The sequence below is a fragment of the Crocuta crocuta genome, unplaced genomic scaffold (assembly GCF_008692635.1).
Source record: "Crocuta crocuta isolate KB4526 unplaced genomic scaffold, BGI_CrCroc_1.0 scaffold80, whole genome shotgun sequence".
Classification (NCBI taxonomy): domain Eukaryota; kingdom Metazoa; phylum Chordata; class Mammalia; order Carnivora; family Hyaenidae; genus Crocuta; species Crocuta crocuta.
This window is the reverse complement of record NW_027527559.1, coordinates 491,422-563,510: the sequence shown is the minus strand read 5'-3', so window position 1 is coordinate 563,510 and position 72,089 is coordinate 491,422.

Here is a 72,089-nt window from a genome sequence, read left to right as displayed (position 1 = left end):
AGAATCCCTTTATTCCATCAGAGCTCTCACTTGTGGTTCTCTCTTCTTCCTTCCATACTGGCACCTCTATTGGGCCTTTGCGGATATGATGGAGGTCAGGTTTTGAAGCGGGAGCATCCACAACATTGCTTCATACAATGGGATAATGAACAGGGTTTTTTCATTAATTATGAGGAAGGACCGTCTGTAGCAAAGCAGCCATGGTCTGATTTTGCTTTACAAGTCTAATCAAGCTCTCAGAGCCTACACTGGAGCTCCTTCCATCACCAGGAGCTTAGACATTAAGATGATTCGCTAATCCACACCCAGCCAGTAGTCAGACGTGATGACAATTACCAGTCATCCTCTGACCGGATATTATGTTTGTTTCATCCAGCTAGCCAGACGTGCTGACCATGTTACCCTGGGGATTTTCCAGAGAGCAACCTCCCAATGCTTAGACATCTTCCGTCTCGGCTACCCTCAGTAGTTGTCTCCAAACTCTACATGTGCAAATTCTCAACACCCCCGCACCTACACGCACACACACACGCACTACCACCACCACCACAGACTGCTACCACTCCCACCATGGTGAGACAAGAAAGGCAGAGATCAGTGCAGCTTAGGATGAAGGTTCTCATTAGGATGAAGGTTCCCATTTGCCCTTCCATAAATGGGATTAAAATCTACATCATTTTAGATTAGATATAGATCCCATTCAAGCCATTCAGAAAGACCAGCCACCACAGGTTAATACAAAACTTGGCAGTTTCTCAGGAGGGTTTCCTGTCACGTCCCATGAACGTAGGGCCATTCCCGTCGTCACAATTGGTGCTGACTTACAAAGAAATCAGGAAAACTGAGAAGCCATTTACTGTGTGCCCCGAGAGGGAGGAACCCAGTTGGTACCCCATTCTAATGTATGTAAGACGAATAGGTGTTTATCATATGACATAGATCTAAGATTTCTTTCTTCCCTAAGTATTTGTTGGTCATTTCTTACCTAAAACTATGAAGAGATCTAAATGAGATTTTAAAAACTCTATATTTAAATGAAGGTAAAAGAGTTACCAAGTCCGAGTGTTGCTGAATGGAAGACTTGTCTGCGAATTACCGTGCTGCTGCTTTCTGTTCACCGAGTTTTCCCAAGACAAGACTCTGCTTAACTTCAAGAATTTAAGACTGTTTATGTTCTCTGTGAAACTCAATGTCACAGAGGACTAGAAGAAAAAAGATTGAGTGGAAAAGACACATATTGGATTTAGATCCTAAAATCACTTCATGTGTTGGCCACGCTCACAGGATTGATATATGGAAACAATAATAGATATATCCTATGAGCGATGGCTTCACACCTGTCACAATGGCTGTAAAAAAGACAAGAAATAACACCTGTTGGTGAGGATGTGGAGAAAAGGGAATCTTCATACATGGTCGGTGGGAATGCCAGTTGGTGCAGCCACTGGGGAAGACAGTATGAAGTTTTCTGAAAAAGTTAACAATAGAAGCAGCATAGGATCCTGTAATCCCACTACTGGGTATTCACCCCAAGAAAACAAAAGTACTGATTTGGAAAGTTTCATGAGCCCCTGTGTTTATTGCAGCATTATTTACAATAGCCAAGGTATGGAAGCAATCCGGTGTCCATCCAGTGATGAATGGATGAGGAAGATAAGGTGTATATATACATAACAGAATATTACTCAGTCAAAATAAGGAAGAGATTTTGCATTTGCAACAATATGGATGGATCTAGAGTGTATTATGCTGAAAGAAATAAATCAGGCAAAGAAAGACAAATACCAAATGATTTCATTTATATGTGGAATCTTAAAAAACAAAACAAATGAAGAGGAGGGAAAAGAACTTTCAAAACATTAATGTTCGGTATAATTATTATTTTTCTAAGTACCAAAGGACGCTGTTCTTGAACAAGCTTGTAAACCATTTAAAAAATCATTTTTTAAGTTAGTCATGACGAACCTCAGATGTCTCAGGCTTTTTACAACATTACTACAACTGTCACCAGAAAACATTATGAATAATGCATGCCAGTCAGTCCTTCAGAGAATGCTCTGGAATACTGTGGATATTCCAACATGGTTCTGTGTTTATAATATGTGCTAATTGGCCTTTGGGGATCTGATTGTTACCCTTCAGGAAGTTTTGATGATTTATATTCTTTCTTAATGTTGTAATGCAAAGTCTTACTACACATGATATCATAGAAGCAATAAACCCGTCTGGGGGGAACATAAGACTTTTCCTCAAAGAAATTTCTCCCTTTTGAGCAATCAAAATTACAGACCTTTGGGGCACCTGGGTGGCTTAGTCAGTTAAGCGTCCGACTTTCGCTTGGGTCATGATCTCGCGGTTTGTGGGTTCGAGCCCTGCATCGGGCTCTGTGCTGACTGCCAGCTCAGAGCCTGGAGCCTGTTTCAGTCTGTGACTCCCTCTCTCTCTGACCCTCCCCTGCTCACACTGTCTCTCTCTCTCTCTCTCCTAGAAATAAATAAAACATTAAAAAAAAAAAAAACCCAAAATTGCAGACCTTCTAGAGTTCACCCTCTTGCTTACCTACTGCAAATCCGTGTTTTCCCTCAGCTTGCTAACATATCCAGGTGTTTTTCAATGACCCACCCTCTTCTCTATGTGAATTAGGATTCTGTTTAAAACAGCAGACAGTGGGATGCCTGGGTGGCTCAGTAGATTGAGCATCCGACTTCGGCTCAGGTCATGATCTCATGGTTTGTAAGATCGAGACCCCTGTAGGGCTCTGTGCTGACAGCTCAGAGCCTGGAGTCTTTTTCAGACTCTCTGTCTCCTCTCTCTGTCTCTCTGCCCCTCTCCCATTCGCACTGTCCCTCTGTCAAAAATTAATAAACACTTAAAAAAAATTTTAAACAACAGACAGTGGACTCTGAGCCTAAGATCATCATGGAGGTGCAGCTGCACTTTCCATTAAATGATTTAGGCTTGGGATGCCTGGGGGGCTCAGTCGGTTAAGCGTTGGACTTCAGCTCAGGTCATGATCTCACGGTTCGTGGGTTCGAGCCCCATTTCGGGCTCTGTGCTGACAGCTCAGAGCCTGGAGCCTGTTTCAGATTCTGTGTCTCCCTCTCTCTCTGACCCTCCCCTGCTCACACTGTCTCTCTGTCTGTCTCTCAGAAATAAATAAAACATTAAAAAAAAATGATTTAGGCTTGAACATCTGATTCAGACCAATGAGAAACCAGGACAAAGCTGAAAGAAAACCGCTAAAAGGAATTCCTCACTCTTAATGAAGAGAAAGAGTAGGAGACAACCCTCCTTTGTACTTTGGCTGTTGTCCTCTTTAGAGGTAAGACCACACCTGCTAAAATCATCCACTAGGGGAAGGTAGATCTCCGACATGCAGGACCCAAGGCCTGGGCAACCTTTATGTATTTTCTTATATGAATTAAAAAAAAAAATTCCTACAGCATTTAAACCAATTCCAGATGGGCTTTTATTATCCTTTAAAAATCCAATTCTTTGGCCTTTATAATTGAGCGGTAAGGCTCCCCAAATCGCCAACACTCAAGAGATTACATTTAGTTGAGCTGCCACAGAAAACAAACTGGACAATGGAAATGAACATTCACTATAATTAGGACCTCAGAGCACACTTGGCAGATTCAGTAAAGCTAACACTTCTAAATGTGTGCGTCGCTTTGGTTTCAAGTTGAAAGTTGACTACCTATACTGCCAGCGATGGTAATAAATTCTTTATTTCTATTCGTTAAGCCAGGGTTCATTGTAACCCACCTCTAGTTCAGTAGAGTGCATCAGAGATTAATGATTTCATTCACATGTGGAAATTGAGAAACACAACAGATGAACATAAGTGAAGGGAAGGAAAAATAAGATAAGAACAGGGAAGGAGGCAAACCGTAAGAGACAAACACAGAGAACAAACTGAAGGTTGCTGGAGGGGATGTGGATGGGAAGATGGGCTAGATGGGGGATGGGCACTGGGTGTTGTGTGTACGTGATGAATCATGGGAATCCACTCCTAAAGCCAAGACTACACTGTAGTATTAGCTTGAGTTTAAATAAATTTTCATTAAAAAGGCTAGGATTTAGCCCTGCGTATTTGGACAAAAGGTTTCAAACATTCAGGAACTCATAGTCCAGCTGGATGGCATAGGAGTCGTTCATGGGACACAGTCATCGCTCAGAGCTACGTGCCCACCCACACTCCCCTCTCCCCCCCCCAGAAGTACGGGGGACCCTGAGAAACGCATAGGCCTGTGGAGGGGCTGTGAGGGGTGGGGAGGACACCAGGGCAGCAGAGAACTGTCCTTTGTAGTGTGTGAGGCGGAGCTGGAAAATCAGACGCTGTGATGGAAAGTACCTCACGGGCGGGGGTGCTTCGCCGGGTCCCGCAGACTGGACTCGCCCCACCTAGGCTTCTGCGGCCAGTTTGCCGGATTTTGTCACCTCTGCCACCAAACTGTCTTTTCCTCTCCTCCTTCGTTTCCACTGCAGAAAGCTTCCTAACTAGACTTGCCGCCTCCAGTCCGTGTGGCTTTCTGTCTCTCTGCTAATCCTCACAATAATGTTTCCTCAGTACGAATTTCAGCTGCTTTTGTTCCTCCTCAAAACCTCCTCTGAGTTTTTGTAGGAAAGGACATAGAGATGAAAAGCCTTCTATGAAAGTCCTTACAGTCTGGTAGGAAATTACAAACACACACACACACACACACACTCACTAAACATAAGTATAAGAAGTTCTTGAAGGGTTTAGGATAGAAGTTGGCTCCAAGTAGAAAGTAGCTTTGTGACTGACCAATATAAACTCTTTATCCATTAACTCTCATGAACTCTTTACTCATTAATTGTCTCTCCCCAAAGTACACTACACTTTATCAGCACACCTTTCCATAGGACTCTTCTTATTTAAATTTTTTTTTTTAATGTTTTATTTATTTCTAGGAGAGAGAGAGAGAGAGACAGCGTGAGCAGAGGAGGGTCAGAGAGAGAGGGAGTCACAGACTGAAACAGGCTCCAGGCTCTGAGCTGGCAGTCAGCACAGAGCCCGACGCGGGGCTCGAACCCACGAACCGCGAGATCATGACCTAAGTGAAAGTCGGACGCTCAACCGACTAAGCCACCCAGGCGCCCCATCCATAGGACTCTTCTGTCTGGAAAATTCCCTCCACCCGATTCATTCATTAATCTTTACATATTTCTCAAGTATTACATATATAGACAGATTTATAAGCTTTTATAATATCCTTAAAATAGAATAGTCCTCGCTATGCCAGTACTAGAGAGCCCTTGAGAGAACAGAGTGCTCGTTCTGTAAACATTTTGAATTCTCACCTATGGACCTGTTTACATGGAGCCAAAATTTACTTTTCTATGTTAGTTTAAGTTGACTCACGTAAAGAACTATTAAATAATTTTTCTTGTGTACAACAGTTATTTAGATATTTGCAAGTATTACGACTCCCCTATGTTTTCTCTCTTCTGGGCCAGCTATCAAAACAGATTTGTTTGTTTCTCAAATGGCATTCTTTCTAGATTTTTCACCATTTTANAGAGAGGGAGACAGAATCCAAAGACAGGCTCCAGGCTCTGAGCTGTCAGCACAGAGCCCAATGCAGGGGCTCAAACTCATGGACTGCAAGATCATGACCTGTGCCAAAATCGGGTGATCAACTGACTGAGCCACCCAGGTGCCCAGCACAGGCTTCTTTTAGGGGAAATAAAAGTCCTATAAATAGACTGGGCGATAGATACACAACTCAGTGAATATAGCACCCAACTGTACATGTTAAATTTATGAACTTCATAGTAATTGATTTATATCTTGACACAGCTATTAAACCAAAAATAGAATGTAGAAGAGACAGGACAAATTAAAAACAAATAACAAGATGGCATATTTGAATACAAACACATCGATAATTATATTAACTATAAATTTGCTAAATAATCCAATTAACAAAGATTTTCAGACTGGATAATGAAAACAAGAAATAACTTTTAATACAAGTTTTTAAAAAAGCATTAAAATTAAGGAGTGGAAGAAGATGCAACTTGCAAACACAAATTTAAAGAATGTCAGAATTGATATGCTAATATCAATATAAATATACTTTAAGGCATGAGGTATTTCCTGAGAAAAATAGGGTTCAATACAAAGAGAAAGACATTTATAATTATGCATAATTCCATTAACGTACCCTCAAAATACATGAAGCAAATTACAGTACTAAAAGGAGAAATAACTAACTTACAGTCTTCACTGGATATTTTAGCATGCAGTTCTCAATAACTGATAGATCAAACAGACAGAAATAATCAAGAATATCAAGTACTACATGATTAAACAATGTAACACGACTGACATGTATGAAATACTACAGAAATTAACTACAGAGAACACTCTTTTTTTCAAATACACGTAGAAAACTTGTAAGAACACTTACTGAATGCTGCCATAAAAAGTCTCAGTGAATATTATGAAATGGCATAGAATGTGTTCTTTGACCCCAAAAGAATTATTTTACAAATCAATATCAAAACTTAAAAGCTTATTTAAAAATATAAGCAGTAACTTATTATGTATTTATTTATTTATTTTTAATTTACGTCAAGTTAGCATACAGTGCAACAATTATTTCAGGAGTAGATTCCAGTGATTCATTCCCCATGTGTAACACCCGGTGCTCATCCCAACAAGTGTCCTCCCTAATGCCTGTTACCCATTTAGTCCAACCCCCTCCCACAACTCGCCCAGCACCCCTCTGTTTCTTCTCTATGTTTAACAGTCTCTTATGGTTTGTCCCCCTCCTTGTTTTTATATTATTTTTGCTTCTCTTGCATTATGTTCATCTGTTTTGTATCTTAAATTCCTCATATGAGTGAAGTCATATATTTGTTTTTCTCTGACTAATTTCACTTAGCATAAAACCTTCTAGTTCCATCCATATAGTTGCAAATGGCAAAATTTCATTCTTTTTCATTGCTGAGTAATATTCCATATATATGGAATAATATATGAGTAATATTCCATACACACACACACACACACATATACATACACATCACATCTTCTTTATCCATTCATCCATCGATGGACATTTGGGCTCTTTCCATACTTTGGCTATTATTGATAGCGCTGCTATAAGCATTGGGGTGCATGTGTCCCTTCAAAACAGCACACCTGTATCCCTTGGATAAATACCTAGTAGTGCAATTGCTGGGTTGTAGGGTAGTTCTATTTTTAATTTTTTGAGGAGCCTCCATACTGCTTTCCAGAGTGGATGCACCAGTGTGCATTCCCACCAGCCGTGCAAAAGATCCTCTTTCTCTGCATCCTCACCAATGTCTGTTGTTGCCTGAGTTGTTGATGGTAGCCATTCTGACGGCTGTGAGGTGGGATCTCATTGTGGTTTTTATTTGTATTTTCCTGATGATTACTGATGTTGAGCATTTTTTCATGTGTCAGTTGGCCATATACATATCTTCATTGGATGGAAGTGTCTATTCACATCTTTTGCCCATTTCTTCTCTGGATTATTTGTTTTTCGGGTGTTGAGTTTGATAAGTTCTTTATAGCTGTAACTTCTAAATAGCTCATGGATCAAATAAGAAATCATAATGAAATACAGTAAATATTTTGGGTTGAGTGAGTAAAAATGCAATGTATTTAAACACCTAGGATGCAGCTAAAACTTTTCATGGAGGGAAATTTTTCTGCCTCAGATTATATATTTAAAAAAACCCTAAAAGTAAGTGATTTCATTTCCATCTTAAGAAGTTGAGAACAGAGCAGTCAATTTAACACAAAGTCACTAATTACGCAAACCAAATGTAAGAAAATCAACAAAGCCACAATATTGTCCGTTGAAAAGGTTATTAAAATCAATGAATACCTGGGGTGCCTGGGTGGCTCAGTCACTTAAGCATCTGACTTCAGCTCAGGTCATGATCTCACAGTTTGTGGGTTCGAGCCCCACATCGGGCTCTGTGCTGACAGTTGAGAGCCTGGAGCCTGCTTCAGATTCTGTCTCCCTATCTCTCTGACTCTTTCCCGCTCACACTGTTCCCCCCGCCCCTCTCTCTCTCTCTCTCTCTCTCTCTCACNCCCCCGTCTCTCTCTCTCTCTCTCTCTCTCTCTCACAGACACACACACACATACACAAATAAGTAAACATTTAAAAAAATTGATGGACTCCTGACAAAGTAATCCAGAAAAAAATGAGAAAGAATAAATTGCATATATATATGAATATGTGCAGATTTCACAGATTTTTTAATGTTTATAAGAAGATGCTATAAACAAATGCATGTTAAAATTTGAAAATAGAAGTGAAATGAACAACTTTTTGGATAACGTTGCTCACAAAGATTAACACCAGCACTGAAAAACATCTGAAGTGAAGTCTCAGTTCCATTAAGGAATTAAATCGGCAATTTCAACCTTAATCATAAAGAAAACTTCAGGTCCAGGGGACATTAATCACGAATTCTTCCAAACATTGATAGGAATACATATTTATTGGAAGAATATTACCTAAACTCTTCCAGAGAATAAAAGAGACTAATCCCTCTGCCATTTTACATGGACTCCATAGTTGGATCAGAATCTGCTAAGACCTTATGGTGTAAGAGAGGAAAAGTACCAGGCAGTCTCTCTCACAGAGTTGTTACCATCCTAAACAAAAGACTAGCAACCCCAATTCAGCAAAGTATAAAATGGATCAGATGTCACATAGAAGGTAGGTATATTTCAGAAATATAGTCTATTAGAAAAAATCTCTGTGCAAATCACCAGACTCACTGAATAAAATAGAAAAGTGTAATTATTTCAATAGATGCAGAAAAGCGTTAAATAAATTTTATCATCCCTTCATTATTTCTAGAAAACTCTTTGCAAAATGGAAATAGAAGGAAAATGTTTCATTCTGTTAAAAGGCCTACAGCAATTATTATATTTTCCATGATGAAATATTGAAAGCTTCCAGTCACGGATCAGAAAAAAGTTAAGATCCTTTAACACGATTGTCACACTAGAGGTCCCTAGTCAGTGAAATAAGAGAAGGGGAAATACAAACAGGTGTAAATATAAGAAAGGAAGAAACAAAATACTCAAGCTTCAGATTTTATCTTAGAGAATCCAAATCTATAAATAAACTAGAATAAGTAAGTAAATATAGCACACAGAGGCAATAATTAAGTATTCAATTTTATTTACATATAGTAACTATATATTTTAAATATATTTTAAAAATATTTTAACAACCATAGCAATAAAAACAAATTGTTTGAAGTTTTTCTGTAAGGGCTCAATTGGTTAAGCATCCGACTCCTGATTTTGGCTCGGCTCATGGTCTCACAGTTTGTGCTGACAGCGCAGAGCCCACCTGGGATTCTCTCTCTTTCTGTTACTCCCCTACTCTCACTCTGTTATTGTCTCTCTCAAAATACATAACTTTGAAGACAAACAAGCAAATAAATTCCACTTAGCACACAGTGTAATATTAGCTTCAGGTGTAAAATATGGTGATTGAGCCTTTCACTACCACACCTGGTGCTCAACATGACAGGTGCATCCTTAATCCCCATCACCTAGTAGCCGAGCCCCTGCTGACCGTTTGTTCTCTATACTTAGGAGGCAAAACAGCAAAACAACAGAACGAAAGATGACCCAAGGTATGTTAAATTCAAAGTATTATATTGTCTAAATCTACCATGTTTAGCAACTGGAACAAGCAATATTCTAAAATGTTCTCCCAAATGTACCTCAGTTCAAACCAGTCACAAATTCCTAGGCATCTTGTGTGTGTGTGTGTGTGTGTGTGGTGTGAATATCGACAAAATAATTATAAATTTGATTTGGAAAATATAAAGTCTAAAAGTGGTAAAAAAAATTCTTGAAAAAAACGGAGACTTGCAGTACTGAACATCAGCATTCCCAATAAAACTAATTAAAATAGTATGGTATAGATACAGGGAGAGAGAAATCAAAGAAACCGCAGAGAACTTAGAAGTCAACAGTAACGGGGATGCATGCCTGCAGACGGTGCGCGTGGGACAAAATGTCACTCTTGAGCGTTGATTAAAGGTCAATCTCCTTGGTAAATTATGGCGGTTAATGTGCTATCTGTGTCAAAAAACAGTCAGCTTTTTCCAATATTTCACACCACACGGAAAAGTCAATCCTAGGTGAATCGCAGATCAGTGGTGAGTTAATCTTTTGGAAGATAAAATAGGAAAACACACTCAAGTTGTCAAATTAGGCACTTACTTCTTCAGGAGGAGTAAGAAACACTAACCCTGTAGAAAAAGTTTGGTAAATTGAGCAGCTCAGAACTTGCATGACGAAGGGCAAAACCACAGATCAGGAAAAGATACTTGCCATTTATAGAATGAAGAACCCTTATCGAGAAGATAATCTTAAGAGTTTATCTAAATCAGTTTAAAACAACCACAACAAAGCCTTCAGAAAGGTGGACAAAAGACTTCACACGCACACACGCCAGAAAAAGTTCAAATGGTTAAGGAACAGGGACCTGGGTGGTTCAGCTTTCCTGAGACGGTCCCGGTCCACGTTTCCTGGCATCGCTTCCGGTTAGGGACCCTTTCATTCTCAAAGGTGTCCTGATTCAGATAACAAATTACAGGAGCACTCGGGTAGAATTGGAAAAAAAAAAAAAAAAAAACTTACAAAGCACTTCTCAGCCCCCTACCTACCTGCACCGACATGTGTGACTCTGCCTATCAAGGGATATTACCTGATTCCCACATCCTGATGCACTTGTCACGGGAGCCGACAAATAAAAGATAAAGAAGCCACATCGGTGACGTTCTAGTGAAAAGCCCCCTCCAGCTCTGCTGAGGATGAGACACCAGGAGACAGACCCCCCCCACCCCCATCTGAGACCCTCCAGCCCCAGCTGACCCACAGCATCAGCCCTGGGGCGAGCTGCTGGTGCCATGGCTGTACTGATCTTGTGAAAATTAATTCAGCTTCACCCAATATGGGTCATTTTTTTCTGTGGATGTCATCCCTCAATAAGAGTTTATTTTTGTAAATATCATCCTGAAACCGTAGACTTCTCTTAAGGTCTAATCAGTATACTGTGACTATTATTTCCATTATTTGGATGCTGTCCTCATGTTATTCACACTGAAATTTATTTTATTTATTGTTAAGTTTATTTATTTTGAGAGAGAGCGAGAGTGTGAGCAAGCAGGGGAGCGGCAGAGAGGGGGGAAGAGAGAAGCTCAAGCAGGCTCCGCGCTGTCAGCACAAAGTCCCATGTGAGGCTTGATCTCCCGATCCGTAGATCATGACCTGAGCTGAAACCAGGAGTTAGAAACTTAACCGACTGAGCCACCTAGGTGCCCCTCACAATCTATTTGATTTTAAACAGCCAACCCATCGTCTCAGACTTGCAGTTACTTTATGACACTTGAATTTTACCTGAGCCACAACATAATGACAGTTTTATTCTCTATGTGGGAAAGGTTTTCTTTTTAGGCCCAAGGGTAATATATCCATGGTAATAATCATTTGCTTAGTTATATTCTTGGGGCGTTATTTTAACCTCCTGAGATATACTTGAATTTTTGTTTATCCTCAAAAATCAATCATCACTGTTTTCTTTGCATTAGTAATTCCATGAATATATTAATCGTGTCTCTCACATTTGGATTATCTGGAAACCTCTTGCTATTCATATGCTGAATGAAATGTTAGGTAATCAATACATGTTTGTGCGTTTATTGATAAATTTAAATATTTATAATGTTATGCCTTGATTTATACACATACAATTATAGGGAATGAATCGTTGTTAAATAAGTGCTCCCTAAAGCATGAGGTAACGATCTTTCTTGCTATTGCAAGTGAACAGCAATGAAGAGTTTTAGGTTTGGAGCCCGACAGAGGCGATTTAAAGCCTCCCTCTGCCGTTTGCTTCCTGTAGGTCACTGGCTAAGTTACTTAGCCTCTCTGTGCTGAGGTGACTTCCTCTCTAAAAGGGGGATAATAATGGCACCCGGACGGTTCAGCCTTATATGCGGCAAATGCTTAGTAAATGCTAGATTGTTGCCATTTGGTGGACTCGTTAACACAAATGCAAAGCCTGGAATCAAGAGATTCAGTGATGACAGTGTCATAAAAAAAGAGTTGAATTATCTTTCATACATTTTTTTCCAAAGCCAGTGGTTCAATCTGGTCACAATATTCAGGAACCCAGGTTCTTTTCACCATATTGCTCTGCCCCCTAGTGCCTTGTTTTTGTCATCAAGGTCAAACAAGGTCACAGGCATGGCCATGCCCCAGGTGACCAAAAGATAAGAGTGCATGGACACCTACACGCCTGAGAGCTCATCATTGGAAGGCTGATACTATTTGCGTCCATATTCCGTTGGTCAGAAAATGTAGTTACATCACCACACTTAGCTGTGGAGGACGCTGATACATGTTGTATATTATCCTCTCCTTCTGGAAGAAAGGGAAAGGGAATCACGCAGAATTAAAGCGGCCAGGGTCATACTTGCTATCTGCAGTAAAGGTTCGTCGCCCTGTGGAGTGATAATGGGTAGCATTGATCAGATAAGAAAATGTCTCTCAACTGAGTGTTTCCCAGGTTGCTAATATTAAGAATGTTTCCTATACACAAAAGGGATATAAGAGAGATGCATCTGAGGTCAAATGCAATTTGATTCAATCTATACACAGTAGGAGTCTAATAATTAAGAAAAAAAATCTTTTGCCATAAAGAAAGATCTTATGTAACAGGTATTTAAGTAACAATTTAAACAGCGTTTCCTCGAATTGATGTAACGTGAGACCATTCCCAAAATTTATTAATAAGCTCCAACTCTGGGACTTGCTATACTTTGAGGAATATTGCTCTGGTTACTACATTGCCCACATTCCCAATCCTTTTTGTTTTTTAATTTTCAGTTTACTTAGGTACACTTTACTGCATTTTGTAATAGGGATCTTTTAATTTATTGAAATATATCTGTCATATAACAGTGTATAAATTTAAGGCATACAACATGTTAATTTGATGCACTTATCTATTATATAATATGATCGCCATCGTATACTCAATAGTTTAAAACGCTTGTATTTAGTGTATACACTTTGATGAATTTGGGCGTATGCATATATCCCTGCCATCACCAGAATCAAGGTGATCAACAGATCTATCATATCTGTCACCTTCAAAAGATCTCGTGTCCCCTTAGATTTTTTTTTTTTTTTTTTTTTTTTTTTAGTGAGAACACTTACTCTGAGATTTACCCTCTGAAGTTTTCAAGCATGTGGCATTGCACTATTAACTATAGCACGATGTCCTGAAGTAGGTCTCTAGAATGTATTAATGCCCGGAAACTGTAATTCTCTGTCCATTGCACAACTGCTCCTCAGTCCTTTATATTTGCTGCATTCTAGAATTCTCCCCACGGCATCCTGAAGGATTGTGCTTGACTGCGGTTCACCGGCAATTAGAGCAAAAGCGTATTTATTTCTGATATGTTACCAGGGAACGTTGTTTCCAGCAGTTGTTAAGCCACATTTAAGCTACTGGTAACCCCCTCCGTGACAGCGCGGAGGTTCCCCGCTCTGCTGACATCACGTGGGCGAACACAGATTAGACTGGGAGTGGAGGGCGCTGTGCCTTCTCCATGTGAATATCTTCCTGCCCTCTGTGCTCCCATGAGAAAAATCTAAAATCACATCAGTTACAACAAACTGCTCGACTTTTCATTCCAGCCTAAGTGCTCTGGATGGAAACTTGCTTTTTACAGGATGTGAGGTTTCTACAGATATTTAAAACTTAATTTAAAATACATAACCTATGTCTAAGGAGTTTCATACCATACGTATGAACATATGTATGAACATATGTATAAACAGCCATACCATACGATTACACCTATGTTCAGAGACTGTCTTCACATCAACTCATATTTATTTAATAAGAATGTGTCTAAAATAACAATCAATTGCAGGACATTATATAAAAGTGTTTAAATTTTTTATTTTTGTTTTGAGAACATGACATTCGTAAACTGGGACTTTTGGTAAAATTATCTCCTTATGATAACATTTTAATAGATAATAAGAAAGAAACTGGAATGTTAGCTATTAAGGCCTGCGGCTGTTTTGATGTTTCATATCCAAGTATGATACAGCGCAGGCCATTATTTTATTCTGCCCTGAAAAGATACAGTGTTCTATTTTTCCCCCTTAGGAGACATCTTAATATAGGCAGTTGAGGTAATTAATTGATGTTAAACAGTATCTAATATAAAAATTGTATTGGTGATTAAACAACTAACATTTTTTTCATCCCAAATGAATAAAAATAGAGGGACCTGGATAGAAACTAGCGCAGGGCTGTGAGCGGGGAGCTCAGGTAGGGTATTTCCCATTTCTGATTTTCTGAAGTTATATTTGGAGCTCAAGTATGTACAGTGACCTCAAAAAGCTCAGTAGCACCGGGACAAGGGTGAGTGGGGAAGAAAGCTGATGTCATGGCTCCTTCCCTGCGACGCTGACATTAATTTAAGTGCAGCACTTGGAAATCCTGGAGCTCCTAGTAAAGAGCGAGCTCCCGCAGACGAGGTGAAGGTCAAGGCCGGCTGGAGGCCAGCGCAGCGGCCTGGTAAGGAAGCCACCGAGCAGCGCCCACGAGCAGCACTCACTGCCTCAGACGCAGCCCTGTCTTTTGTACGCGGCACACTTTCCTGGGCCCGACAGCCTTTGAATATAAATTTATGTAACTGGTGACGCTCCATGAAACCTTGCAACCCAAAGGCGAACTTGCAGGACCAGGCTCACGTCCATTCCCACTTTCAGTCTTCCAGTGGGAATAGTTGAAAACCTGGACCCACTCTTTCCTGAATATGAGAATTGTTCCTGCTTTCCTGAAATTCGTTAGGAGTGGAAAAGCTGAGCTCTTGAAAACTGAGTCCTACCGGTAATTAATCAATTTTGGAAAGCAATTAATTGAGCTTGAATAGGAATACAGTGAGCAGATTTGAAGCTTTCCGCCCCAGGAGGGACCTCTGGATGTCCAGACGTGGGATTTTCCAGAGGAGCAATAGAAGGTCAGGTTTCTTCCTTTATTTTTTATTTATTTATTTTTTTTAAGAGCTCCCAGGTCTCTCAAACCTGAGAAGCAACTTGGGTGATCAGATCAGCACAAATTCCTCACAGAACCTCATCTGCATTATGGTGTGGAGACTGGAGGCTACGCCACCGGGGATAGCAACTGCTCGAGAGAAGACACGCCGGAGGCCACTTCTACTTTGTTTTTTTCCTCACCGCTCCCGTGGGGTGGGGGGCATCCCTTTCCTGGAGACTCAGGGCAAACTTACAAGGTGGAAAGCATACAGAAAGGGAAGATAATTGCTATAACAACCTAGTCTTACTAGGACATAAATATCCTAAAATTAGATTTCAGGTATCTATGTGTGTTTTTGAAACTATGCATTTATCTTTTTAAGTGTTGCTTACTTTCAAAGTGATATTTACAAAACTACTAGCCAAATAAATGATTTCCTAAGAGGCAAATCTGCCAACAAATTAGGGAAGTTAATTATTGTACTTAAATATAGCAACTAATATTGCACCAAAGGCTTTCTCTGAGTCGAATAAGATCATTGTAGGAAGGTTTTTTTAATTTTTTCCATGTTTGTTTATTTTTGAGAGAGACACAGAGCGTGAGCAGGGGAGGGGCAGAGAGAGGGGGAGACACAGAATCTGGAGCAGCTCCAGGCTCAGCACAGAGCCTGACACAGGGCTCAAACCGTGAGATGGTGACCTGAGGCGAAGTCGGACACTTCACCCAGTGGGCCACCCAGGCGCCCTGGAAAGTTTATTTTAAAAAAGGAAATTTAAGATGTTAATGCTTTTCTTAACTGATAAAAATCCAAATACGTTAAGATAACAGATTTCTTGTTTATATCGCTTTTTAACAAAAGAAGCTATAAACTCCTTCATTTAGACAGTTCATCTCTAAAATCGTGATTGTGCCCAAGTCCTCTGGCACAGCAACCCTGGAATACTCAGGTCACAAAACGGACTGCTCTCCTGACACAAAATGCACCAAGCTGTGAAATACAACAATGCATCTGCATCTGTTAAAAGTGCTTGACCTACAAAAAGCATAGAACTCAGGAGGAAGCTGAGTCATTGGCGCCTTGCGTAATCTGCATTGGGACACAACACCGTACATAATGCTGCAGCAACAAAACACACAATTCCTGTATCCATCACTTGCATGTTCAAAAAATCTATACACGTACCTTCTCTGCAGCTGCTTATTTGGAATAACCGCTGTAGTCAGTGGAGCTGTGCCCCCAGGGACACCCAGGAATCTCTGTCCCGTGGAATGGGAGCGTCATTGGATCCTTACTTAGAAACAATTAAACAATTATGAAATGATGTAAGAAAGCCAACAGTTGGACCCAGAGACCCCCCTTTGAGCTCTGGGATCTCCGACAAGAATATAACCTTCTTGAACCAAGATTCTCTCATCTGTAAATGTGGAATGACAGAATCCATCTCACTGAACATGGAGCATTTATGAGGATTAGGTAAGAGGATGTATGTGTACCTACCTTTCAATGTTTAAATATTATCTAAGGTAATACCAATAATTGCTGTAGTTGTATTTAAAATAGCACCTACCTCCTTTCAAACCCCAGAGTTCTACATAATGTATCACAAATTCCAATCTATACAATTCTTTATGGATGAGAACAAAGGCACTGAGCCTACTCTGTCAAATATGACTTAAGTTTGGGAAGGAAATTATCCTGGCCGTTCATACTGAGTCTTGAGACTTTNAGAGAACAGGAGCAGGGGAGAAGCAGAGGAGAGGGAGACACAGAATCTGAAGCAGCTCCAGGCTCTGAGCTGTCAGCACAGAGCCCGACGTGGGGCTCGAACCCACAAACCGCGAGATCATGAGCTGAGCTGAAGTTGGACGCTCACCTGACTGAGCCACCCAGGCGCTCTCATGTAAAATTTTTGTGTAGAACTAGATGAACTTAAGGAATTTGTAACACCTCTTTGCTTGTTGTAGTTACTAGACTTGGATTCAGGAGTGAGAATAAAAACCAATTTCTCGTGCTGGTGAGCTGCCCGGCACATCGGGTCACACGACGCATTCCAGGCAGAGCTCGCCCCAGCTTCTGAACAGCATTGACTGAAGCAACGGACACACACAAGAGACGCAGCAAGCACAGAGTTCCCTGGCTGCCCATTTGAATCTGTTCCAACGAAGTGAGGTCTGGCAAAGTTCAAGGTCATATTTTCGCAGAAGGATGTAGTAGTCTTTGGACTATGGAACTTCTATTTGCATAATTTTTCTGCTGAAAATACATATCAACCTATAAAAATCCTCAAGTGTTACTTGAAGCTTTTAAAATATTACCTTATATCACACACAGAAATTAACTTAAAATTGAGCAGAGACCTAATTACAGGAGATGAAATTATAAAATTTTCAGAAAAAAAATGCAGGAGAAAATCTTAATGACTTTAGGTTCAGCAATGATTTATTAGAGATAACTTCAAAAGCACAATGTATCAAAGAATATGACTGACTATATTTCTTTCAGATTAAGAGATTTTATTCTGAAAAAAAAAAAAAAAAAAAACCATTAAGAAACTGAAAGGACAAATTACAGACTGAGAGAAGATATTTGCAAATTACATATCCTTTNAGAAGAATTATTGAAAAAAAAAAAAAAAAAAAAAACACCATTAAGAACCTGAAAGGACAAATTACAGACTGAGAGAAGATATTTGCAAATTACATATCCTTTAAAATGTTTGCATCCAGAATATATCTCGGTAAGAAGACTGAAATGCATCTTTTTAATTTTTTAATTATTTTTAATGTTTTTTTATTTTATTTTTGAGAGATACAGAGTGTGAGCATAGAGAGGGGAGGGGGATAGAGAGAGGGACACACAGAATCTGAAGAAGCAGACGTGGGGCTTGAACTCATGGACTGTCAGATCATGACCTGAGCTGAAGTTGGACCCCTAATCAACTGAGCCACCCAGGAGCCCCTGAAATGCGACTTTTTTTTTTTTTACATTTATTATTTTTGAGAGACAGAGCACAAATCGGGGAGGGCCAGAGAGAGAAGGAGACACAGATCTAAAGCAGGCTCCAGGCTCTGAGCTGTCAGCACAGAGCCTGACGCAGGGCTCGAACTCACAAACTATGAGATCATGACCTGAGCCGAAGTCGGACACTTAACCAACTGAGCCACGCAGGTGCCCCCTGAAATGCATCTTTTTAATTTGCAAAAGATCTGAATAGATATTTGACCCAAACAGGTGTATACAAAGAGCTAATAAGCACATGAGAAGTCATATGATAATACAAATTGAAAATATAATGACTTAACTGATAAGGGACTCCAATCAAAATACTAATAACCTCAAATATTTTCGAGAATATAGAGAAAACACTCTTCCTCTGTTGATGAAAATGGAGAATGGCGCATCCGCTTTCTGCGAACAGTTTGAAATCTTGTTAAAAATTTAAACTTAGCGTGACCCAGCAACTTAGATGCTAGATATCTATTCAGTAAAAATCAAAATATACGTCCACTTGAAGACTGGTGTGAAAATATAGCAGAATTATTCAAAATAGGCCACACTTAGAAACAATCTTAACTAATTTTAGAAGCTTTTAGGAGTGCATAGTGACAAGAATTTGCAGTTTAGATGATTACTTTTGGTCACTTTAACAACGGTCTATTACAGATCGACTAGATGAGATGCTTTCTCAAGGAAAATACAATCAGAGCTCAGCTATATGTTTTAATCTGTGGATCCCTAGGTAAGGATTAGGAAAGTTTTAGGCCTTCTGTCTTTTTGACCCTAGAAGTACTCTCTCTTTACAAATTGGGGGACCATTTCCTTTCAGCAGCCAAAGTATTTTTTGAATCTAATTTTTTAAGCCTTCTTACGGAATTATGGGATCTTTTATTATTACATTTCTATACGGATGTAATATTCGCTGCATGTTAGGCACGCACAATCTTTTTAATTAGTATCTTTTTAACTGGACTTTAAGAAATGTGTCGGCAGGGATCTTCTTTTTTAATGATAATTCATTTATTTTGAGAGAGAGAGAGAGAGAGAGTGGGGGAGGGACAGAGACAGAGGCAGGCAGAGAGAGAGAATCCCAAGCAAGCTCCAAACTGTCAGTGCAGAGCCTGATGTGGGGCTCAAACTCATGAACCATGAGATCATGATCTGAGCTGAAGTCAAGAGTTGGATGCTTAACCACCTGAGCCCCCCAGGTGCCCCGTGAGCAGGGATCTTGTCTATACTATTTACCCTGTATACCTGTTATATAGATGGAACAAAATAATGTTCAAAGGTACTGGGTGATAAGTGTATGACTGAAGGTAAATATTGACATCAGGTTTGGAAAGAGTAGTTTACACAAATGGTATTGCATTAAAATAGCATTCTCCTATCAGTCATGTTTTTTTCTTTTTGTATTCCTCTTTACCTGAAATAATACAGTAGGCAAATACAGATCTATTTACATAAATAGGTAATTAGATGATTATAGATGATAGCTAGATAGATAGGGAGATAGTACAGGTACAGACAGGAAGTTCTTGTCTCTTTTTCCTATGAGAATGTTTTGTCTTCTTTTTTTTCTTAATGTTTTTTTATTTTTATTTTTGAGAGAGAAAGAGAGACAGTGTGAACAGGGGAGGGTCAGAGAGAGAGAGGGAGACACAGAATCCAAAGACAGGCTCCAGGCTCTGAGCTAGCTATCAGCACAGAGCCCAATGCAGGGCTTGAATCTATGAACTGTGAGATCATGACCTGAGCTGAAGTTGGACACTTAACCGACTGAGCCACCCAGGCACACCGAGAATGTTTTGTCTTCTGAATGAACAGTAAATGAAGAGAGGTCCATGGGACTTCAGTGATTTGAAGATGACTCATGAATAATAACCACTTTTCTTTTTCCATTTAACTGAAAGAAATGTGAAGAGGTAAAATCTCTATAAGAATAAAGAAAGATTAACAGTGAATAAAATGTGACAGAAGTTACTTCAGAAAATATATTCTTAAACATTGATAAAAATAGCTCTCTGATTAAGCCTGGATTATTAAAAAATAACTACCTTGAATCGGTCTAAGGGTTACTATATAATTTCCTGAATACTTCTGATAAGAATAAATGTCTAGATAAGTATATTAAATATATATTAATGTGAAATATTTCAGGATTAAAAATTTACACTGTCTTTAAAATGCATCATATTTATGACAGGATGTCATTCAAAGTATGCTATTTCTAGTGAAGTCTCTGGAATCATTGATACAAATACTCAGATCCCAATGAGTTTTCTTTATAACATTAGAATACTATATTATAGAAATGCTATATGAATATATACTATATATGTGTATGTGTATATTTATAAAACTATGCACAATTAAAATAAAATATGTACATATAAATGCAATATTTTTCGTTTAAAATTTTTCTAATGTTTATTCATTTTGAGAGAGAGAGAGAGAGAGAGACAGAAATCAAGCGGGGAAGGCGCAGAGACAAAGAGACCCACAGAATGTGAAACGGGCACCAGGCTCTGAGCTGTCAGCACAGAGCCCGATGCAGGGATCGAACTCGGGAATGGTGAGATCATGATCTGAGCCGAAGGCGGATGCTTAACCGACTGAGCCACCCAGTTGCCCCTATAACTGTAATATTTTTCTTTAGAAATCTTTGTTCTTCTCTCTCTTACCTTTGGACTCTAGATTATCACACATTAACAGGAGTAATCATCATTAAGTACTTAATATTTACTGATTGAGTAATTGCAGTATAGAGAAACTGTTTTATTCCCTTTGAATAAGTTCCAGCCATAAGTCTTTGGCAGCGATTGTTATTCATGTTGGTTAAGTAATTCGCCAGTGAGTACACAGTAAACTGCTGAGATTTAAGCTCACTGAGTATGGTCTCGGGTTTCGTGCTCCAGCAAATAAGCAATCAAAGGAGAGAGATTTTAATAAAGAGCAAAATGTTTATGGAAAGCTAATGATAATAATGTAACATCCAACAAATAAATTACTATTTTTTCAGACCCATCTAAGTATATACAGATTTTTATGAATTGTTGATAGTAGAAAAATAAAATCTTTATCACCTGGGGATGGGGTTAGTAAGATGAGAGATGTATATATGTCTAAATCAGTCTTTTTCCCTCTTTTTGGAATACATTTTATAACAATATAATTTTTATTTTGTTATGTGTTACATTAATATACTCTTTAATAGCATAATTGCATTGCTGCTTGGTCACATCATAAGTTATTAAACTTTATATAAGGCAAAATGTCAATTTTTCTTAGGTCTAATATGGAATAATCAAAATTAGCTCCTAAATATCCAACTTATTATATATGATTTCAGTTACATGTATATAAGTACTTTCTGAAATCCATGATTTATTTTGAATGAGTAACTTTGATATTGTCCTTCTAAGGAAAATCCTCATATGCTAAATAAAAATGGAAAATTTTTTTCTTAATTTTGTTTTATTTAGCACTTATTCTTTTAATATTCTACAGTATTTTTTACTTTTCCCCAAGAAAGAAAAAGAAATTCTAACAAATATTTATTTCTACATGAAATTGTACTTTTCAAAACCGATTAAGAGATCTTAACAAAATGTGAAGACAATCTTATAGCAAATTCTTTGATGTTATATTATTTTAATATTGAATTATTTTATTTCATGTTTAAAAAGTAACACACAAAGGCAGAGATTTCCTATGCAGAAAAGTTCTAAATACTTGTTGTATACTCTGCCCTCGAGAAGGTAGAACATAACACCCCACTTCTTTAGAGTGGGCCATGCAGAGAGAATCCCTTCCAAAGAATACAACTATGCAAAGATGCAGTTGAGGGAAAGTAATGTGTAGGAGAAATCTGGCAAACACCACTGGCTCACCCAAGCAATCAAGGTTAACATCAAAAAAATAGAAATCATGATGATAGTATATACCCTTGAGATATTTTATATATATATCAATCATACCCTTGATAGTATATATGATAGGATATAGCCTAGTCAAAAAAAAATAGACAAATCTCAGATGAGAGTATTCTATAAAACTTTTTACCAATACCTCTGAAAGTTGTCAAGGTCATCAAAAACAAAGTCTGAAAAACTGTCACAGCTAAGAGGAGCCTTAAGAGAAATGGGTGCTATGGCACCCTGGAACAGAAAAGGTTCCAAGAAAAAAAACTAATGATATCTGAATGAGTTATAGACCTAAGTTAATAATAATGTATCGATATTGGTTCATTAATTGTAACAAATGTAGCATACTAACGTAAGCCACTAATAATAGGACAATTGGGGGGCGCCTGGGTGGCTTAGTCTGTTAAGCGTCCGACTTTCGCTTAGGTCATGATCTCGCGGTTCGTGGGTTCGAGCCCCGCGTCGGGCTCTGTGCTGACTGCCAGCTCAGAGCCTGGAGCCTGCTTCAGAGTCTGTATCTTCCTCTCTCTCTGACCCTCCCCTGCTCACGCTGTCTCTCTCTCTCTCCTAGAAATAAGTAAAAAATATTAAAAAAAAATAATAGGACAATTGGTATGCAGGACATGTGGAAATGTTTTGTACAAACTTTGCGATTTTTCTCTAAATTTAAACTGCTCTAAAAAGTGGAATTTACGTGTTTCTCTCACATTCTTTTATTTATAAATTTGGATCTCCAAACAATACTTTATGCTGGTTGGACATCTTAGATTAACACTTACACTTATACCGTGAGTATTTTATCATGCCATCACATACTCTCTAATACACAATCTGAGTAACTGCCTAACACTGAATTGGGATCATGGATCATAGTTAATTTATTTTTTAAAACGCTGTCAAAGAAGATAGGGTTGTCTAACTTTGATGAACTTTAAGGGAGATAGTTATTACTCTAGTCTATAGATGCTTACCTAATCTTTCACGATTCCTTCAGTACAGATTATGACAGTGGGTTACTATGTGGAAAAGTAAGAACATTACTTAGATGTTGGACAGCCATTGCCAAATTGCTCTCCAAAACATTTATTTCTCCATTTTCTCTTGCTGTTCATGAGCTTTGTGTCATTATTTTCCTTTCATTTTTTTCCCTAATGGGATAAATAATGACATTGCATAGATTTGCATTTTATTTCTTTGATTATTAGTAATGTTGCTATTTCTTTCCTGCATATATATATATATGCAATATTATATATTTTATATATATATATATATAGAGAGAGAGAGAGAGAGTTTTACTTACCCCATGGAAATTACCTAGACAAGCCCTTTGTCTTTTTGTTTTGTTTTTAAATGGAAATTGACATTTTTCTTTTGAGTTTTAATAATGTTTGTATTAGAGAAATTAACTCCTTGAAATTGATGTTTATTTCTAACATTCTACATAAATATTTTTACCAAATTTATTTAGTATTATATTTGTAAGTAATCAACTCTGACAGTGTTTTTCGCTACTACCATATCCACTAATTTTGTGTTGACCAAGTTGGTTTCTTATTGTCATAAACATGCACTTAGACTTTTCTGTTTTACCTATTCTGTGTTTGTCATTTTTCTTTTCTTTTATGCTGGTTGATTTGGTTATTTGAAAGCTCTAAATTACATTTAGTTTTACTAAATACCTTGAAAGTAGAGGCTAATGTTTTATGTAGCTTTATTTCCCTTTGCTTGGAGGATCCATAATGAGCTAAGCATGTAACAGTTTTTACTAACTGCTTGAATTATTGCTGAGTAGAGGAAAAGGGTAGGGGAGAAAATGGTAGAGTTACATGGATGACTTTCTTCAGGCTATTATTCAAAATAATGGGACCATTTTGGGGAGGGAGGAGAAGTCAGCGGAGTTCAAGAATTTAGATTATAGTTGTGGAAAACCAAAGGCCTGCGGGATGTGAGGTGAGAGATTGGGGATACTAATTCATCTAGAACTTGGAAATTCCCTGATCTTGGTGAAGGGCAGATTCTTGCCTCAAGAATTTGCATCAGGTCCGCCATTGGCTCTTTTTCCTATGTACCCATTAGATTTAGCCATTTCATCCAGTTGTTCTCCAGGACAGAATGGACAGAAAAGTCTCCAGCACCGTAAACTTCAAGTTCTTTTTTATATGATTTTCAGCCCCTGACCTAAAACTCTAAAACTAGATTTCAAACTTGGAGGATCCTTCCAGCAGTGAATTTTGCTTCCTGGGACCTTCTCACATAGCATTCATCTCTAACTTCATCTTCCTCTTGCATAACTAGTAGCCTAGTCTGAGGAACCAGAATGCCTGCATCTTCAGACACAGAACCCAGTCTTACCATCTTCCTCTGAGAAATTACCACCCTAACTGAGGACCTCGTCTCTACTCTGATTAGCTGGAATTCTGTTTGGTTTTGGTAAATGATAAACTGCCATAAAATCTGATGTAGCATTACATTTGATCTCCTTCTTCTCTCGCTTCTATTAACTTTTAATCAGGGAGAAAAATGAGAGAAATTCATATAAATTCAATTCCGAAGTCCATATTAAATTTTGAAAACATTTAAAACAAATTTACGTAAGTAATTCTGTGCCTATAAATGGAACTAATACCCAATTTATGCAGAAAATTGGAATTTTTAAAATATATATGGTATTTGAATTCTAAAACAAAATGTGTAATATCATCATGTTGACAAATTAAAATGTGAAAGGAATAACTTAAAATTTCATAGTTGAAAAATCCAAGGAAAAGTTGTTAGGAGCATTGTAGGAGCTCATTATAGGAGTCCAACTCTTATTAAAAGAAAGGACAACTCAAAATAAAATCTAGAACAGTTTTACAAAACATTTTTAAAAATTACATAAGTTTGCCCCAGTTTTATTCTCTTCCATATGTTCCTTTGTGTCTAGAGTCTATTATTAATCTAAAAGTATGAAATAATAAATACCTCTGATCAGAATCCTGTTCTGTTTTTAATGATTTAGAGTATTCTTGGATACAGCATTATAAGCTGACACAAACTTTCATGCTCCCTGATATTGTCTATGACATTAAATATTCCATGTTGTCTAATCAAGTGAAGAAAATATTCCTTATTAATTCTTCCTCAGAAGAGTCACTTTCAGAGAATAGAAAACCAAATCATCTTTGAGTCTGTACTTGATCTATATTTCTTATATTGATCTATGCTTTTCTTAAGATTAACAGTTGACTACCCAGTTAAGTTTGTATAACCTGATTATTTTCTGTCATTATTATTATTACCAAGGTGGCATTTGTATAGAATGAACCTTCTTTCAGCTTTAAAAGCTCTGCATATTAAACATGTCTATAAACATCAGTTTTGTTGGCAGAGAATGCCATTCACACCACTCACCCTGTGATAAACTTCCAATTTGCTTTTAAAATTCAACTTAAGAGTCATCTCTTCTGGAAAATTCCCTTATCATGTCTTCCTAACACATTAATTACTTTCCCTCTTTACCACGCTCATGTTACAGATGTGTCCAATGTCGTATTCATCAGACAGTGCTGTATTTTATAACTTTATGCATCTATCTTTTCGCTGAGACCACAGGCACTTTCCATACTATGTCAGTTTCCTCTGTATATCCCTGAAGGTTAACCTACATTCTATAAGAACACTGGGCTTCACTTCTTTCCAGTGAGTGAAGCATCTTAGAATAAGAAATTGTAAATCAGGCGCTCCTGGGTGGCTTAGTCGGTTAAGCGTCCAACTTTCGCTTAGGTCATGATCTCGCGGTTCGTGGGTTGGAGCCCCGCGTCGGGCTCTGTGCTGACTGCCAGCTCAGAGCCTGGAGCCTGTTTCAGTCTGTGACTCCCTCTCTCTCTGACCCTCCCCTGCTCACGCTGTCTCTCTCTCTCTCTCCTAGAAATAAATAAAAACATTAAAAAAAAAAGAAGAAGAAATTGTAAATCAAAAGGTTCTTTCTTGATGAAAGAGGAAAAGCTAGCCTCTCCTCAGAGAGACATTCCTGTCCCAACCCTTGAGTTGGTCATCCAGAACCAGACAGCTTTTTCCAAAGTGTGTTGAATAAATTAGGACAGTTCCTAGTCCAGTAGGTCATAATTTTCAAGACATTATCCTGATTCTTTCAGTAGGTTAACAAATTACTATCTCAATAATTTATTTACAAGCTAACTTATGCATTCATAGAGTTTTATTTCTTTTTATGTTTTATTCCATTTCTTTATGCATAGCCATTCGATTTCATTAAGAAATTTTGCTATTTGGATTAAACCAAGAAAAATCTTAGCCTTCAGATTGAATTTAAAAATCACCTTGCTCTTGATGATGAGTGATTTTGAGCATCTTTTCATGTGTTTGTTGGCCATCTAACAGATACATGGATGTCTTCTTTGGAAAAGTTTCGGTTCATGTCTTCTGCCTATTTTTTCACTGGGTTATTTGTTTTTTGGATGTTGAGTTTGATAAGTTCTTTATAGAGTTTGGATACTAATTCTTTATCTGGTAGGCCATTTGCCAATATCTTCTCCCATTGCCCTTTGGTTTTGTTGATTGTTTTCCTAGCTGTGCAGAAGATTTTTATCTTGATGAGGTCAGGGAAATACAAATAAAAACCACAATGAGATAGCACTTCACATCTGTCAGATGTCAGTTGTTAAAATTAACAAGGAAACAACAGATGTTGGTGATGATGCAGAGAAAGAGGAGCCCTTTGCACTGCTGCTGGGAATGCAAACTGGTGCAGCCACTCTGGAAAACAGTATGGAGGTTCCTCAAAAAATTAAAAATAGAATTACTCCATGACTCAACAATTGTACTACTGGGCATATTTATCTAAAGAATACAAAAATGCTGGATTGAAGGGGCATGTGCACCCCAATGTTTGTAGCAATGCTATATGAACAATAACCAAAGTATGGAAAGAGCCTAGATGACCACCTATGGGTGAATGGATAAAGAAGATGTGTGTATATATATATATATATACATGTATATACATGTGTATATATATATACATGTATATACATACACACACACACACACAATGGAGTATTACTCAACAATCAAAAAGAATGAAATCTTGCCATTTGCAACTATGTGGATGGAACTAGAGGGCATCAGGCTAAGTGAAAGTCAGAGAAAGACAAATATCAATGACTTCACTCATATTAGGACTTTACGATATAAAACAGATCAACATAAGGAAAGGGAAGCAAAAATAAGATAAAAATAGAGAGGAAGGCAAACCATAAGACACTTTTAAATACAGAGAACAAACTGAGGGTTGCTGGAGGGGACATGGAGGGAGGATGGGCTAAATTGGTGACGAACATTAAGGAGGACACTTGTTGGGATGAGCACTGGGTGTCATATATAAGTGATGAATCACTGGGTTCTACTCNCAATCAAAAAGAATGAAATCTTGCCATTTGCAACTATGTGGATGGAACTAGAGGGCATCAGGCTAAGTGAAAGTCAGAGAAAGACAAATATCAATGACTTCACTCATATTAGGACTTTACGATATAAAACAGATCAACATAAGGAAAGGGAAGCAAAAATAAGATAAAAATAGAGAGGAAGGCAAACCATAAGACACTTTTAAATACAGAGAACAAACTGAGGGTTGCTGGAGGGGACATGGAGGGAGGATGGGCTAAATTGGTGACGAACATTAAGGAGGACACTTGTTGGGATGAGCACTGGGTGTCATATATAAGTGATGAATCACTGGGTTCTACTCCTGAAACCAATACTACACCCTATGTTCCATAATTTTAATTAAAAATTTTTAATGTTATTTTTGAGAGAGGGAGACAGAGACAGAGAGAGACAGAGCTTGAGTTGGGGAGGGCAGAGAGAGGGAGACACAGAATCTGAAGCAGGCTCCAGGCTCTGAGCTGTCAGCAGAGTCCAGCATGGGGCTTGAACTCAGAAATGACAAGATCATGACATACGCCAAAGTGGGACACTTAACCAACTGAGCCACACAGACACCCCAACGACTTTGATTTTAAAGAAATTAATTTAAAAAACTAAATGGCCTTGTTCCTTTAAAAAATTTTTTTAAATGTTTATTTTTGAGAGAGAGAGAACATGAGCAGGAGAGGGTCAGAGAGAAAGGAAGACAGAGGATCTGAAGTGGGCTCTTCACTGACAGCAGTGAGCCCAATGCGGGGCTTGAACTCCTAAACCGTGAGATCATGACCTAAGCCAAAGTCAGACAGAAATCACCTGTTCTTAAATATCAACTATAAACCTGGTACAATGTAACTGTTTATATTGTGGGTTTTTTTCTGATTGATAAAGTAATAATCATGGAATGTTGCTGATAAAGTAATGATCATGGAATGTTGCAAAAGACTTCCAAATGTAGACTCAGAAAAAAGTAAACACCCATACCTTCTTCACATAAACCAACCTCTTTTAGCACTTTGGCACCTTTATTTCCTAACTCATTTTTTATGCACTTTATTTGTCACCTATCAAATTCTCTTTTCAAAAGAACTCAACATTATATCATAAATATTTCTAAAGATATTCACAAATATAATGTCAAAGGCTTCATAATATTGGCTTGAACTGACATATAATTATTTCCCTAACCATTAAACATTTGGGTGATTTTCCCCCCATATTTTTATCACAGATAAAACAGAAAAGCACTTTTACATGTAAGTTATATTGACTTTCTGATTATTTATCTACTATAAATGGGAAATAGATCACACAAAGAATAGCCAGCTTAACGATTAAGAAAGTTTTACTGGCTATATTCCCTCCTGTGATATTTTTATCTCATCATAAAATCGCTTGTATTGAATGTTAAGTTTAAAAGATGTGCTCATTTTATGAGTATGAGAACAACTTTGTGAGTTTGATTTGCATTTATTTTATTATTAGATGAAACTTTTAAATATGTATTTGTATATACTCTCGTGTTAAGTGCACGCGCGCGCGCACACACACACACACACTGTTGGGCAATGTAGTTTTAGTATCTTTATAGGTTCTCTCTATGTTTCAATTTCCTGTCCCTGAGTTTGCAAACATTTACCCCAGAGGAACTATTTTTTAAGAAGATTGCTTTTATGTAATTAATTGATCTCATCTATATTATGCTGATGATATAGAAGATATTGGTTTTCCATAATTTATGCAGTGATGTTTCCTGAATATATTTCAAAAAATGAAAAAAATTAGCACTGTTAGGAAATGTATTATAGTATGCTAAGAACTAACTATACTAGACTCTTAATAAATATTTTGATTGACTTATTGAAACATCAAAATACTTCTCTTTGCAATTTAATGAAATCATATGCCATTTTTACAATTAAACACTGACTTACACATATGTCACTACAAACAGGCCACAGTCATTGCAGCGTATATTCTTACTAGCAACACAAGATAAATTTATTAATTACATTTTCCAATAAATTGAATTAGACTGATATTTATAAGCTAAGATATGAAAAATAGGAACAAAGTATTAGAATGACATAAATATGTTTCAGTGGATGATCTGTGGGGACAATTTTTGCACTATTGCATATAGCCTATGACAAAAAGGGTATAGACTATGCTTCTAATCCTATATGTAAACATGGTACACAACATATGTAAATATATGTAAATGTAGTATGCAGATATATAAATATAGTATACCACATAAAATGAGCTTGGAAGTATTTCTTCCTCCTCAGTTTTTTTGGAAGAGTCTGAGAAGAACTGATTAATTCTTCTTTAAATTTTTGGTAGAATTCACATGTGAAGTCATCCAGTCCTAGATTTTTTTGTTGTTGTTTTGGGTAAGTGTTTGACTACTGATTCATTCTCCTTGATCATTATCAGTATGTTCAGATTTTCTGTTACTTCATGACTCAGTCTTGGTGAGTTATATTTTTTTTGGAATTTATCAGTTTCTGAGTCATCTAATTTGTTTAGAATAGTCTCTCACCGTTTGGATTTCTAGTATCAGTTGTAATGTCTCCTCATTTGTTTAAAATTCTATTAATCTCGGGCACCTGGGTGGCTTAGTTGGTTAAGCTTCTGACTTTCGCTTAGGTCATGATCTCGCGGTTCATGGATTTGAGCCCTGCGTCAGGCTCTGTGCTGACTGACAGCTCAGAGCCTGGAGCCTATTTCAGAGTCTGTGTCTCCCTCTCTCTCTGACCCTCCCCTGCTCACGCTCTCTCTCTCCCCTAGAAATAAATAAAAATACGAAAAAATAAAATTCTATGAATCTGAGTCTTCTGTGCCTGCCTCTCTCTCTCTCTCTCTCTCCCCCCCCCCTCTTCCTCTCTGTCTAGCTAAATCTTTGTCAATTTGGTTTCTTATCAAAAGAATAGCTGTCATTTTTGTTGATCTTTTCCATTGTTTTTCTGGTCTCCATTTATTTCTGCACTAATCTTTATTATTTCCTTGCTTATGCAAACTTTTGGGTGCCTTTGTTCTTCATTCTAGTTCTTTGAGGTATAAAGGTATGTTATTTATTTGGTATGTTTATTTTTTTCTAAATGAAGGCATTTGTTGTTATAAACTTCCTTCTTAGAACTGCTCTTGTTGCATCCCAAAAGTTTTAGTATGTTGTGTTTTCATTGTTTGTCCCAGATTTTTTAAATTTTCTTTTCTTTTCTTCTGTGATCTATTGATTGTTTAGAAGTGTGTTGTTTAATTTCTGTATACTTGTGAATTTTTCAGCTTTCTTCCTGTTACTGATTTCAGACAATTATGATTGGAAAAGATACTTGATATGATTTCAGTCTCCTTAAACTTGTTAAGAGTTGTTGTGTGACCTAGATAAGTCCCAGATAATAGTCCATGTGCACTTGAGAAGAATGTATATTGTGTAGCTGTTGAACGGAATTTTCTGTATATGCCAGTTAGGTGTATTTGGTGCAAAATTGTTGGGCACCTGCGTGGCTCAGTTGGTTAAGCATTCGACTTCGGCTCAGGTCATTTCACAGTCCCTGGGTTCGAGCTCTGCGTCGGGCTCTGTGCTGACAGCTCAGAGCCTGGAGCTGCTTCAGATCCTGTGTCTCCCTCTCTCTCTACCCCTCCCCTGCGCTTGCTCTCTGTCTCTGTCTCTCAAAATAACATAAAGATATAAAATAAAAACCAAACTGTAGTTCATGACCATTATTTCCTTATTGGTTTTCTGTCTGAATAACCCATCCATTGTTAACACTGGGGTATTGATGTCCCCTGATATTACTGCATTACTATATATTTTTTACTTCAGATATATTTATTTTTGAGGCCAGCATTACCCTGATAGTAAAACCAGACAAGAACACCAAGAGAAAAAATATTATAGCCCAATATCTTTGATGAACATACATGCAAAAACCCTTAACAAAATACTAGTAGACGGAATTTAAGAGGATGTTAAAAGGATAATATTCAGTGATCATGTGGGATTCCTGACTACAATGCATGGTTAGTCAACATATGCAAATCAAGCAATGTGATACACCGCATTAACAAAATGGAGGATAAAAATATCATCGGCGTGCCTGGATGGCTCACTTAGTTAAGTGTCTAACTTTAGGTCAGGTCATGGTATCACAAGCTCATGAGCTCGAGCCCCGTGCTGGGCTCTGTGATGACAGCTCAGAGCCTGGAGCCTCCTTCAGATTCTATGTCTCTCTCTGCACCTCCCGCACTCATGCTCTGTCTCTCTCTTTCAAAAATAATCATTAAAAAAAGTTAAAAAAAATCATCACCTCAATAGAAGCATTTGACAAAATATAGCATCCTTTCTTGATCAAAAAACAAACAATAACAGAATTGTTAAAAAGGAATGTCCCTCAGCATAATAAAGGTCATATATGAGACCAATGGAACAGAATTGAGAACTCAGAAGTGGACCCAAAAGTATACAGCCAACTAATCTTTGACAAAGCACGAAAGAATATCCAATGGAAAAAAGACAGCCTCTTTAACAGATGGTGCTGGGAGAACTGGACAGCAACATGCAGAAGAATGAAACGAGATCATTTTCTCACACCATGCACAAAAATAAACTCAAAATGGATAAAGGACCTGAATGTGAGACAGGAAACTATCAACACCCTAGAGGAGAAAGCAGGAAACAACCTCCTTGATCTCCACCGCAGCACCTTCTTACTTGACACATCCCAAAAGCAAGGGAATCAAGAGCAAAAATAAACGACTGGGACCTCATCAAGATTAAAAGCTTCTGCACAGCAAAGGAAACAACCCAGAAAACTAATAGGCAACCAACAGAATGGGAAAAGATAGTTGCAAATGACATATCAGATAAAGGGTTAATATCCAGAATCTATAAGGAACTCACCAAACTTCACACCCGAAAAACAAACAACCCAGTGAAGAAATGGGCAGAAGATATGAACAGACACTTCTCCAAAGAGGACATCCAGATGGCCAACAGACACATGAAATGATGCTCAGCATCCCTCCTCATCAGGGAAATACAAATCAAAGCCACACTGAGATACCACCTCATGCTGGTCAGAGTGGCTAAAATGAATAAATCAAGAGACTCTAGATGCTGGTGAGGATGTGAAGAAATGGGCACCTTCCTCCACTGTTGTGGGGAATGGAAACTGGTGCAGCCCCTCTGGAAAACAGTGTGGAGGTTCCTCAGGAAACTAACACTAGAACTCCCCTAGGACCCAGCAATAGCACTGCTAGGAATTTACCCAAGGGATACAGAAATGCTGATGCATAGGAGCACATGTACCCCAATGTTCATAGCAGCACTCTCCACAATAGCTAAAACATGGAAAGAGCCTAAGTGTCCATCAACAGATGAATGGATCAAGAAGATGTGGTTTATCTATACCATGGAATACTACATGGCAATGAGAAACAATGAAATCTGGCCATGTGTAGCAACATGGATGGACCTTGAGGGTGTTATGCTGAGCGAAATAAGTCAGGCAGAGAAGGACAAATATCATATGTTTGCACGTATAGGAGGATTAGGAGGAACTTGACGGAGGAACAAGGGGGAGAAGAAGGGCGGAAATGGTGGGGGAAAGGGAGAGAGGCAAACCATGAGAGACTCTTGAATGCTGACAAAAACTGAGGACTGATGGATGTGGGGGGGGGGGGGGATGGGCATGGAGGAGGACACTTGTGGGGATGAGCACTGGGTGTTATGTGGAAACTAATTTGACAATAAACTATTTGTAAAAAAAAAAAAAAAAAGTCATATATGGCCAACCCATAGCTAACATCATCTTCAACAGTGAAAAGTTAAAGGCTTTTCCTCTGAGACAGGAACAAGATAAGATGCCCATGCTCACCATTTCTGTTGAACATAATACTAGAAATTCTATCCATAGCAATTAGAAAAGATTTAATTAAGTAATTAATTTTAAAAATACATCTAAATTGGAAAGGAAGAAGTAAAATTTTCTGTTTGCTATCGAAAACTCTAAAGACTCCAACAACAATCTTTTACAACTAATAAATGAATTCTGTAAAGTTTAAAGATACAAAGGCAACAAAGAAAAATCAGTTCCTATACACTCACAAAGAATTATCTTAAAGAAAAGTTAAGAAAGTAATTCCATTTATAATTGCATCAAAACAGTAAACTATTTAGGAATATTTTTAGCCAAAGTGAAAGACCTACACACTGAAAACTATAAGACTCAGGAAGTTGTAGAAGACACAAATAAATAAGAACATATCCCATGTTCTTGAAGTGAAAGAAAGACTGTGAAATGTTCATGCTACCCAAAGCAATTTACAGATTCAGTGCAATCACTATCAAAATTTCAATTGAATTTTTCACAAAAATAGAAAAAAGTACTCTAAAATCTGTGTGGAACCACAAAAGACCCTGAATAACCAAAGCAATCATGAGAAAGAATAGCAAAGCTCAGGCATCACACTTTATGATTGTAAGCTATGTCACAAAGTTACAGCACTTAAAACTATGTTATTATAAAAACTGATACATAGACCAATAGAACAGAACAGAGAGTCCAGATATAAATCCAAGCATGTACAATTAATTTCTTTTAATTTTTTTAAACATTTATTAATTTTTGAAAGACAGAGGAGTGGGAGAGGGGCAGAGAGAGAGGGGGAAAAGAATCTGAAGCAGCTCCAGGCTCTGAGCTGTCAGCACAGAGCCTGACATGAGGCTCAAACTCACAAACAGGGAGATCATGACCTGAGCTGAAGTTGAACGCTTAACGGACTGAGCCACCCAGGCACCCCAGTCAATCTATTTTGACAAAGATTCCAAGAATACAAAATGGGGAAAGGATAATCTCATCAATAAATGGTGCTAGGAAAACTGGGGTCTGCATATGAATGAAATTGGACTGCTACATTACACCACTTAGAAAAATGAACTTGAAATGGATCAGAGACTTAAATGTAAGACCTGACACTGTAAAAATCCTGAATGAGAACTTAGGGAAATACCTCCTTGACATTGGTCTTGGCAGTCATTTTTTGGAAAAGACACAAAAGTATAGGTGACAAAAGTGAAAATAAGTAAATGGGACCATATCAAATTAAAAAGCTTCTGTACTGCAAAGGAAACAACCAGTAAATTGAAAAGACAATCTACAAAATGGGAGAAAATACTTGTAAACCATATACTTACCTACCTACCTACCTATCTATCTATCTAGTCAATAGCAAAAAGGAAATAATACAATGAAAAATGGGCAAAAGACAGACATTTTTCCAAAGGAGACATACAAGTAGACAATAGCTATATGAAAAGGTGCTCAACATCAGTAATCATTAGGAAAATGCAAATCAAAGTCACAATAAGATATCTCCTCTCACCTGTTAAGATGGCTATTATGAAAAAGACAAAAGTTAACAAATGTTAGTGAGCATGTGGAGAGAGGAAACCCTTATAAACTATTGGTGGGAATATAAATTGGTACAGACTTTGTGAAAAAACAGTATGGTAGTTCCTCAAAAAATTAAAAATAGAAATACCATGTGATCCAACAATTCTACCTTTCTGTGTGTGTGTGCATGTGTGTGCGTGTGTGCGTGTGTGTGTGTGTGTATGAAGGAAATGACATAAGTGTTTTGAGGTCTTTGCACACCCATGTTCGGTGCAGGATTATTCACCAAAGCCAAGTTAATTGCCCTTCAACAGATGAATGGAAAAAAGACAATGTGGTTTATCATTCGAAAAAGAAGAAGAAGAAGAAGAAGAAGAAGAAGAAGAAGGAAATTCAGCCGTTTGTGATAGCATGAATGAACTTAGTAGGTTTTATGCTAAGTGAAATAAGCCAGAGGAAGACCAATACGGCATGGTGTCACTTAGATACTAAAAGTAAAAAACCCAAAAAACAAAACAAAAGCAAACAAACAAACAAAAGATTTTGTAGAAACCAAATAGCATGGTGGTTTTCAAGGGCAGGAGAAGGGGGAAACGGGAAGATCTAGGTCAAATGGTACACACATGTTCAGTTATAAAAAGACTGAATTCGTATGATTCAGTGTACAGCATGGAGCATATAATACAGTTAATAATGCAGTACTGTGTATATGACAGTTGCTGAGAGGCAATCTTAAGTATTCTCACCAAATATTTAAAAAAATCACTATGTGAAGTGATGAATGCATTAATTATTTTTATCTTGGTACTCATTCTATTTTATACATAAAATTATATTAGTCATTTATTCCTCAATAAAGTTCGATAAAGTATACCATATATAATAAAAGTTTATATATATGAACATTTATTTTTTAATGTATATTTATTTATTTTGAGAGAGAGAAAGTGTGAATAGAGGAGGGGCAGAGAGAACAGAAGAGAGAATCTCAAGCAGGCTCCACACTCAGCACGGAGCCCAGTTTAGGGCTGGATCTCACAACCCTGACATCACAACCTGAGCCAAAATCAGGAGCCAGACACTTAACCCATAGCCACCCAGGTGCCCCTATAGATGGACATTTAAATTAATTTTTAAATCTTGTGGCTCCTCCTAGTGATCATCTCTCATCTTTATTCAGTGACTCTCAAATCTTAGATGTGTCCATTTTTTATTGAATTATTTGGATTTTTTTTGGTGTTGAGTTGTGTAAGTTGTTTCTTTATTTTGAATACTAATCCCTTATCAGATCTGTCATTTGCAAATCTCGTTTTCCAATCTGTAGATTATCTTTTGGTTTTGTTGATTGTTTCCTTTGCAGTGCAGGAGCTCTTTATTTTGGTATACTCCCAGAAGTTTATTTTTACTTTTGTTTCCTTTGCTTCAGGAAACATATCTAGAAAAACGTTCCTCTGGCTCATGTCAAGAGAAATTGCTGCCTATGCTCTCTTCAAAGATTTTTATGGTTTCAGGTCTCATATTTAGATCCTTACTCCATTTTGCGTTTATTTTTGTGTCCAGTGTAAGAAAGTGGTCCAAGTGGTCCAGGTTCTTTTTTTTTTTTTTTTTACCTGTAGCTGTCCAAATTCCCCAACGCAGCCTTTTGAAAAGACTTCCTCCCATTGCATTGCTTGCCTCCTTTGATGAAGATTAATTGACTCTATAATTGTGGGTTTGTTTCTGGGATCTCTATTCAGTACCATGGATCTATGTGTCTATTTTTGTGCCACACCATACTTTTTTGATTACTGCAGCTTTGTAAGATAACTTGAAGTCTGGAATTGTGATACTTCCAGCTTTGTTCTTTTTCAAGGTCACTTTGGCTATTCAGTCTTTTGTGGTTCCATACAAATTTCAGGATTCTTTGTTCTAGCTGTGAAAAATTCTTTTGGTTTTTGATAGGTATTGCATTAAACTTATTTTGGGGGGCACTATGGACATTTTTAAAATTTTTCTTATGTTTATTTGTGTGTGAGAGAGAGAGAGTGAGCAGAGGGGGCACAGAGAGAGAGGGAGACACAGAATCTGAAGCAGGCTCCACGCTCTCAGTTGTCAGCACAGAGCCTGGTGTGGGGCTCAAACTCATAAACCACAAGATCATGCCCTGAGCTGAAGTCAGACCCTCAACCAACTGAGCTACCCAGGTGTCCCGGATAGTATAGACATTTTAACATTAGTTCTTCTAATCCATGAGCATGGACTGGCTTTCCATTTCTTTGTGTGGTCTTCCAATTTTTTTCATCGGTATTTTATAGTTTGTACAGTACAAGATTTCACCTCCTTTGTTAAGTTTATTCCTAGGCATTTTATTATTTTTGATGCAGGTGTAAATGGGATTTTTTTACATTTTATTTCTGCTACTTGGTTATTAGTGTATAGAAATACAATGGATTTTTGTTTATTGATTTTGTATCCTGTGACTTTGCTGAATTCATTTATCAGTGCTAGTAGTTTTTGGATAGAGTCTTTAAGGTCTTTTATGTAGACTATCACATTATCTGCAAATAGTGGAAATTTTACTTCTTCCTTGCCAGTTTGGATGCCTTTTATTTCTTTTTCTTGTCTGATTGCTGTGACTAGGACTTCCAGTACTACACTGAATAAAAGTGGTGAGAGTGGACATCCCTGTCTTTTCCCTGACCTTAGGAGTAAAGCTCTTAGTTTCTCACCATTGAGTATTAGGTTATCTATGGGATTTTCATATATGGTCATTAATATGTTGAGGTATATATCCTGTAAGCCAACTTTGTTGAGGGCTTTTATCATGAATGGATGTTACACTTTGTCAAATGCTTTTTCTGTATCTATTGAGATTGATCATATGGGTTTTTTTATTTCTCTTCTTGATGCGACGTATCAAGTGACTGATTTGTGGATATTGAACCACACTTGCAGTCCAGGAATAAATCCCACTTGATTGCAGTGAATGTTTTTTTACTATGTTGTTGGATTTGTTCTGCTAATTTCTTGTTGAGGATTTTTGCATTTGTGTTCATCAGAAATATTGACCTGTGGTGATCTTTTTTTGTAGTGTTTTTGTTTGGTTTTGGTATCAGGGAATGCTTGCCTCATAAAATGAATGTGGAAGTTTTCCTTCTTCTATTTTTTGGAATAATGTCAGAATAATAGTTATTAACTCTTAAGTATTTAGTAGAATTCCCCTGTGAAGCCATCTGGTGCTGGACTTTTGTTTGCTGGGAGTTTTTGATTGCTGATTCAGTTTCCTATTACTGGTAATAGGTGTGTTCAGATTTTCTATTTCTTCCTTATTCAGTTTTGGAAAGCAAAATGTTTCTAAAAACTTACCCATTTCTTTTAAGTTGTCCAGTTTGTTAGCATATAGTTTTTCCTAATATTCTCTTTTAATTCTTTATGTTTCTGTGGTGTCAGGTTTTATTTGTCCTCTTTTATTTCTGATTTTGTTTATTTGAGTCGTCTCTCTGTGTCTCTGTCTCTGTCTCTCTTTTCTCAGGGGTGTTGGGGATGAGTCTGGCTACAGGTTTATCAATTTTCTTGATCTCTTCAAAGAACTAGCTCTTGGCTTCACTGGCTGTGGATTTTGTTCATTCTTTTTCCAGCTTCTTTAGGTATAAACTCAGGTTATCTGAGAATTTTCTTGCCTCCTAAGGTAGGCCTGTATTGCAGTACACTTTTCTCTTAGAATAGCTTTTGCTGCATCCCAAAGATTTTTGGACTGTTGTGGTTTCATTTTCATTTGTCTCCGTTTTTAAAAAATGTCCTCTTTGATTAAATCTACTAAATTATTCTTGACAAAATAATTATCCAGTGTATTTTCAAATATCTCAAATCACTGAAAGGCAATCCCTCTCAAGGTAGCACACTTTTTCTTCTATGGCTCCACATACAGAAATGGACTCTACTCCGTGACAATTGTCTTTTTAATGCACTTGGTACACTGATCTTTTTCCTAGAACATGGTGGGGACATTCAGTAAAAGTTTCCTTCCTCACGACAGCCCATCCAAATCATCGGCTTCTCCTCGTCAACAGTTATGAATTTTCCAGACCAAACATGCCTCAGTCAGTGTCTGGTCCACATTTGCTCCTCTTTACAGATAAATCACTACCTCTGGTGCTCTCTTCTTAACACATGTGGCTTATCTACAGACTTCTTTTTTATTTGTTTGTTTTTGTTTTTTTAATGTTTTATTTTTTTTTTTGAGAGAGAGAGAGAGAGACAGCATGAGCAGGGGAGGGTCAGAGAGAGAGGGAGTCACAGAATCTGAAACAGGCTCCAGGCTCTGAGCTGACTGTCAGCACAGAGTCCGACGCGGGGCTCGAACCCACGAACCGCGAGATCATGACCTGAGCCGAAGTCGGACACTTAACCACTGAACCACCCAGGCGCCCCTCTACATACTTCTAAAAATGGGAGATCCAAAACTGGAAACAATATTCCCTGCAATGCAACCACGTAGACTATCACATCCCTCAGGCAAGATACTTGTTATGGATTAAATGTTAGTACCCACCCCCGCAAATATGTATGTTGAAGCCCAAAGCTCAGTGTGACCGTATCCAGGCAATGTCTTTATAAAGGTAATTAAGGTTAACCGAGATCATAAGAGTAGGGCCCTGACCTAATAGGACTGGTGTCCTTATAAAACCCGACAGGAGAGAGCTTGCTTTCTCTCCCTCCCGTGTGAGGACCTGGTAAAAAGACAGTATGTGTAAGCCGGGAAGAGCCCACTCCAGGAACCAGGTTGACTGACACCTTGATACTTGAACTTCCCAGTCTCTAGAACTGTGAAAAAAATAAGTTTCTGTTGCCTAAGCCACCCAGCCTATTATATTTTGTTATGGCAGTTGGAGCAGAATAAGAGAAAACTCTGTTTTATTTCACCTAAGGTAGCCAAAGAATGCATTCAGTTTTCAGTAATCATAATATATAGTAATTTTATCAAATTAGCTATCATATGAGACCTTCAAGCCCGTGGCACACATGTTACTATTAAGCTGCGTCTGCTCTATACCAGACTGACACTTTGGATGAAAAGCTCTGTGAGTCCTAACCTATCACCCTGCACGTTGGTATTTCGTGTAGCTTTATGTTATCCACAGCGAGTGAGCACCCTTTTGCTTTTCATCCAAGTCATTGGTAAACATGTTCAATAAACTTGAGAACAGAGCTTTCTGGAATGTGAGTAAAAAATTCCCATCAGATTGGTGCCAATTAATTTAGCCAATTTCTTAATTATAAGTATCAAGAAGATTTTTGTGGTCTGTAGGCCTTCAAGATTTTATTTTTAGCCAGTTTGATAGTGTTTCATCAGGGTTTGTCATGTCGAGCAAAGCCGCTGCTCCTGTGATGAAGACATCACTCACTGCAGAATGCCCTTCCAAGGCTTCTGTGAGTGTTAACACATCGCAAGAGTAAAAACAAGATTTGTTAACTCTTAAATTTCCAGTGTCCAGAAAGTACATAGCATATAACGGGAGCTCATTAACTGTTTATTAAACTAAAAATGTGTTGGACCTCTGCAGTGATACTGCAGTAGCGAGCTAATTGGAAGAGTCACTATTTAATGATGAAAGATAGTCATTAAGAATAAATTAATAACAATAATCGTAAAGCGGGATGGTGGTAGGAGTGCCACTTGTAAAAGAAGTATTTTGAGTTAGCAGCCGTATTTCCCAGTCCAGCTAATATTCTAACAAATTCTCTATTAGGCTACCATGTTATTTAAAATTCAGTGCCAATTCATTAAAAAATTTCAATATAATTTGTATCCATTATTTTATGTCACATATTATTTGAAGAATAGTTAAGATAGCTTATAAGAATGCAAACAATTCAGAAGGACATAATGTACATTTAAACTAAGAAAAATGAGACAAAGAGAAAACAAAATATGCAAAAGCAGATGGAGCCAGGAATGAGGTCACACAAAATGCACACCTTCGAGTCTTATATACTTGTTGGAGCTGGGCCACCGTTTGCCTTCAGTACTGGAGCAATCAACGGAAACAGGAAAACATGATTCACAGTGCAGGTCCTGACACCAGCGCCCAGATGTCTTCTGTCTCGGGGTTTGGCACCAGCCACCCATCCAGGTTGACGAAACTGTCACAGGCTGTTCTTCTGGTACCTCTTTCGCAGTTCCCATGTCCCATCCATCACCCTGCCTGATGGCTTTGTCCTCTGAATATCAGTTGCAGAAGTACCTATGCCTAAAACATCGCTGTCTCGCTTGGACACATTCAGTAGCCTTGTAACTGGTCTGCCCCACATCTGTGCTTAGCCCCCAACTCTAAGACATTTTCACCTTGCAGCCACTGTGAATTTTTATTTACTGCAAACGGAAGTCTCTCATGTCCTTGCATAATGCCCGTTAGAAGTTCTTTGTTGCCCTTGAGAGAAAGCATCGCTGTGGCATACCAAGCCCTACACGCTTTGTCTCCTCCGCACTCAGATCGTTGTGCTATTTCGCAGGGGGGAGGAGGAAAACTACTAAATGGGCCTTAGTTTAGCTCCGGGTTACCCCGTTCTCCCAAATCAGGCCCTTTGCACTTGCTGTTCCCTCCAATAGACTGTTTTTTCATTTTATAAATATCATACATTTAGTGGTGTCCAGAAGTATTGGAGGTAAGCAGATATCACAATGTTTATACATCATAAATTTTAAAAAAACTTTTAAAATATCCATAATTTTAAATTTAAAATATATAAGATAATTTTTAATAAATCAGGAAATGAATTATATTGAATAGGTTATTCAAATAATGCTAATTTTTCAGGGCTATTAGTTTAACTATATACTGTTACCTCAAAAAACTTTTCTTCTCCCATAGACTAAACAAAATGAGTATTCTGCATTTACTGTTTGTTACTTAGCACAATAAAAATGTCATGGTTATGTTTCACAAATATAAAATACTGAACATTTAAAATAATAGCATAGACTTAAAAATCTTCAGGACCCAAAAGCTGGTTTGGGAAATGAAGCAAATAAATCTGACATTCTATAAAAGTGAAATTTATGTAACACTTTTTCTATTGCTTATTCTGTAAAGCTATAATTCAAACTTCCTATTTCACCTCTTCTTCTCACCTTTATGAAGTAATCATCTAAAGATGCTTTGGGGAGACAGACTATAAAGTCTTTGAGCTTCCTCACAAATGACTCTGTAAGACCCAGGATAAATCTGTTTTTAGTCAGTAGGTTGAAAGAACTTATAGGGTCAAGAGTATGGATGATACACTATATATTGCAGAAAATATTGCATATTAATAATAGTCTCCCTCCTAAAATTATATTTCTTAAATTACTTTACAAGATCCAGTGACAGGAATAAACTATTTACAATGTTTATAACTCTTCTGGCAATTAAAGAAAATGCACCGTATCATGGCAATATGGTATCTTGAAAGAACCCTAAAAGTTAAGGTGGAAATGCCAACTTGGGGAACTTTTTTTTTTAAGAATGGAAAGGAAATAATATTTTTAAAATCATGGTCAAGTGTTAAGACAGCGATTTTTCCTCTAGATTTTAGAGTTTTAATAAGATATTTTATTCAATAAGAGAGTTTTCTTGAAAATTGGATCCCTGGTGGATTTATGCAATCCAAGTGATGTTATATCAGGCAGTGTTAAATAAGACCAGTTAAATTTATTCTAGAAAATTATGAAAAGCATGAATAAGTGTTAGAATTTGAAATATGTACTTATTATATAAAAGGGAAGGAAGAGAGAGAAGGATATTAGTGAGCTATTTGTGCTCATAGAAAGCATTTGTATGCAAAAGGAAGACCACAGCAAAGGCAAGATCTAGATTTCAACCAGTGTGGTTATTGATAATGACATGTGGTCAATTTTCTATATATGATTAGAAGTCATTCTTCATCAAAGTAAGAACTTAAGCCATCATGTGATAGTAGACACTAGGTTTGCATTTGGAAGTACTAGGTAGACATGGTAAGAACCATGCAAACAGAAGCCCCTGGGTGGTTTGGTCAGTTAAGCGTCTGACGTTGGCTCAGATCATGATCTTATGGTTCATGAGTTCGAGCCCCGCGTCGGGCTCTGTACTGACAGCTCAGATTCTGTGTCTCCTTCTCTCTCTGCCCCTCCCCAGCTCACACTCTGTCTCTCTCTCCCTCAAAAATAAATAAAAACATTGAAAAAATAAAAGAACAGAGCCAGTGCTCTGGATGCATATGTGAGTATTGATCACATGTTTTCCTTCATTGGAAATTGGGAGGGAGAACAGGATTGAATAAGGATCTTGGTCAGATGTGCAGTACTGGCTTCCTGTGCTACTGTTTCTTATTGCCATCCTACCCCGTAAGTCCCTTCTCTCTTTAGAATTTATTTATTTTGACCAAGTTCAGTATATGTGACCAATACCAGCCCAAACAGAACTCCACAGAAATTCAAAATAATGACAGCAGAATATTTAAAAGTGAAGGTGGTTATAGTTATAGTAGTTACACTAACAATAGAAATATTGAAAAGAATAATATAAAAGAAGGAGAAGTATTTCTCTATCAAGATAGTAATATATGGCTGGCTCTTTTCCATTTCCAGAGTAGAATATTATAAAATTACAGTTTTATCATACATAGGCAAAATAACTGTGCTAATCCACAATTATTTGGGCTTTCATCGGGTTTTACCGCTTTAGAGCATTTAGTGTAGACATCTCTGGCATCCAGGAATTAATAAAAGTACTGAACACCTAGAAGCAGTAGTTGGTGACTTCAAAGTCTGTAAATAGAAATTAGCAGATCTCATTTTAAGAAGGGCAGGTAACCAAGCAGGCATAAAATGGAGAAGTTCTTTAGCGCTTGGCATTTATAACACCTTGTCATCTTCATCCTTGATGCCTAGTCTTCTTTATTTTACACCATAGGTTTATCTGCTTCTTAATTGTTCTCTGCTCCACAGGGTCTCCAGGGAATGCTTGAATAATTGAAAACATTTCTCTCCCCAGTGGTTGAGCTTTGGTCACTGTGGGACTGAAACAGCTCAGTAAACCGAACTGATCATCACGTTCATGTAAAGGTGTCAGATTTTAAGATGGAATGGCATAGCATCGCCACTGCAGCCTTCTTTCACTTAGTTAATTACTTTAAATCATTTTTATGCTGCAGTGTTTTGTGCTCCAGTGCTAGTTATGATAGCACAGGCATTACAACCTAACATGAATCTGATCTGTTGTTGTAGTAATAATTCTTCCTACCTCCCCAAATATGGAAACCATCACTTTACCCCTTTCAATGAGATTATACAACTAAAGTAGAGTATTTTTAAATGTACCCATTGCCACCGCATGATCATGGAGTGAAATTTTCAAGGTAACAGATAAATGAAATATGAGCAATCAGAATCAAGGGTCCGGTGATGGCATTTGCATGTCAGGATTAAACACAACAAGAGGTAAAAGTAGAGACCTAGAACCAGAGAAAGGCCCAGTCACACTTTCCCATGCTCTTCTGGTCTCCAACGTAATGTCTTTGAGATGCTGGAGACTCCAGAGCCCTGGTGGGAGACACCAAAGCTTTCAGATATTTCCCAATTTTCTCTATGAAACGAAATTATCAAATTGAAATATACTACAAAATGTGGAGTTAACTTGCTAATAATGGTAATGCACTGAGCTAGGTAGAATCATTTTACCTGTTAGAAGCTTTGGAGAAAATAATTAATTTATCTCATTTTTCTTCCTTGATTCTTTAACATACATAGTACTAAGGCAAAGCTTAACAGGAAGTCTGTATCATGGAACTATCTAATATGTTATAAGAATTAGAAACTAATTGTTTAAATACAGAAAATCTATATCAGAATGCTTCACTAATTTGTGGACAGTGGAATCCAAATACAAGGCAATTACTGTTAATGGAGAACAATAATAACAATAATAATATCATAATAACGATAATAATAACAATAGTAACAATAATAAATTGGCCATATAACCTAAAAATCACAACTATTATCTGTACTAATAGAGAGGTCAAGGTACAGTGCCAAGTTGAATGGTATTAACACAGTGATTAATTTACAGTTCCTATATTTATTACTTTATAATTAAAATTAAATTTTAAACATTACAAACCAAGGCTGGTAAAAAATTAGAAAATTTCTTTAAAAATCACCTAAAATTAGACTATTTCTGAGAGAAAAATCAACACTTTGCTGAACATCCTTTCATAATTTATGAATTCTATGTAAGGAATTTAAGGGTATATCATACGTGCTGTTTATAGTGGACAATTGTATTTTGCTGTTTAGCTCCCTTCATACCATTTCTCCATCTCTTCTGCTCAGTACTTCCAACTTTCTATCCACAGGGTAACGAAGGTTAATAACCTGGTTGTGTGTGTGTGTGTGTGTATGTGTGTGTGTGTGTGCGCGCGCGCGCATGTGTATAGATGCACAGTATATAATATATGTACACACATATATTCATGTAAATGTACAAGTCTATATATGTGTGTGTTTACATACATGCACACACAGTCCTTTTTCAGAGTTTGTTTTCAGAATTTGTAATCCCATTTACAGAAATGGAATATTGTATACAAATGTCCCTGAGTCTTGCTTTCCTCCCTTTACAGAATAGAAACGCCTCCACATCTTTCCAGTGATAGGGTGATATTCCCTGGTATGAATGTGCCACAACTTATGCAGCCATTCATCTTCCTTCCTTGTGTTCTTCTTTCTCTTTGTTAATAATAAAAATGCTACATTTGATATCTTGCTATGCATAGTCTGATGTATCCGTGCACTTTTTCCACTAGGGCACTTCCATAGGGTTTGCATTGCTACAACAAATTATATATCTGCTTCAAACTGATACAGATGTGGCCAGAATGCTACTGAAGATGGCTGTAGCTATACTTAAATAAGGGGCCTGTATCTTTTCCGTACAGAGTGTCAGTACTCTCTGACGTTTGTAGCACGAAGTAGTACTATTCTTTAATATTTATGTTGGCTGGAGCTTCTTGGGTAAAATGTGAAAGTGCCTCCCAGGTAAGGAGACACAGAAGACAGGCAGGCCACCTCGAATTGGTAGGGATCCAGGTTTAATAAGCCAGGAAACTTAGGTCAGAAGCTTGTTTCGGGTGCCTCTGGAGGAGTGGATCTCTGTACCTGCCCAGCAGAATCAAAATTTTGTATAGTAGCCATAACAGGGTTCCATGCAGGCGGTCCCAGCAACACCTTACTCTCTCAATACTGTGTCCTTGAAAGCAGCTCGGGCTTGGGAATGATGGGCGGGATGGACTGTCCAAGAACAAAGGAGGTGAGAAGCTTCCCACTGCCCAGGCCAGCTTGAGGATCCCTCAGCACTCAGGCCTACTCCATGAGCTCCCATAAAATTCTGTCAAACTGCTAAGTATAAATGTTATACTTTAAAGTCATTTCTATTTGTTACTTATTTTGTAAATTGAACTATAATTAGCATACAGTGTTATGGTAGTTTCAGGGGTACAATATCATGATTCAGCAATTCTATGCATTACTTACTACCCATTGTGACAAGTGTGCTGTTAATCCCGTTCACCTATTTCACCCATCCCCCCCGCCCTTGCTGACTTCTTCTTTGTCAATCACCCGTTTGTTCTCTGTATTTAAGAGTCTAGGTTTTTAAAATTAATTTGTTTCGGGGCGCCTGGGTGGCTCCGTCGGTTAAGCGTCCGACTTTCGCTTAGGTTGTGATCTCGCGGTTCGTGGGTTCGGGCCCCGCGTCGGGCTCTGTGCTGACTGCCAGCTCGGAGCCTGGAGCCTGTTTCAGTCTGTGACTCCCTCTCTCTCTGACCCTCCCCTGCTCACGCTGTGTGTGTGTCTCTCTCTCTCTCCTAGAAATAAATAAAACATTAAAAAAATTAAAATTAATTTGTTTCTTTTTCTTTGTTCAGTAAACATTTTTTTTGTTTATTTTTGAAACAGAGAGACAGAGCACGAGTGGGGGAGGGGCAGAGAGAGAGGGAGGCACAGAATCTGAAACAGGCACCAGGCTCTAAGCTGTCAGCGCAGAGCCCAATATGAGCCAAAGTCAGATGCTTAACCGACTGAGCCACCCAGGCGCCCCATTTGTTCATTTGTTTTGTTTCTTAAATCCCACATATGAGTGAAATCATAAAGTATTTGTCTTTCTTTGCCTGACTTATTCCCCTTAGCATAATACCCTCCAGGTCCATCTATGCTGTAGCAAATGGAAAAATCTCATTTGTTTTTAAGGCTGAGTACTATATGGTACGTATGTATACCATACCTTCTTTCCTGACTCCTCTGTTGATGAGTAATTGGACTGCTTCCATATCCTGGCTGTTGTGCAGAATGCTGCAAGAGCATAGGGGTGCATGTATCTTTTTGAGTTAGCATTTTCATTGTCTTCCAGTAAATACCCAGCAGTGAAATTACTGGATCATATGGTATTTCCATTTTCAATGGTTTGAGGACACTCCTTCCTGTATCCCACAGCGAGGGCACCGGTTTGCATTCCCGCCAGAAGCGTACGAGTGTTCCTTTTCCTTCACTTCCTCTCCTACCCTCGTTACTTCTTCTCTTTGTGACTCTAGCCATTCTGACAGGTTTGAAGTGATATCTCTTTGTGGTTTTGATTTGTTTTTCCCTGGTGATGGGTGATGTGGAGCACCTTTTCACGTACCCGTGGCCATCTGGATGTCTTGTTTGGAAAAATGTCTATTCAGGTCCTCTGCCCAATTTTTAATTGGATTCCTTGTGGAATCTTAGTGTTGAGTTGTGTAAGTTCTTTACGTACTTTGGGTATTAACCCTTTATCAGATATATAATTTGTAAATATCTTTTCCCCTTCAGCAGGTTTCCTTGTGGTTTCGTTGGTTTCCTTTGCTGTCCAAAAGCTCGATATTTTGGTATGGTCTCAATCGTTCATCTTTGTTTTTATTTCCATTGCCCTCGAAGACATATCTAGAAACGTGTTTCTATAGCTGATGTCAAAGAAATTACTGCCTATAGTTTTACTAGCTATTCTAGAAGTGTTTATAGTTTGGGGCCTCCCATTTCAATTTTTAATGCATTTAAGATGATCTTGTGTATGGTGTATGAAAGCAGTCATTTCCTTCTTTTCACATTGCTGTCCAGCTTTCCCAGCACCATTTGCTGGAGATACCCTTTCCCCCACTGTATTTTCTTACCTCATTTGTCATACACTAATTGGTCGTGAAAGTGTGTGTTTACTTCTGGGCTCTCTATTCTGTCCTCTTGATCTATGTGTCGCTTGTTGTGTCGGTACCATACTATTGTGATTACTTCACCTTTGTGGTATATCTTGGAATCTGGGGTGGGGCATCTCTAGCTTCGTTCTTTTTCAAGATTGCTTTGAGTGCTTGGGGTCTTTTGTGGTACCGTACACATTTTAGTATTATCTGTTCTAATTCTGTGGAGAACGTTGTTGGTGTTTTGATAAGGTTTGCATTAAATCTGTAGATTGCTCTGGATAGCATAGACATTTTAATAGTGTATTTTCTTCCAATCTGTGAGCATCTGTCTTTCCAGTCTTTCCATTTGTTTGTGTGGTCTTCAGCTGCTTTCATCAGTGTTACAGTTTTCAGAATATAGGTCTTCCCCCCTTTGGTTAAGTTTGTTCCTAGGTATTTTATTATTAAATTTTTTGGTGCACTTCTCAATGGAATGGTTTTCTTAATTTCTCCTTCTGCTACTTCATTATTCGTTATAGAAATGGAACAGAAAAAAAAAAAGAAATGGAACAGATTTCTGTACATTAATTTTGTCTCCTGTGACTTTACTGAATTCATCTATTCTAGTAATTTTTGGTAGACTTGTTAGGGCTTATAAATATATAATATCACATTACTACAAATAGTGAATTATCTACAAATAGTGAAAATTTTACTTCTTCCTTACCTATCTGGAAAACTTCTATTTCTTTTTCTTGTCTGATCACTGTGGCTAGGACTTCCCAGTACATTGAATAAAAGTGGTGAGAGTGAACATACTTGTCTTCTTTGATCTTAGAGGGAATATTCACAGTTTTTCACCATTGGTATTATGTTGTTTATGGGTTTTTCATATATAGTCTTTATTATGTTGAGGTATGTTCCCTCTAGCCCTACTTTATTGAGAGTTTTTATCATGAATGGATGTCATACATTGTCAGATACTTTTTCTGTGTTTATTAAGATTTCCGTATGGTTTGTATCCTTTCTCTTGTTAATGCATTGTGTTGCTTGATTTGCAAACATTGAACTACCCTTCCATCCCAGGAATAAATCCCACGTGATCATAGTGAAAGATTTTTTTAAATGTATCATTGGATTCTGTTCGCTGATATTCAGAATTTTTGCATCTATGTTCATGAGAAATATTGGCCTTTAGTTTTCTTTTTGTGCAGTGTCTTTGTTTGGTTTTGATATCAGAGTAATGCTGCCCTTGTAAAATGCATTTGGAATCTTCTCTTCTATTTTTTGGAGTAGTTTGAGAAAAATAGGAATGAAATATTTTTATTTATTTTTATTTTTAGGTGTTAACTATTGTTTATTTATTTTAAGTTTATTTATTTATTTTTAGAGAGAGAGCATGTGTGCAAGTGGGGAAGGGGAGAGAGAGAGAGGGAGAGAGAGAGAATTTCAAGCAGGCTGCACACCACCAGTGCAGAGCCTGATGCAGGGCTCAAACTCACAAACCACAAGATCATGACCTGAGCCAAAGTCGGATGCTTTAACTGACTGAGCCACCAGGTGTTAACTCTTTTTAAATGTTTGGTAGAATTCACCTGTGAAGCCATCTGGTCCTGGACTTTTGTTTGCTGGGAATTTTTAATATTTCACTGCTGGTAACTGATCTATTCAACTTTTCTTTTTCTTTCTAGTTTCAGTTTTGGAAGGTTATATGTTTCTAGTAATTTATCCACTTCTTTTGGTTGTCCAGTTTGTCAGCATACAATTTTTCATGACATTCTCTTATAATCCTTTCTATTTCTGGGGTGTTGCATGCTATTTCTCCTGCTTCATTTCTGATTTTATTATTTTGAGTTCTTTTTTCTTTATAAACCTGGGTAAAGTTTTATCAATTTTGTTGATCTTTCCAAAGAATTCATTCTGTGATTTCACTGATCTATTGTTTTTTTCAATTTCTACATCATTTATTTCTGCTCTAATCTTTATTATTCCCTTCCTTCTTTGGGATTGGATTTTTGTTTGTTCTTTTTCTAGCTACTTTAGACCTAAGATTAGATTGTTTATCTGAGATCTTTATTGTTACTTGAGTTAAGCCTGTATTGTGATGACCTTTTCTCTTGAAGCAGCTTTTACTGCATCCCAAAGAACTTGAACCATTGTGTTTCCATTTTCATTTGTGTCCACCATATTATTTTTATTTCCTCTTTGATTTATTGGTCAACCCATTTAATGTTTAGCAGCATGTTATTTAGCCTCCACATATTTGTATTCTTTGTAGATTTTTCCTTGTGATTGAATTCTAGTTTCACATCATTGTGGTTGGAAAAGATCCATGGTATGATTCCAGTCTTTCTGAATCTACTAAAACTTGTTTTGTGAACTAACATCTGATCTATCCTTGAGAATGTTCCATGTGCACTGGAAAATAATATGTATTCTACCTTTTTTGGATGGAATGTTCTGAATATATCTGCCAGGTCCATCTGGTCCAGTGTGTCATTTAAAGCCACTGTTTCCTCACTAATTTTCTGTCTGGATGATTTATCCATTGATGTAAGTGGGGTATTGAAGTGCCATACTATTATTGTATCACTGTCCATTTCTCCCTTTGTGTCTATCGACAGTTGCTTTATGTATCTGTGTGCTTGCATGTTGGGTACATAGATACATACAATTGTGATGTCTTCTTATTGGATTGCTCCCTCTATCATTATGTGGTAACTTTCTTTGTCTCTTTCTACAGCCTTTGTTTTAAAGCCTATTTTTTTCAATGTAGTTCTATCCCAGCTTTCTTTCCACTTCCATTTGCCTGGTAAATGGTTTTCGATCCCCTCACATTCAGTTTATAGGTGTCTTTAGGTCTAAAGTGAGTCTCTTGAAAGCAGAATATTGATAGTTCTTAATTTTATAACTATTCAGACATCCTATGTCATTTGATTGGAACATTAGTCCATTTACATTCAAAGTAATTATTGATAGGTGTGTACTTCTTTCCATTTTGTTACTTTTTAATGGTTTTTTTTTTTTTTACCTCTTCTCTGTTTCTTTCTTCTTCTCTTGCTCTCTTCGCTTGTTCTTTAATGGCTTTCCTTAGTGTTATGCTTAGATTCCTTTCTCTTTATTTTTTGCATCTCTATTATAGGGTTTTGTCTTGTGGTTATCAGTAGGTTCATGTATAAGACCTTATGCATATAGCTGTCTACATTAAGTTGAATGGTCACATCAGTTTGAACTGATTCTAAAAACACTGAATTTTTACTATTCCCCATGTTTTATATATATGATGTCATACTTCACATCATTTTATTTTGTGAATCCTTGACTGATTTTTATAGATATAATTGATTTTATTTCTTTTGTGCTTTGACTTTCATACTGATTTTGTAAGTGAATCATCTATTACCTTTATTATATGTTTGCATTTACCTGTGATGTTTTTCCTTTTATATATATTTTTTACTCCTAGTTATGAACTTTTTTCCCCACTCAAAATATTCCCTTAAATATTTCTTATAAGGCTGGTTTAGTGGTGATGGATTACTTTAACTTTTGTCTGTCTGAGAAACTCTTTATCCCCCTCTCTATTCTGAATGATAGCCTTGCCAGGGAAAGTATTCTTAGTTGCAGGTTTTTTGTTTTTTTTCTTTCAGCACTCTGAATATATCTTGCGACTCCCGGCTGACCTGCAAAGTTCCTGCTGAAAAATCAGATGATAGCCTTATGGGGTTTCCCTCAAATGTAACTGTTTTTCTTTTCTCTTGCAGCTTTAAAAATTCTCTTTATGACTACTTTTGGCCATTTTAATATTATGTGGTTCAGGCTTCCTTGCAGTAATTTTGTTGAGGGCTCTCTGTGCCTCCTGAATCTGGACATCTGTTTCCTTCCCCAGAATAAGGAAGTTTTCAGCTATTATTTCTTGAATAAGTTTTATGCCCCTTTTCTCTCTCTTACTGGGACCCCTATAATGTGAATGTTATGCTAGATGATGTCACCAAGTTTCCCTAACCTATTCTCATTTCTTATTAATCTTTTTTTCTTTTTGCTGTTGAGCTTGGTTGCTTTCCATCACCCTGTCTTCCATATTGTCAGTCCTTTCTTCTGCCTCTTCTAATCTGGTATTGAGTCTCTGTAGTGTATTTTTTTAAAACTTCAGCTATTGAGTTTTTCATGTCTGACTGGTTTTTTTACGTTTTTTAATTAAAAAATTATTTTAATATTTTATTAATTTCTGAAAGAGACAGTGTGAGCAGGGGAGGGTCAGAGAGAGAAGGAGACACAGAATCCAAAACAGGCTCCAGGCTCTGAGCTGTCAGCACAGAGCCTGACGCGGGGCTCAAACCCACGACCCATGAAATCATGACCTGAGCTGAAGTTGGACGCTCAACCGACTGAGCCACCCAGGTGCCCCCCTTTTTTCTTTTTATATTTTCTGTCTCTTTGTTAAAGGTCTCACTGAGATGCTCCACTCTTTTCTCATGCCCAGTATATTTCCGACCATTACTTTGAATTCTCTATCAGGCATATTGCTTATCTCCATTTCACTTAGTTCTTTTACTGTGACTTTGTCCTGTCTTTTCATTTGGGACATAGGCCTCTGTCTCCTCATTTTATCTAACTCTCTGTGTCTATTTCTATGCATTAGAAAGGTCACCTATGTCTCCTGAGCTTGGCGTCATGAAGAGGAGGTCCTGTGGTTTCCGGTAACACAAAATCCCCTGTTCAGCAGAACCAGGCTTCAGCGTGTCTCCTGTGTGGGTCGTGTGCACCCTACTTTTGTGGCTGAGACTCACGTGCCTTCAGCCCAGCCCACTGCAGCGACCCACTTTGCGTGTTGGGGGCGAACTAGGCAGGGTTTGGTCCCCGTCCTGGGGCGGCCTTGCACTTGGGCAGAGTCAGCAGCCACACCAGACCCCTGCCTGCCTTCCGTCTGCCAAGGCCGCAGCTGCGCTGGCTGGCGGGGTGCTCTCCCTGTGTTGCCATTTAGAAGATTTGGCTGCTGGGGCTGCAGATGCCCTGGGGTGTGTGGTTGCCCTCCCCTCTCCGCGGGACGGGGGTCACGGTGGGTGGCGCCGGTGCCTTGCCTGCCGGGCAGGAGCCGCTCTGGAAGAACGCCTGGGTGCGGCGGCCTGCGGGGAGCAGACCCGCAGGGAATGCAGGCCCGGGGCGCGCGGTGTCGCGACGCAGGTGGCCGCGTTCGCGCTGGGTTCCCCCAGGGCTGGGCTCTCCGCCCGCCCGCCGGAGGGAAGAGAAGGGGCGCCTGTCCTCTCCTTTGCTCTTGGAGAAGGCCCCTAACTATCCCTACCCTCCAAGTGCGTGTTCTGAGATTAGCAACAAATCTCCTGCACGTCTGCCCAAGAGCTTCTCACACTGCTGCTTCTGTGCCACAGGTCAGGGGGTGTTCGTTATACTCTGTCTTTCAGGGCAGAGGCCCAGGCTTCCATCACCCTCGGGCCCTCCCAGAACTAGGCCTGCTGGTTTTTACAGCCCCACTCGTTTCCAGAGCGAGATGTTAGGGGGACTCCTCCGGCCAGTTTGGGTTCCCCTTACGGGGTCTCCTGGTGTGGGGTCTGCTCCTCTCCCTTCTCTGTGTTGTGTGTCNGCATGGCCTCCTCTCTGTGATGAACATGAGAAGGCTTCATGCCAGGTTGTTTTCAGAGTTAACTGCACACGTGTAGCAGTGACGTCAGGGGGTCGCTGCGAGAAGGTGAGCTCTGGACCCTCCTCGGCCATCTTCCTAGAAGTCTGTCTGTTACTTTAATTTGCATTTCCTCCAGAAGAGGAACACCTCACCATACATAATGNGAGGTTATTAAATATTAGAGATAATAATCCTTTACATGGCACATGTAATCATTTTCTCAAACTTACACAGTTTCGCTTTGTTTATAATATTCTGCTATCAAAAACATTTGATATTTGCAAAAACATACCTATCTTTTTATAATCAGCTTTAGCTCAGCTGGAAGTTCTTTCTAAACCATGGGTGGTATGTTATTTTAACTGATCTAAGTACACCAATTATACATGGACTTTTTTCAGAATGGATTTAAAAAAGAATAAAAAGGAGAAAAGAAGACCCAGCTACATCTTGTACTGTCTTCAAGAATCCAATACAATATAAAGTCCCTGGCAGGCTAAAAGTAAATAAATGAAGAAATACACTATGCTAACACTAATCCAAAGGAAGCAGGGGTTGATGTACTGATAGCAGACAAAACTGAATTCAGAACAAGGACACTTATCAGGGATAATCAGGGGAATTACATAATGAAGAAGGGGCTGATTTTGTAAAAGACATGAAAATCCTTATGTTACATGTTTAACAACAAAGCATAAAACCCCATGAGGTGAAAAATTTATAGAAGGAGAAATTGACAAATAAGCTGGAGCCTTCAACATCTCTCTGTTGTCAACTAAAGGTCCAACAGGAATAAAATCAGTGATGATAAAGATGCTGATCAGGGTGCCTGGGTGGCTCAGTCGGTTGAGCAGTCGACTTCAGCTTAGGTCATGATCTCGTGGCTCGTGAGTTCGAGCCCTGCATCAGCCTCTGGGCTGACAGCTTGGAACCTGAAGCCTGCTTTGGATTCTGTGTCTCCCTCTCTCTCTGCCTTCCCCTGCTCATGCTCTGTCTCTCAAAAATAAATAAATGTTGGCGCGCCTGGGTGGCTTAGTCGGTTAAGCGGCCGACTTTCGCTTAGGTCATGATCTCGCGGTTCGTGGGTTCGGGCCCCGCGTCGGGCTCTGTGCTGACTGCCAGCTCGGAGCCTGGAGCCTGTTTCAGAGTCTGTATCTCCCTCTCTCTCTGACCCTCCCCTGCTCACGCTGTCTCTCTCTCTCCTAGAAATAAATAAAACATTAAAAAAATTAAAAAAAATAAATGTTAAAAAAATTTTTTTAACAAGATGACTCTGATCAGCACTATCAATCAACTTGACCTAACTGATATACGTAAAATACTCTTTTTAATAATAGAATATACATTTTTCCCAAAATCACATGGGACATAAACCAAAATAAATCCCAAATGACCATATTAATATGGAATATTAATATAGGGAACTGGATATGTGGGGTTTGTGGGAATTGTCTANTCTAAAATTTGAAAATTATATTAAAATTATATATGAGAATTTAAAAGTATATTTAAGATTTTTAGTATTCACATTTAGATACATTGCACATAGAAAAATCATAACTTTGAATTTAAAATTACAATTTAAATTTGTTACTTATGAAGAAGTGTAATTAAGTTACAAGATACAAAAAGTTATTTTTTTACATTAGCAAATACATCCTTTAAATAGCAAAGCAGATAGATTTGCCTGCATCAAGTGTTGTTAATCATTATGAAATATATTTCAACATTTAATCTGTTCTTTAACTATGAATGAGATGAATAATCTGAGAAAATATTTTTGATACCTCTCCTGCATTTCTCAATTTTCTTTCGATGCTTTCCTTTACAGAAGAATTTAAAGATTAATATCAATGTTCACTAATGGTAACAGGCCATTGCATGAATATCACATGGAACCGTGGAGGATTATGGAGGACTTAAGGTTACCTGTTAAAATGCATTCAACAATAAGAAAAAAGTTATTGTGTAAAATGTCACCTAACACTTCAAATTATTATTTGTTGCAAGCCATTAAGAAACCAGTCAATACACTGTTTTATATAATGGGAATATAAATATTTCATGACAAAAGTCAGTGGTCTCCTGCTGACACATGATAATGTCACTGTAGCACATCCTTAGAGCTAAGTTCAAGGGAGTATATGGCTTAGAGTTTACCTGATTTGAATATGAAGGGCTTTCAGTAAAGTTCACAGTCCTTCATGCAGAGAGCACAAATTAGCGCTACCTTTCTGCAAAAATAATTTAACATTTAGTGCTCTGGGACAGTATTTTATCTTCAGATACAATATAAGTCTGCTTAGAATACTTGGAGGATGTGACTTATTGAAAAATCTCAATCTTTGCATGTTTTTACAGTCCAGTACAAGAATTATGAATTGTTCCGTAGATCAGACACAAATGATTGCTCTTCCCAGAGAGTAACCAACTTAGTGCATATTATCAAAAGATTATTTTCCTGAGCCAGTAAAAAAAACACATTATATTTTTATTTTCAGGCATTGCTTTGCTGTCATTTATTTTTCATAAACAAAACTGTTGGCTTTTTGAAAATTTGTAAATTGCTTTGTTTTCGCTGGGTAAAGTATGAAGAAACTATCACGTCTGAAACCCTTATTTTGTATTTTGTGCTTGTTACATATTGGATATAATTTAATTGCTGTAGATTTAGACTAACGGTTTTAACAGCATTGAGTTCATCCCCTCATTGTGCTCACTGCATTGCATCCATTACTGCACACTCGAGGCATGTATGTCTCCAGACAGGGCATTTTTATACCTTCTGGAATCCTCTCCTCAAACACAGCATCTTGATGTTCTAGATATTTAATAATGATAAAAACTTGTACCTCTCAACTATGTTTAATGGTGGCTATCACTCTTCTTTAGGTCTCTCTCTATAGCCTCTATAGAGAGGCTCCTGAATTCTCTCCCTCTCTTACCCCCTCCTTCCCCCCTCCCCCTCCCACCCCCTCCCTTCATCTTCAATGAACAGGACATTTTGCTCTGTGCTGCAGAGCAGAGCTTTTCCAGTAGCTCGATGGTGCACTGCGCAAGGCTTATAGATGTGTTAGAAGACACTGACCTCAGTCCTTGGGATGGACAGGTGGGGCTTAGAGCTTCCAGAGACACTCTGGCCACTCACTTCCAGGTTAAAGCAGGCTCGTTGCTGGCTTCTCTGAGGAAAACGGGGATGAGATGGAATTAAGCTCTACGATCCTGTGGGCAGCAAGCACTCACTGCTCGTCAGGGTACTGAGGACAACCACGAAAGTGCACTACCGCGTGGCTAGACACAGCCAGCTGCAGAGCGCACAATGTCCGGTCCGGAAGGGGCCTGCGGAATTTCTGAAGGAATCCCTCTTCCCCAGGCCCATGGACCTTGCCATTCAGGCCACGGTGCTGCTCACTGGGGACCAGGAGGCAGGGAAGCTGAGTGGGGCTCCTCGTGGATCACTCTTGAGGCGGCCACTGCCCAGTCTTGTCTTCACATACACTCAACACTTCTGTCCCCTGGCTGGGGACGTGCCTCCCTTGGGCTCCTCAGTGCTGGTGGAAGGGATGCTCCCACAGTGCGTGTGTGGGAATCCTGTGAATCAAGGGTTACTGTTTTGAAGTACTTAACGTGAAAAATGTTGATGATAACCAGAATCCACACCCATTGTTACTAGAAAGTTCAACACAAGGTCAGCAATTAAAGAAGACTTATAATCTTAAATAATTTTGACTTGGGAAATGTGTTAAATGATTAGTACATAAACAGCTCATATTTTTATCATCAACCTTTGGAAAAGTTTCTCATACATGAGAACCCACAAAACTGTGAGGAGATCACAACTAAGAATTGTGAAAAATTAATTTAGCCATTCAAAGCATAAACCCTAATTTAAGGGAAAAAATGCTTACAAGAATTTCAAGTATCTCCTTAAAAGCATGAAAAAAATATTTTGAAGTTGAATATTAATACAGCATTTTCTATTTTCTTACCGTTCTATAGCTAATTATTCTTTTTTTTAAAAAATGTTCATTTATTTATTGCTTTTTTAAAAAATTTCTTTATTTTGAGAGACAGAGCATGAGCATGCACATGCACATGACTATGCACATGCACATGAGTTGGGGTGGGGCACAGATAGAGAATCCCAAGCAGATTCTGCACTCAGCACAGAGCCCAACGCAGGGCTCAGTCCCACAAACCATGAGATCATGACCTGAACAGAAATCAAGAATTGGACTCTTAACCAACTTAACCAACCACCCAGACACCCCTGTAGCTAATTATTCTTACGTAAGTTTTTAGTAGATTGACGAGTTGGTTGCTCTTTGCACCAGACCCAGTCTGGTGGCTGGCCCTGCTTCCGTCTCTGATCAATCACAGACGCACCACTAGGTCTGAAAGAACTCCGCCTCCCCTAAGTTAGGTGAGCATTACTGAAATGTCTGCAGGTTAAGTTTGAGGCCAGAAGCACGTAGGTGCTATAGAGATGCAGACAGCTGCCAACTGCATTGAGCTGTGAATCAGGAAAAGCTTGAGGACGAGAGGAAAGAAATTCAGGGAAAGGACAAATACAAAAGAGGAAAGCGTAGCCTGAAGAACGGTACACTCACAACCACAGGAGCAGACGTTAACTCTGTCCATTTCCTCATGTTGTATTTCCCCTCGTCCCCAGCACTGATTTGTGTCCCCCACTAATAAACCAAAAGTGCTTTTGGAAATTTACCAATAGCTTTTCATTTCTCATGAGCGATCTTCAGGCTACATTTTGTTTGGTCTCGGGAGCAGGTGACATAGTGATTATTCTGTCTTTTCCCTTGAAATGCGTGACAGCATTTTCTCCCCGCTGCCCTCCTGGCCTGACCTGCCTCCACCCTTCCTGGGCTCTGCTCCTCCAGGGCACATGTGAGGAGGTCCCCTCACTGCCCTCCAGAGTCTTCTCCTTGAGCTTCCTTGTCCCGTCCGTGCTGTGAAGGACGCCAGGCTGCTTTCTGTTGGCTCACGCGTCTGATCATGATCCCTCTGCGGAACCTCAGATCCATACGCTCTCTCTCTGGGCGCACGTCCGCGTTATGCAGCCCCCAAGGCGCTCAAGTCTCCAGTCCTTACGTTTCCAATTCCTGCTCTGCAGCACATAGTCGTCCACCCCCACTAGAAACCCGCAGACATCTCTCCTTCTCTTGATATCTAAATTATATTCCCTCGGTCCAGCCTGTCAGACATTCCTAACAGTGTTATCTCTGAAGGCTGTCTGCTTCTCTGTGCCACTTCTTTTTTAAATCTAAAAATGGGAAAATACAGTTTATGAAAATTCAATATATGGACTTACATTAGAGGATGAGAACACAGACCATATGATAGCTGGCCTTATGTCTCTATATAATACCTGGGTTTTTCAGAGAAAACAGTGAGATTTACAGGGCACTGGGTGGATTGGTTGGTTGGGCATCTGACTCTTGATTTTGGCTCAGGTCATGATCTCACGGTAGTGAGACTGAACCCCGTGTCGGGCTCAGCCCTGAGCATGGAGTCCACTTAAGATTCTCTCTCTCTCTCTGGGGCACCTGGGTGGCTCAGTCGGTTAAGCATCTGACTTCGGCTCAGGTCATGATCTCATGGGTTCGTAAGTTTGAGCCCCGCATCGGGCTGTGTGCTGACAGCTCAGAGCCTGGAGCTGCTTCAGATTCTGTGTCTCCCTCTCTCTCTGACCCTCCCCTGCTCATGCTGTCTCTCTCTCTCTCAGAAATAAATAAAACATTTTAAAAAATGTTTTAAATGCAATGTTTCTAATTGCTGACATATTCAGTAAACATCAGTAGGATATTACGTAGCTAACTTTTAAAATATATTTTTGTAGCAGGTATTTAGACACAACTAATCTGTCCCTTTAAAGTATAGATGACATTTTAGCCCTTGAAAAATAACTGTTAATTGAACAGTTAAACAACTCACGTTACAGAAATACTGTTTTGAAAATAGATGCTTGGGAGTGCTTTTTGATCATCATGTGGGATTTGGGCTGAAAAAAAATGTGCCTGGGTCTCCTATGAGCCAAATCCACACACTTGAAAAACTGAAGACTATAATATTCAAATAAATAGTCCCCATATATTTCAAACCTATTACTAAAATAAGACTTTCTGATTAGAGTATAATTTAATAGAAAGTTTCAACACATACACTTAGAATACTTCATGGATTAGGCTGAAAAGTAAATATAGTGGCTGGATCAAAACTACAGAATGAGCGTCTTTCATTTGGATCTGTGTATCTTTTTGGTCTGTTTTCAACCTTGATATCCACTAAAAGCAATACAAAAACAAACCAAAATTATAACTAAGTCTTCAGACATCTGTATCATAAAGTGTTAAGGCAAAATTTCAAAGTTAAAAAGCACACATGAGTACATTGCCCTCACAAGAATATCAATAAATAAAAATATGCAGTAATCTAAAGCACATACTGTTATTGTATTTTATTAACAGATTATAAAAATAATATTTTATTAAAATTAAAATATCTTGTCAAAGTAAAATATTGTTGAGATATTCTTTATTTCCTACTTTTCAATTTCCGTATTCGCATGATGCAGTGTCCAAATATATGTTGGGTGATAATAAATATGCCTAAGTTCTGAGCTGCATTGTATATTCATTTTCTGAGTTGCATTGACTACATATAGGAGTGTATATTCATATTCATTGTACTAATAGAAAGGTGCCGGAGAGTCTGGACACCACTGTCGTCTCTGTGAAATGTTGGAAGTCCTTCATAAGATAGGATGCCTTTTAGGCTTCGTCCCCTATAAGCTCACTCATCAAGTCCTAGCTTGCTCTATACACACAGAATAAGTAACCTAAGAATGGACATAAAGTTGACCATTAGAACATACAACCACTCCTCAATGCATTTTTATATCCTGTCCATCTGATCCTCAGATTTCTCTCCCCATTTGATTTGCTCCGTCTCTGGCTTACCAGGGTGTTACTTATTTTATATGGATTCTCTTTCACTCCAACCAAGAGATTCTGCCTGCTTTTATGCATGTGCGAGAAATGTTTGGATTTCTTTGGTTTCGTACATTTTTTTCCTCTAGTTAGAAAGGAAGCTTCACTTTTCTCCACCCATCCATGTACCTTTAAATTCAGTGTTAACATAATCTATATCACATGCATAGTTTTTATTTTCTCAGGGTATATTTCATCTTCACTTATTTGTCATTTTCCAAAAAGATCTCTCAAGTAGAAGCTTACATTTATACAGGACAATCAAATAGTCTACTTTTTGTGCAGTACATATCCCTCCCCATAAACTCCCTATGAGGAACTTAGTTATCATTTTAGTCTGTGGCTGCGTCTGCCCACTATTTCACACAGATGGTAGCGGGCCGTAGATATTATCAGTCTCTCTAATACCATTACAAAGAACTGCAACAAATTTAACGTAGCATTCATGTACAACAGATTAAAATGTACTCGTGTTTTTAATCTATATTCATTAGGTATTGTAAAGATTTTAAAGGCCACATAAACTAGCATCACTATCACCATAAGAATAAACTTTCATCTGAATGTTGTTCCTTAGAAAACATGCAGTTTAAGCAAAGCTTTTTCCCCTCTATAATTTGCAAATGATGTTTTTATGCTTACAAAAACAACAGAGATCAGTTTTAGAGAAGTTTGAAAGTACATGAAAATAGGCAAGGAGCACCTGGGGGGCTCAGTCAGTTAAGCGTCCGACTTCGGCTCAGGTCATGATCTCACGGTTTGTGGGTTCGAGCCCCGCATCGGGCACTGTGCTGACAGCTCAGAGCCTGGAGCCTGTTTCGGATTCTGTGTCTCCCTCTCTCTCTCTGCCCCTCCCCTGCTCACGCTGTCTCTCTCTCTCTCTAAAAAACAAGTAAAACATTTTTAAAAATTTTAATATGCAAAAGAGAATGCAAATCACCCCTGATCCCACATCCCCCGAATAACCACTAATAATGTCTTAATATACATCTGATTTTGTATGCAAAATTTTATCACATACTTATATTTACTTTCTATACCACATTTTTGTACTCTTTTAGAATAAATTAAAAATATAGAAATAATCATATTTCAACAGTATATCTGGAAGTGGTAGTAACTGAGCACCTTCATAAATAATTTATCTCTAATCTCTCCATTGCACTAAGAGGTGTGCTTGGCAAACACTTATTGCACAAGACTGTTACGAACAGTCAGAAGAGCAGGCAGGTTTGTGAGCAGAATCATCTTGAAAGTGAAGTCATTATGCTCCATGTTATTTTTGTTAAAAATGCTATGCAAAATATATGCAGTCACAGCCAAGGCTATTTTCAAGGGAAGACAGTTGGATAGGGTATGACAAGTACATACAACTCAATCCTCTTAGGTGCTAAAAAAGGAAGGAAGGAAAAAGACCAGAGGAGAACAGGAGAGGGAATGTTCAGTTTACGACTTTAACTCCGCAAACAGGGATGCGTCTGATTAAGAATGAGGAGGAAGGTAGCGCTAGTGTAAATCACAGGAGTCATTTGAAGTACCAGAGGCCTGTAGAATGTCTCCCTTTACTTCCTTTCCTTGGACTTTCTCTTTCCTAACCAAGCAAATACTTCTAGTTTTTTATTATGTTAAGATTATTTTTTAATTACTTTCAATATTTATTTTTGAGACAGAGGAAGACAGAGCACGAGCAAGAGAGAGGCAGAGAGAGAGGGAGACACAGACTCCAAAGAAGGCTCCAGGCTCTGAGCTGTCGGCACAGAGCCTGGATCGTGGCCGAAGTTGGATGCTTAACCTACTGAGCAACCCATCTTCTCTTTTTCTTTAAATGGTAGTAATAAATGTCACTGATCTGACTTTTGTGGCATGTGTGTTAAATGACTCAGTCATTACTAATATTTCTACAAAAATGCAAATGTACATACTTTTTCAGTCATTAATTTTTCATTACGTTTCAGCTTAGGTCAGAGCCAAGGGAAAGATAGATCATTGGTACAAACCAAACACTTGACTGTTCTCTCAAATATAGATGAGAAGAGGAATGGTCAGAAGAGCACAGCCTTTAGGCCAGAAATATGTTGCTTGGAATCCTGCCAAGGCTGTGTGACATTGCACGGATTACTTACCTCCTCTCAGATTGAATTTTCTCATCTCTAAAAGAAAGCTACTTCTACCTAAATTGAAAGATGGTTTTAAGAACTAAAAATTACATTTCTTTTTTTTTCTTTTAGTTTTGAGAGAGTGTGAGAGGGACAGAGAGAGAGGGAGACAGAGCATCTCTGAAGCAGGCTCTATGCAGATAGCGGAGAGCCAGACATGGGACTTGAACTTAAAGTCATGAACTCATGAACTGTGAGTTCATGACCTGAGACAAAGGCAGCCCCCCAACCTCCTGAGCAACCCAGGCACCCCTAAAAATTACACCTCCCTCAGTAGTTTCTTAGTAAAGAACAGTTACAGCTATCGCTATTGAATTGTCCAAAATAAAGTTAAATTTAAAAATACCGAATGTGTATTTTGTAAATGTGTCCAGTGTAGATGTTTAAAGTAGAAAGCTCAATCTAATGTTCACTTTTAAAACTATGAATCATCTTGGAACAGTTTGGTTTTCCAAGTAACTTCTTCAATTCTCCAACTCTTAGATTAGTCCAGCTAAGCAAAGTGGCCTGTGGCTTCATCGTTAGAAGACATAGTCGTGGCTGTTAATAAACAAGGTAGAGGAGAAATGTGTCACTCAAAACCCCATTTTGTGTCATTTGTCATATTTATTTAATATGTACTATGCCAGGCTTTTTAGAATCTGGCTTTATTCAAACTTCTGCGCCTCCCTTACTGCTAGCCTCTTTCATGATTCCTATCTCTGGGCTACACGTTACTCCCGATGCACACTCACCTCTTCCGTCTGTCTGGAATGGTCCTCCCTTTCTTAACTAATGAAAACGCATCAGTGTTTTATATATAAGTCAAGCTCAAATATTTACTCTTCATGATGATTTACTTGGTCATTCCCAGCCTGGAACTGGTAGTAAAATGAAGGGATAACATTAGGGTGCAGGTAGACTGATGTTTAATATGGCCCTATTCCTCCCTTGAAGGAGATCACATCAGGTTCCCACCACTGACCTGGGGTTTACAACACACATCTCTGTACTCACTTGTGTATGTGTGTTTATTCACAGGGGTCTGTTTGGGGGATCCCTTCCTTGTAAGGAACAACTGCCCTAATGGATAAAACATTCGTTCATCCCCTCCTCATACCATGATTCATAGTGAATGTTCTAGAAATACATGACGGATGAATGAGTGAATGAGGAAAAGACTGCCAGGTCCTACTTGGTGACCTCTTTCAATTACAGTGACTCTGGAGAGGAATGAGGGACATAAAACAAGGAAAGTAATCTTTTTGGTGTAATGAGGATTCTGTGGTCCTGGAAGAGAGATAATTTATCAGCATTAAAGTCACGCACAGTGTCAATCAGTTTCATGGAGAGACCATGTGAGGTAGATAGATGACAAAAGATTAATCAAGCAACTGCTATAGGGCAAGATTAGTGTGCTGATTTCAAGCAAGGTTGACAGATAGGTAGAAAGGTAAAGCAATGCATTCCAGCACTGTTGCTGGAAAGAGACTGTAGCAAAATACATGAAAATTTAAAAAACCATCCGTTAATTGGGGAAAACTGTTCACACCTTGAGAAAAAACTAAGCCCTGCCAAGAAATGATTTAGCTAATAAATAAATGTATTAAATTGGTGGCATTATTCTGGATAGTGCTCTGGCTTCTTATAAAACAGAATGCCGTAAGCAGTGTCACGTACTTATATATGTATCTATGGAATGCAGTGTTTTCCAGGCATGCAGATAACTACCAATGATAGGCATGGCTCTTGAGTAATCACCAATGTCTGGAAACAAAAAGAAGGTGTAAAACTATTCGAGTCTTCTTGGGAAATTTAAGTTCAGGTTGATGTTGTAAGTAAATTTTCCTCACTACTGGAGAGAAATTATGAGCTGGTTCCATGTTATATAAAGGCAACCACTAAGGCTGTACCTATAGTTTTAAAAATGACCATTATGATATCATGGACTTAACAGTGATGTGTTGTAATACAATGCAGGTATTATCCCACTTGATATCTACTCAAAATACGATAGAAGGTAGGTTAGAATGAACTCTATACTGCTGGATTTGAGTTGGAGTAATCAGTGACCTCACAGTTAGCTTAATACGTGTACAGATGGATAGATAAAGAAGCAATTACAGATAGGTATTGACACATGGGTTAGTATACTAGCTGTGTCCCATGTGAGAATCTGTAAGCAATGACATCCCAGTAACAATGAACAAACTTATAATCAAGATTTTGGTTATTTTTTTTCTTTCATAGTTTATTGTCAAGTTGGTTTCCATGTAACACTCAGTGCTCATCCCAACAAGTGCCATCTCCATGCCCATCACCCCCCTTCCCCTCGCCCCCATCAGCCCTCAGTTTGTTCTCAGCATTCAAGAGTCTCTCATGGTTTGCCTCCCACCCTCTCCCCTGCTATTTCCCCCCTTTTTCTCCCCCACGGTCCTCTGTTAAGTTCCTCCTAATCCTCCTATACGTGCAAACATATGGTATCTGTCCTTCTCTGCCTGACTTATTTCGCTCAGCATAACACCGTCAAGGTCCATCCATGTTGCTACACAGGCCAGATTTCATTCTTTCTCATTGCCACATAGTATTCCATGGTATAGATGAACCACATATTCTTGATCCGTTCATCTGTTGATGGGGCACTTAGGCTCTTTCCATGATTTGGCTATTGTGGAGAGTGCTGCTGTGAACATTGGGGTCCATGTGCCCCTATGCATCAGCACTCCTGTGTCCCTTGGGTAAATTCCTAGCAGTGCTATTGCTGGGTCATAGGGGAGTTCTGTTGTTAATTTTCTGAGGAACCTCCACGCTGGTTTCCAGAGGGGCTGCACCAGTTTGCATTCCCACCAACAGTGGAGGAGGGTGCCCGTTTCTCCACATCCTCACCAGCATCTAGAGTCTCCTGATTTGTTCATTTTAGCCACTCTGACCAGCGTGAGGTGGTATCTCAGTTTGAAGATTGCCTATTAGTCTTTTTGATTGTTTCCCTTGCCGTGCAGAAGCTTAAGATTTTGGTTCTTAAACATCATTCTCCTATTAACGGAAACAGGACTTCTTGAAACAAGTATTATGTTATGACTGAGACAGAATCTAGACAAGATGACCCTGGGTCATACTATGTGACTCACTCCCAAGGTATAGAATATAGGATGGAAAAAAGTTAACTTTACAGTGAAGAAACCTTGCAAACACACTTTAATCAGCCGATGAAGGTTATCACAAGCAATATCAATGGGAATAGTATGGATCCCCTGATATGAGATGATAAAGAAAGACACTTAACCTCTGTTGTATGCTTATCAAAAATCTATAACCCCAGTCTAATCATGTGAAAAGCATCAGACAAATCCAGATTGAGGGAGATTCTATAAAACACCTGAAAGTACTCATCAAACTCTCAAGGTCATGAAAAACAAAGAAGATGAAACTCATAGAATAGAAGAGAGCAAAGAGGCATGACAACTGAATGCAATAAAGTATACAGAATTAGATGCTGAAACAGGAAAACACATTAATGGAAAAACTGGTAACATTCAAGTAAAGTCTGGGGCTCAGTTAACAGAAGCATGCTGGTGCTGGTTTCTTAGTTTTGAGAGTGGATCAGGGGGATACACGATGGTAACATTATGGGAAACTAACTGAGTGATGTAGGGAAACTGATATCTTGGAAACCCTTCTGCACATCACAAATAATTCCAAAATGAAATTTACTTTTAAAAAAAATCTGACTTGATTTCCTAATATAGAAAAGGACCATTGAGGCTTCTGTCTGTGGTTTTTAAGTTATCATGATGATGTCATCATTTTAACAGTGATGTTATATTTCAGACATTACTCTTTTTGATACCTAAGTTTTCCCATTTTCAGCCAATGTGAATATCCTCCAATTGGATGAAGCCCTGAAAACTTTTGACATGATCTCGGTAATTAAGCTTCGTTGCTTTCTGTTACGACGTGTTCCAGCGGTATCTTGTGTAATTCCTTCCCTGGGCTTGGAATAAGTCATTTTTCCAAGGAACGTGGATATCTTTTAGTAGAAAATGGTATCAAGTACTACAAATGGCATGCACGGGGGTGCTGATTTTTAATAGGTTGCTATTCCTTTAAAAAAATTTTTTTTTTTTTTAGAGAGGGAAAGGAGGGGCAGAAAAAGAGGGAGAGAATCCCAAGCAGGCAGTGCACTGTCAGCATGGAGCCTAACGCAGGGCTTGATGTCCCGAGCCGTACGATCATGACCTGAGCCAAAACCAAGAGTCAGACACTTAACCCACTGCACCACCCAGCTGCCCCAATTAATCGTTGTTTCTAATCCATTAGAGTGTGTAACAGAAAAATACATATTTTATGGAAAATATAAAATGAAATAAATCATAATGCAACTTCCTATTCAAATTGAGAACCACTGGGTTTTTTTTTTTTTTTTTTACTTATCCTCTGATTTTAAACATGTATCACTTTTCTTAAATCTTTCCCGACTGCACCAGTATAAGCATTTATTTGCTTTATGCAACTGTATATAAACTGAATAGCAGTATGAATACTAGCATCAACAATACGATTCTTGAAGGAAGGGTAAGCTGTTTTCTGCACTTATTTTTGTCTCTAGGAGATACCCTGTGGAGAGGATAAGCCAGAGTTCTCTGTTTTAAAATAAAGTGAAATAATGCAACTCCGAGTAGATTTATTTGCTTCTTTCTCTCCGTCCTGATTTTCTCTCCCTACAGGAACTATCCCTCCTTTTAGATAAATGCTAGCGTGCTGCACACTTGTCTCTATTTTGCTTTTTCTCACATAATACATCTACAATGATCACTCCACGGCGGTATATAAATGACCTCCTCTGTCCTTGAATAACTTCACACCGCACTGTATGGATATACCGTCGCTCAGTACCATCGCCTCCCCTCAACAGACATTTGGGCTGTTTGTGTTTTGCTCTATCAACAGGACTGTGATAAAAAGCTTTGTGCGTGCCACGTGCATCATTCTGCTCTGCATTTTTAGGATCGAAAACTGAAAGTATGACTTGAGGGTCAAATGGTAAATTTTTCTGTTACTATTTTGTTCACGTAGTCTCTTTTCACCTAGGCTTTGTCTCCAGCTCCCACATTTGTCGCCCTGCCTCTGGCCTAATAAGGATTTTTAATCTAAAATGCAAATCTGGTCATTTCATCCCTCTGCTTCTAGACTTCCATGACGTCTCCCTCTTGACGAGATGGAGATGAAGCTTTTGAGTGAGTCACCTGACAGCCATTCCTTCCTCGTTTCGCTTTCTAGGCTCACGTCCCGCAGGCCCCCTGATATAACCTCTCCAGTCACAGCCAACTGTTAGAACTTCCGGAAAGACATATATACGCCCTCTCATGTGTTGCACATAAGTGTCTGTCTACCTGTTCACCTCTACACAGCCATAAGCATTCGGTTCAGCTTCTCTGTCTCTGTGAGCTCTTCCTAAATTTCCCCCAAATCAAAGTTAGTTTTCCCATTTTGCCTCCGCGATGCTCTCTGTGCCTCCCTGTATTGGAACCTTGGTCACGTTTTTCCGGCAACTCATTATTAATTACGATTTCCCATGATGTGGATTTGCCGCAACCGTGCTGTTAAGTAATGTCCAGGGTAACGCAGCCAGAGAGCACACGGCCTGTCCTCTGAACCTAGATATTATTACTCTAAGAGTCAGAGGTCTTTTAAGTAGACTGGACTACTTTTCTATATATTGGGGATTCTCCCATTTTACTTTTCAGCTTCCAGACCTCTCACTGTACTTGAAGCTCATTGCCTCAGTAGATTTTAATGGAGACAGTGTGGTCTCTGACATCAGACAGACTCGAGTTTTATCCTTAGCTCTTGGCTTTAACAATTACTAAGAATAAGAATCTTTAACGTTTAGGGGCAGCTGGGCATCCCACTCTTAGTTTTAGCTTAGGTCATGATCCCAGAGTTGTGGGATCGAGGCCAGCATCGGGCTCCGCACTGGGCTCCTCTGCCCTCCCACCTCCCTCCCACTGCTTGTGCTCTCTCTCTCTCTCTCTCTCTAAAATAAAATTAAAACAATTTAAAAAGAACTTTTAGCCTTTGGATAAGTTTCTTAGTCAATATACCTCAAATTTTCTGTAGATCATGTGGTATATATATACATATATATCACGTTTATATACGTGTATCATGGCATGTGATATATATGGCACGTTTCTGAGGGTTCATAAACATCAGGAACCTCCCAACGACAGGAATTTTGCTTTGTGCCCCGGTATTTCTCAAGCACGTAGACAGCAGACCTACATGGTAGGTGCACAGTACACAGCTCTTTGTGTGAATAATCTGTTGCAAAGCCCATTCCCGGGCAAACGTGCTCTTCACCCAAAGCTCCTTTTCCCAGCTGACGGTATGACTAGCCCTCTGATTTCTACCACTCCTTTTTCGAGCATTCAGATTTCAAACTCAGGGGTATCCTTGACCTTAAATATGTGCCACGCTCCCCATGTCCCCATGCAGCTGGAGTCTGTCCCCCACCCGTCAGCTCTGCTCACCACTGGCTCTCTCTCCCTTGCTCAGCCTCTTTCCTTTCTCCTGTCCCACTGCGGCCCCATTCCCTGTCCCCGGACTGACTTTCTGAAAGGGCAGCCTCTAAACTCGCTCCGGCTCCTGCCTTTCCTGGCCTGCGGCCACAAACCGCCCCCTGACTCCCACCCCCAAACATGTTCCCTTTCTCAAAGTGTCATGCTTGATGATACTATTACTGATTACACTATAGGGAATGAGTTTAAGTAAATAAGACGAAAAGAAAGTCACTGTTATTGTAAAATAGATATCAATAAACAATATAAATATATGAGGCAGCTCCCCGTGGACAGGATCCAACATCCCGGCACCTCAGTTGGTGTGCCCCATAAATGGTCCAAGCTGACTTTCTTACCAACCTCTCCACTCCCAAGTTTGTGCCCAAAACAGCTCAACGCAGTGTGCTTTACACCCTCAGGTTCTTGGGCGCCATTTTTTTTTTACCTCGTCAGCTGTATCTGTATCTACAGATGTAGCCATGTCTCTGCATTTACCTCTTCTCATTGAGCTCTCTCGAGACAGTCCTGGGCTCCTCGATCCGTTGACTCTGTGTTCCACGTGGCCCGTGCTCTGACACTGCGGGGGCTCTGCGTCCAGGTTGCGGCTCTTTCGTCTGCGGATTTTCCGCAGCGCCAGGCTCTTCCCGCAGCAGAACCTCCGGCCCAAATGCTGGCTGAGCTGGCCTCACAGCATCAGAGATCTGGGATCTTGCGAGGAACCTTAGACATCCTCCGGTGTGGTACCTTCATTTAATGTATTAGTAAATTGCAGTTCAGAAAATCGTGAAAATATTTACTTAAAACAGCATGAAAGCAATAAAATCAAGGGTGCATATACACTGTGGTTTTGCTTCTCTTTGTTTTTTCTCAGCTGGTAATAGTCCTCTGAATTCATTCTCATGTAGCGGGATCTTTTACCTTGGCCTTTACCAGTGCTCCGAACAGAGGTTCAAGTATGTTCCCTGTAGTAAGAGGTATATCACGTGTCATCATTACAAAATGGTTCAGAGGACCAGACAGTCAGGATTTAAAAGTGAAGGTGAGGGCTCTCCTAATATTCGCCATAATTTTATTCTTCTGCGTTTGGTCTTGAGTGCCGTTGATGATCATTGTTATTCATGAAGACACACAACCTGCCACAAGGCTGTGTCCCTCCCTTGCTAGTCAGCCCCTACACTCCTTCACGTCTGGTGCATCTGAAAGACAGGGATGACACAATGAGCTGTCTATTGAGAGATACAGAGAGAAAGATAATTTAGATTTAGAAAGTAAAATAGAGGTTTTTATTCAGTGGAAAATAGAAATTAAAAAAAAAAAACCTGGATTACTGGCTTGGAAAAATACAATTATGTTATCTGCGGTCCTATTAGCCAAGGCATCATCATGGTGGTTAGGTGAACAAGAAGTCATCCTCCATCTACTACATCATATAGGAGCTCAAATCTTTCCATTTCTTTTTTTTTTTTAATATTTTTTATTTATTTCTAGGAGAGAGAGAGAGAGAGACAGCGTGAGCAGGGGAGGGTCAGAGAGAGAGGGAGATACAGACTCTGAAATTGGCTCCAGGCTCTGAGCTGGCAGTCAGCACAGAGCGCGACGCGGGGCTCGAACCCATGAACCGCGAGATCATGACCTAAGCGAAAGTCGGCCGCTTAACCGACTAAGCCACCCAGGCGCCCCAAATCTTTCCATTTCTGAGAAGAGTAAACGTTGCTGACTCCCTCTGTGCATGGAGCGCAACTTGCCCAGGGGGACAACTAGGTGACGACCTTCCTGACTTGGTGGGTTTTAAAATTTTAATTTGACTTCAATTGAACTTGAATTTTACCTGGCCTATTTTATTTTCTTCTAAGAGAAACAGAATATTATTTACAGCCTTGGTTTTTACAGTGACAGAAAAAACAAAAGCTTTTCAACTCCAACCTGACTCGCAAGACTAGTGTTATAAACTGAAATGACGAATGCGTGATTTGTGTAATCCAACTACTCCCAATTAGGTTGTTGTGGTTTTGCTTTCTTTTCTTTTCTTTTGTCATAACACTCTGTGGTGAAAAGTAAAAACAACTACCAAAAGATGTGACATTACAAGTAAAACTCAGAACTTAAAAAAACAAAACACTGAGGAAAAGCACTCTGAAGTTTTAGAAGGGATGAAGCCTTACCAGGTGGGGGCCTTGCAAGAATTCGCCTTAATCAAATCCATTCTGTTCTTTTCCCAAATGTTGCCAGAGGTGAACGTGGGCCCTTGCTCTATTCTTTGGTAAAATGTAATGGGAAACACTACTTCAGGCTCCCTAACGGTGAAGCATGGCTCTGAAGCCCCGGTGAACTGATGTGACCCCGCTTTCCAGGCTGTGAAACTGTTCCATCCGACCAATAGCACCCAAAGAACTGTGCAGATTTAAAATACTTTCTCTCGCAGTTTAATGAATCAGGGGATGGTGGCCGCTGTCTGGATCAGGACACCTCAGACGGTACAGAGGAAATCAGACTCCTCCTGCACTTCATTGCCACCACTGCCTGCCTCTCTCTCTCTCTGTCTCTCTGTCTCTGTCTCTCGGGTGCGGTACAGACTCCATCCAACCCAGCCTGGAGGAATGAACTCTTGCAGGCGACCCGGGGGCAGGGGAACCCCGGAGCTCTAAAACTTTCTAGGATGATCAGTGTTCTACCCAGTCAACCCAACATTGACAACATCAACCCAGTGCT